Source organism: Natator depressus, chromosome 2 (assembly GCF_965152275.1).
Source record: "Natator depressus isolate rNatDep1 chromosome 2, rNatDep2.hap1, whole genome shotgun sequence".
Lineage (NCBI taxonomy): Eukaryota > Metazoa > Chordata > Testudines > Cheloniidae > Natator > Natator depressus.
Window position 1 is genome coordinate 130,098,949 of NC_134235.1, and position 72,089 is coordinate 130,171,037.

Genomic DNA, 72,089 nt, shown 5'->3' on the forward strand with positions numbered 1-72,089 from the left:
TCTCTGCTCTCCTCTAGGTCTGACCTCTTGCCAAATTACATTCATCTGATTTCAGGTCTGCTGTCCATTCACCCAGTGCTTTAATGATCTCTTTCTCGAGACTATAAATTAGGACCAATGCAAAGTGACACCCCCTAGTTCACAAATATTCATCTTCTCTCATATGATGGGTGGTCAAATTAACCATCCCATCGTGCACTGAGTAAAAAACTAAGAGGAATAACCGATGTAAGGAGCTGATCAAATACCTTAAAGTTGTATGCATGTACACAACATATAGTTTACACATCTAAAGAAGAATTCAGCTGTGATGTTCAGTAAATGCTGTGGACTAACCTTTATTTTATTTTGTTTTTAAATATACTCCTTTTCAAATCTCTAGGTGCCTTAACTTAAGCATACAGTAAACACAATTAAATTAAACTACAGCAGCATTGCAATCAGTTCTGCAGGAACCTGGCTAGCCAGCTAACCAACTCACCCCTTCATCTAAGATACAGTCTTTCCATGCAACTTTAGCTCTCCCCTTCATTGTCGCTGGTGAGCTGACAAGCCCTCTGCCCCTCAGCATTCTGGGATGGCCTTTTTGGTGAAGCAGTGAAGACTGAAAGTGGCTCTAACCTCCTACTGCATGAGGAAGTAGCACTTTAGCTATTACTAACATTATTTTGTTTCATGAGCCTTTCCAAAACCAGGGAATTTTCAAGAACAAAAATCCTCTTTACTACAAATATTTTGCTCTGCTCAAGTTGTGCATTTACCCTCTCCCTCATTTTACTGCAGCAGGGCCAGAAAACTCTCCTCCTGCTCCTACATATTATTATTTATTTGTATTAGCATAGAAACTGCTAATGCTGTGGGAGTGGAGTAGGTTGTTGGGCTGATGTTCCCAAGAGCCTATCTATTGCCATGGGAGGATTCTCGGCCGCAGCATGTTAAAATGCCAGTTCACATAGAGAAGTGTTTGCTAGTTCTACTGTCCAGTAGGGGAGGGGGTGTTGCAGGTTCCTCATTCCTATGAATATACCCTGCATTATGAGGAACCAGACCTAGTGGGTGCCCTAATCAGGATACAGGTAACTATCTACCTGGCTTCTACAGGATGCAGAGAGTGGAAAGCCTTCAAGCTTCTCAGCAGGTGAGGAAAGGTCGGAGGCCACTGGACTGTCCCTTAGTAAATAACTCTAGGAAAGAGGGGAAACCCAGGCATGTTGGGGTAGGACTCTCAAGTAAATATTGTCTTACCCTGGGCTCCAGCCAGGGTTGGGGAATTTAATCTGCCCTCCCTGCAAATACTGGGTGAGGGGGACAGTACTTGGTTATAGTGGAAGAGGGAAAGGAGAATTCCAGAAGGACCAGCCAGGTGATTTGAGAGAGTTTTCCTGTTTCACTTTGAAATGCAGGAGAATGAAACAATTGGGATTCTTTCCCTCCCCGGCAGCCTGAGGCTGAAGGAGTGTTTCCCCCACTTCTCGGATGCGAGTGCTTGTTAGAGCTAGGACCACTGATGTGCATTCTGCCAGGGGTCAGTGCTGCTGCCATCAGCACAGTCATATCTTGCAAACTGGAAACAGAACTTGGATCCCAAAACACTGAGTCTTATTCTAAACTTAAAGCCCATGATTGTTCAGTGGATTCTATTTCAGCAGAAGTCCTCTATCCCTGCTAATCACGGTTCAAAGGTAGATTCAGTTCATATAAATGAAAAAAATTCAAGAGCTTTGGGGATTTGCCTGCCTTTTTTCTTTGGCAGTTTTCACTGAAAAAATTAAATTGGACAGGCAAGCTGAAAATGCAGCAGTATTCATGGAATACTATCAGAGTGGTAGCCATCTTGGTCTGGATCTGTAAAAGCGGCAAAGAGTCCTTTGTCACCTTACAGACTAACAGACGTATTGGAGCATAAGCTTTCGTGGGTGAACACCCAATACTAGCACACTTTCTGTACCACTAACCACTAACAATATAATTGTGACACTGTTCTCCCTATGAATTGCAAGTCTTTTTACTGAAAAAACAAAGCTTCAAGAACAAAGGACTTCAAAGCTTTGAATTCCACCTCTCCTTTTGAGGATTTCCTTGAATACCATGGAATAACACTGAGCTTTTGAACAAGAACTGCCTTCCTGCAAGATTGGTGGAACTTTAAGGCTCTAGACTTGCATGCATTTGACATGTCTGGCAAGGGAGACAATGAATTAATTATGCCGCTAAGTGTTCAATTTCTTCAATGCAAGCTTGTGTGTGTCAGTTACAATTACTGTGCTTAGCTTCACTTTGAATCTTTAGATATTTCGCTTAAATCAAGAATAAACTGCTTTCAGAGAAAACACACAAGAAATTAAGTCTTCCTTTATTTTTTGGAACAGCATCTCCAACTTGTAGGTCTGCAATGAGACTTGACCATTGCCTTACTTCTGTCAGGGAAAGAGGAAAAATGTGCAACTTGAGAAAGAAGGTCTGTGTCAATGTTAATTGCTTCCTTCCTCTTTGGAAAACAAGTCTCACACACGCACACACACGACCTCAGAGGAATGACTGACTGACCATGTTGCTTTCCTGTTTATTAAATCTTGGGATAAATTAGATACAGTAAATATCAAGTGACCTAGAACACCACAAAGTAAAACACAAGTGGTTTTCTGCATCACAGGAACAGCAGGATAAAACTTGAGTGCTTAACTGAGAATCAGACTGTAACTCTGCAATCTGCCCTGGGTAATAGACAGTGTAAAGCTGCACCATTGCAAGAGCAAAGTAGAGAATGAGTTGTAACTTAGTTGATATTGTTTCCTTTGCTCTGGGGAAAGAGTAATTTACTTCACTGCTTTTTGTGGAGTGGCTTACTCCCCTCTGTGTGTCAAGCCAGATATTATAGCTGTTGAGTAAGAGCCAGGGCTCCAACAACTAACTGCCCACTTGCCTGGGAGAACTCCTACTCTTGTCCCCATTGCCAGAGACAAAATCTGAGCAGGAGAGTAATGGGTGGGGTGGGGTAGGGGTGGGGTGTCCTGTGTGGTCACAAAAAGTCAAAGGTGTTATGTAATCCAGTCACTGTCCAACATTAAACAGTTAAAAACTAGGTTTGAGTTCGGTATACAGAGACTTCAGCCTGTGTAGTAGTATGGCAAACACACCATTATACATCCGTTTAACCTTTTTGTAAAGATACAGAAAAGGGAAAAAACAGTTATAGCATTTGAAATGTATTAGATAAAGCTTTTATTTTACCAACTTCCCTTGCCCTTTACCTGGAGGGAGTTCTTAGAAGGAAAAAAACATTTGACAGTATTTTATATGGTATCAAAAATGGTAATAACTGGGGGAAAAGACAGAAAAAGAAAATAATTGAGATCAGCTGGAGCTATTGTTAAAGTCTGATACTGTTTCCAAAGAAGGCAAAAGGGGAGAGAAAAGAAGAGTAACGACAGAACATGCAGCTTCTATTTCTGGTGATAACTTTTACTTGCAAGTTCACTGCTGGAAAAAACACTAGCCCACCACACGGTCTTATCAGACACTAAGACTGGGCAAACCTGTACAAGCATCAGGCTGTTTCGGACATTGTTTTAGTTGCCTCTTTCTGGACACAGGTTTACAGCAGTGTTGCAAAATGCAGTATTTTCCAGCTAAGCCAGACTTAGACAGAAGCAAAACAGAGAGGGATAGGAAAGAGAAGAAATAAGGTAGGGAAGGAAAAGAACACACAAGAGAGATGACGACAAAGTCTCACATCCTAGGTGAAGTTTTGGATTTAGATGGAGCTGGTGAAGGTGGCAGTGTTGGTGTCATCTGGCTTCCTCTCTCTAGTCCAGTCTCATTAGGACATCTCTCAGGGTTAGGAAGAAGATGATCTAGGATCCCAAGAAACAGTAGGGATGGCAGCCATGACAGTGAAGCTGACCTTCCTTCCCCTTCTCTCACCGTTCAGTCAGCCAACATATCAGTAGCCAGCGTTCCCTCACAAAAGTTTCTTTCAGAGGACCCCAAAAGGGGAGTGATGGGTGGAATAGTCCATCCTCACAGTTTGTCCACCAATGGGGCGTGGTTTCAGACAGACCAATTTTAGTTCACTGATTTACATAAGACCATAAGAACAGCCATACTGGGTCAGACCAAAGATCCATCTAGCCGAGTATCCTGTCTTCTGATAGGATGCCAATGCCAGGTGCCCCAGAGGGAATGAACAGAACAGGTAATCATCAAGTGATCCACCCCCTATTGCCCATTCCCAGCTTCTGGCAAACAGAAGCTAGAGACACCATCCCTACCCATCCTGGCTAATAGCCATTGATGGGCCTCTCCTCCATGAATGTATGTAGTTCTTTTCTGAACTCTGTTATAGTGTTGGCCTTCACAACATCCTCTGGCAACACATTGGTGGAAAACACACACATTGGTGGAAAAGAAATTGTATTTAATTGTATTTAATTTTTATATCTCTCCCCACAACATAACTATATAGGCTGATACATTATTTTAATATATTTTGACAGGTGTTCAAACATAAAAATTCAAGAGCTGGCGTGCTCTTACATTTAATACATTGGATATGAGCTCTGATTATCACAGTGGACCCAATGCTGTGTGGTGCCAAGCACTCAAATTATGCTGATTTCAAGGTGAATTAAGGGCACTCAGCTGGTCTTAGATGCTTCTAGGATCAGATGCAATATTACCATTTGTTTGTTTTATACTTAAAAATCCTCTTCCATTAATTCTTCTGGCATCTAAAATATGAGAGTTTGCAAGTTCAGGAATTAGACCAAAAAAGGGCAGGACAAAATGCAGTCTCCAATGGACTTTTATTAAGGTTAACATCACAATCACTGCGTGATTGGAGAAGGTGGAACGTAAGCATAGATGGGTAGAATTACTCTGGGGGATTATTCCACTGGTTAGCATGCCAGCATGCTTGAAAGAGACTAAGACTAATTTTTAATCTTTCAAGTGTTCATAACTTCCTTATGGTTTAGCATATGGAAAGCCCACGCTATGCAGGGTTTCTCATATTAAATGACTCAACTTGCAGACAGTGATTTCTCTCTAACAACTTCATCTTTAGTTGCTAAACACTGGCCTTAACTTCATTAGGAAAAAGTGTGTGTTCTGAACTCAAATTAGCTTACTTGAGGTAAAATCCAAGTAAAGACCAGGCAGTCTAATTTTAACAAAAGTTATCAGGTTTAGGTAAAAACTTGGCTTCCTTATAGTTCCTTATAGTCCTTAATTAAGTTGACCTGCTAATTTGTGTGCAAATGAAACTGCCTTGTCTTTACTAGGATTTTACCTTGAGTTAGCTGACTTAAGAACACATCTTTTATTCCTAGTGAAGACACAGCCAAGCAATATTAATAATAGAGAATCATAGAACTGTAGAGCTGTAAGGGACCTCAAGAAGTCATCAAGTCCAGCCCCCTGCACTCTGACAGTACCAAGTAAACCTAGACAATCTCTGATAGGAGTTTATCCAACCTGTTTTTAAAAACCTCCAATGATGGGGATCCAACAGCCTCCCTTGGAAGCCTATGTTATGCTTATAAGAAGCACAATAAATCTTTTTCAATGGGATAAAGCAATACGCTGCGTTTATTGAGAGTACAATTTAAACATCAAATCAGCATGTGCTTCCATTAACCCTCCCTCCCACCCACATACCAAAAGGTTCTGCAGCTGGATCTTATACTTACCAGTCCTTAGTGTTGCTCAGTTAGTTCCAGTGGCCAGCTGAAACTGCACACGAGGGAGGGGAGGAGCTGGAGCTGGGTCTCTGTTGGATGTGTCTGAAGTGCCGATGTTGATGCAGAACAAACCCAAAGTTCCATGGCAATACACCCTTCTTTTATAGTAATAAAGTCCCCATACAAGTCTATGGACCTTGCTCTGTCACACCAGAGCTGTTAACCACAAGGAAGTCAAGGTTGCTCCCAGTCAGCATTTTGGGTTGTTACTGGGAGTATCCATAGCTGTTTCTTATCTTCTCCTTGGGGTGTACGCCTTTGCTTTAGGGTCATCAATCTGCCATTGGGGTGATTCTGATAATAAGGTTGGTGCCTCTCAACTTCTCCACTCCCCTCTGAACCATCCGACCCATCAGTACTGGTGCCTCCTGTCTCTTCTCATGCCACACATTCACTCACACACAAAATTGTAAATAAATAATTTCAAAAGCAAGAATTACAGCCATAACACTTCTATCCTTCTAAACACAATTAAAACAAAACAAAGAATAAAACTAAAATTTCTTTTTACTAATTCAGAGCTACCAAAATAATCAAAATGGAGTACAATTTACTAGAGACAATCTCTCCCATTAGGCTTTTTGGCCTATACCTATTCCAGAGCTTAATGACCCTTACACTTAGAAAGATTTTCCAATATCTAATCTGAAGCTCCCTTGCTGCTGATTAAGCCTGCTACCTCTTGTCCTACCATCAGTGGACATGGAGGACAACTGATCACCATCCTCTTTCTAACAGTACTAAGCATATTTGAAGATTAGGTCTCCCTTCAGTCTTCTTTTGTCAAGGCTAAACATGCCCATTTTTTTAAATCTTTCCCTATGGGTAAGGTTTTCTAAACATTTTACCATTTTTGTTGCTCTCTCCAGTTTGTCTACACTTTAGGAAAAATGTAATGTCCCAATTTGGACATACTACCCTAGCTGAGGCCTCACCAGTGCTGAATAAGTGTGAAATGATTACGTCCTATGTCATATTTGGCAATCCTATTTATACATCCCACAATGGTATTAGTATTTTTCACAGTTGCATCACATTGTTGACTCATATTCAATTTGTAATCCACTCTAACCCCCCGATCCTTTTCGGCAGTATTATCATCACCTAGCCAGTTATTCATCATTCTGTAGCTGCATTTGATTTATCCATCCTCAATGAAGTACTTTGCATTTGTTTTTATTGAATTTCATCTAGTTGATTTCAGACCAATTCATCAAGGTCCAATTTGAATTCTAATCGTATCCTCTAAAGTGCTTACAACCCTTCCCCTCATGGTGTCATCTGAAAATTTTATGAACATACGCTCCACTCCATTATCACACTAAAAGAATATTTTCCAGATTCAGAGAGAAATGGAGACATGGCTCCATGAGCCTGAGAAAGGAAGTCTCCCTCTAGCGAGCTTCATAGTTTCTAAGCAGGCACACTGTACTAGGGAAATCAAAAGCTTTGCTCTTAGGGTCCTGTGTCCAGGTATGCAATGCAGTAACTTCTGCTGTAAATCACAAACTCTACCACACTTGCAGTTCTTCTACTGCTTCATAGGGATTTTTTTTTGCAGGGGTGTGGGGGTGGGTAACGACTTTCTGAAGTGTCAGAAAAGTGCCACCCCAGCCTCTTGGTTTGACATTCATGCTGTTCATCATTCAGTTCTGTGGCTTCTGAGCTGCCTTCCCACATTTGGCACTAGTATAGACAACTGGCTAGCTTGAAAGGGTAGCTCAGAGGTAGCAAAATCTTAAATTCCTTATTAATTATAAAATGGAGATATTTCACTTTTTGTCACATTCACAGGCTGTAGATGGAACAATGAGCTTCTCCAAGTGAAGCCACAACTTGCTTATAAGATATATCTCCCTCTCACTGTTGTGGACTCTTTTGAGGATGGGGTGACGATATAATTGGAAAACATTTTGAGTTGATATTTTAAATATCATGTGCCTACAGATATGCCATGTATTTTATTCATATAGCTCTATAATTCTATGAGTTCATAAATTTGGTTTGGAAGGATTAGATTTTTAATTGGTAAATTCCATACACACAAACTGATGAAAAATATTTCCATCAATAATGAACCAAATTTGCAGATAGGCAAAGTAAGAAAAATGCTGCTTGAACTTATCAGACTTTGATTTAAGGATATTTACTTTGCATATTTTGTTGACAATTTGTTTCTTTTTATGGTTATAAAACCTTTGATACCACTGATAATTTCCAACTGTAGCAAGGCACAACTCACCGGTGTGGCGCCTCTCACTGGTCATCCTGGGAATTAGCTCTCCAGCCTCCAGAGCACCCTCTACAGGCTGGTGTCCTACTTGCTTCAGGCCCCCCATGTCCCTCCCAGACTGTGGTGCTCCTTCCCTCAGGGTTTCTGCTCTCTCAGTCCCCAGGTCTCCCCACCATCTATCCCCACCTTGCCTCAGCAGCTACTGCCAGTCTTCATTTAGCCCCTGCACACTGGGGCAGACTGCAGTCTGTACCACTCATCATTGGCAAGGAGGGTTTGGACCTGGTGCCTTTACCTAACCTTGGGCTGCCCCTCTACAACCCCAGAACCTGCTTTAGGCCTTCAGCAAGGCCTGCAGGTTGGGAGTTTTCCAGCCTGGAACTCCCCAGCTCTTCTAGCCTTTCCTCAGCCCTGCTTCACTCTAGGTACCCTGGTGAGCTCCCAAGCAGCCAGGCCTGTCTCTCTACACAGCTAGGGAGAGACTGCCTAAGCTCCTGGCTCACAGCCTTTTATAAGGCCAGTTGTGGCCTGATTGGGGTGTGGCCCCAGCTGTGGCTGCCATCCCCATCAACCTAGGTGTAACCCTTTCAGGGCTGGAGCAGGTGACCACCCTGCTACACCAACGTGAACATTTTGATAAAAATAGGAAATATGCTTAAAACTAAACACTGATATTATCCAAACAAAATTATATTTTAAAAAAATGGAATACTGCCAGGTCTACTTATAAATTATATAGGGTTGTAGAGTGTGGTTGTGTTGTAAGTGGACAGTTTGCCTCACCCTATGGTCCTATTAGAGTCAATAGGCTTTGTTTAGGGTGTAAAGACAGCAAGATTGTACTCAGTGCAACATCTGTTTTGTCTTTTTTCTGTCTCTCAACTTTTTCCAAAAAAAATCATGCTGTATGTGCACGCACTCATAGGATATATACAAGGTGCAATTAAAGATGAGTTAACCTTGTTTTGTGGATAACAAGTGAAATGGAAAACTAGGGGGAGAAAATGCACATACTAGGCCCATCACTTGCTAAACTCTACATTATTCAGACAATTTTCGAGAAATTAGATGTTCATTTTAGCAACAAGGGACTGAAGATGTCTCCTTTGAACAGAAATTATGGCTCCACCTGAAGACTATACTGACAAAATTGAAGTGGCCAATGCATTATACCATTTTTCAAGCTGCTTTTAATTTTGGACACCTTCCTTCTTTGGAAGAAACATCACAATCTTGGCGTCAGTTCAAGAGTGCAAGGTTTTTGGAACAAACTTTTCTGTCATTTTGAGCTTTAGTTGTAGAATCTGAATATGTGTTTGTACTGAAGTGGTGTGGTGCCACACCACCCCGCTGAGGGAAGAACCTCCCCAGACACCAAAGTGGGCGGAGCAAATGAATCTTGCGCCCGCCCCCCAGAGGTCAAGGCACAGGATAGGAAGTAGAAAAGCCCAACCCTGGAGCTCAGTTGTACAACAGCAGCTGGAGAGGTCAGATGCCTGTGGCCTGGCTTGGGAGACATTAGCAAGCCGTGGCCAATCTGAGGAGTGGCTGAGCCTACCCCTTGCCAGCTACCCAGAGGAGCTGCCAAGTCTACCCCTCGCTGGTGACCCAGAGGAGCTCATGGTGCTGGAACCCTCCGAGGACACCACCCTTACCCAGGTACTCTACGAGGAGAAGTCTGGAAGTAGCCCTGGGGTAGCCGACCCCAGTCTGGCTGCAGCACTGCCAGAGCCAATGTCAGTGTGTTGCGGCGAGGATCCCCACTGACACAGCAGTGGGTCTTTGACTCCTGCTACAGCCCCGGGCTAGGATGCAGTGGAGTGGGTGAGCCTGTGTCCCCCCCTGCCACCCACCTTTTGGGTGGCAGTCTCCCCCTCCCCCTGGTTGCTAAAGCCAGGGCCTGGGCCTATATTGAACTATTTGCTCAGTCCCTGCCTGAGGGCCTGAGCCCCTGACTGTTTCTTTGCTGCCCTGCCCTGACCCACGGCCTGGGCTTATATCTAACTGCTTGCGGAACCCAGCCTGAAGGTCTGGGCCATAAACTGGGTATTCCCCAACCCAGCCGAGAGTGTAGTGAGGCGGTGTGGTGCCCCACCACCCTGCCGAGGGATGAGCCCTGGCTGAGTTCCATTACAGTGTTGTATCAAGAACTTTGTGTCTTCCTTAACTAGAGTTAGAAATGAAAGGCTGCTCTTATTTACAACTATGTAAATTGAGAGTAACTCCTCTGAAGTCAATGGACTTATTCTGGATTTAAGCCAGTATAAATGAGATCAGAATCCGGTCATAAGTATTTTGTTTTTTTCTCACCACTTTATGATGAAAGGAACTCTACCATTCATCATATTATAATTATGGCCTTCTTGTTTCCTAAATTAATTGCCTTGCGAAATCTTTCAAACAAAAATAAATGTCCATTTCTGATTTTTTACACTCCATCAATCAAAAGGAAAATACACAAAGTACTGGATATTTTTCTCTGCTCCAATCTTCTGATCAATTTCTGGTGAGGAACAGGAGTGAATACTAAAACTCCAATATAAGACTGCAAGAGAACATTGACCCAAATAAAAATAAGCTCTTAAAAAACAAAACCCACAACTCAGAACAGGAAGAGGAAGAAAGGAACTTGCCACTTTAGTTCCCAAATGTTCCACTGGGTTAGGGTTTGATATTCTACCAAAAAAGTCAGTATTGTCTCATTATTCTCCAGGAAAAAGAGCATGATATTTGCTTCATGCTCCATTTTCACAAATATTTTTGTGTGCAGTTAACTCTTACAGCTACACAGAATAAAAATTACTTTAACTATATGATTTCCTATTTTTTTTTAAAAAAAATAACATGAAGGTTGCATAATCAAGCACTGAGTACTGGTGCAACCTTGATATGGCTCCTTGTTTTTGTACCTTGAGATGCAGCCTTGAATGACATCATCACATTACTTTTTACACAGGATCCCTGCCCCAGGCAGTTGCCAGGATGAAAATGCTTTGGGGATGAATCAGGGCTGAACAGTCAGTGAGACTTTTTGAAGGACACCTCTGAGGTGTTGCATAAATTGAAGGTGTGAAGTGAATGAATCTGCTGAGTGCAGCAGGAGAAGATGGTCTTGTTTCCAAGGCAGATGAATGCCACCAAAAGGCGGTGCTGTAAAAGTCCTAAGTGAAACTGCACGAGTTACTTCAATCAAAATGTTTGCAGGTGGCCACTAACTGTGTCTTGTTTTCTGGATGCCCAGCGTGAGACCCCAGGGACTAATATGATTAAGTACTGAGCACTCACCACTGCAGCTGAAATCCATGGGAGCAGCTGTTGGTTAATACCTCTGGAAGTAAGGAAATCTGAATGAGAGGAATTAACATAGATTTGGGAGTCAGGCAATCCTGAGTTCTAATTCTGCTACTGACTCTGTGTGTTGTCTTGGGCAAGTCATTTTGCCTTCTGTTTCAGTTGCCACATCTGTAAAATGGCAAGTAAGTGTTATTTCCATTACCTCACAGGGTAGTTGTCAGGATCAATCAATGTCCAAACCCATCATTTTTATAGAACTACATATATTGAAATCAAAGCACTATTTAAAAAAAAAAAAACCCAGGCCCTAGCTGTTTCAAGTTGAATGACCAGTCATTGAACATGCCTGAAATTAATGGGACTTTGCAAATTTTGGCCTTACTCTCCCTAAGAATGTAAGAATGGTCACACTGACTTAGACCAATGATCCATCCAGCCCAGATCGTGTCTTCTGTCAGCGGCCAGTGCCAGATGCTTCAGAGGGAATGAACAGCACACGGCAATCATCAAGTGATCCAGTTGCAGCTTTTAGTAGTCAGAAGTGTAGGGACACCCAGAGCATGGGGTGCCTCTGTGCCTATCTGTGAAACACTCTGTACCTCACGGAAATGCTGTGAAAACTAATTAATGAATGTTTGGATACTATGGTGATCAGTGCCATAGGGAAAGCGCATGAGAAAACTATTTACTGTACCATCCATACTCTGTCTCAGGTACTGAATTAAAGTACAAGGGCACATCCTGAATGAGCATAAGAAGAAATATTGAAAAGCTGCCTCATTCCCTGAGCACTATCCATCCTGTTCATTGAGTGAGGCAAGAATCCTGTAGGGAAAAACTGAATGTGCTCACGTAATTAAAAACCGGTATCATATGCTGACTTAGTTGCATAGGAGACCTTGATTCTGACTGGTCTAGCTTTTGAGAGGTTGACTTTGCAACCTCAATGACAATCTTAGCATTGTTTATTTAATAAACATAGTACATACTCCTATATGTATGGGAGAAAGTTCTAAATGATTAAGTGACTCAACTAAACTCTTAAAAGTTGATTTAAAACAGCTTCTCTAAATATACTCTGCTAGTTGTTAACTGATTGTGCATATACAGGAGCATACGGGTTAAGTGGATGTAGCCAGTGTTTATTTACACATGTACACGTGCACACACACTAAAGCTGAAATTGCTGGAGGCAATCCCACAGTATATGGCACATTAACTTCAGTAAATTTGCAACAAAAAAATCATATTCTAGTTCAAGAGAGGCCAGCTGTCCTCTAGGTTGAGTGGGTGTTAAACAGACACCCAGTGCTTAATTTGAAATGAGAGAGGTGCCCTAGCTCAAGCAATTAGGTGCCAGGGCTTAAGCGATTTTTTTTTTTTTTTTTTTTTTTTTTTTTAAGAACTTTCATAACTGATGCAGCAAGCCCAGGGGTACCAGGGCTATGAACTGACAAGCCTAGAGGTGCTGGGGCTCAGACCTGGCCAAACCTGGAACAAATTAAGCACTGCACACATCCACCCACCCACCTGCACAGAACAGTCAGTGATTTTACTTCTTAAAATAATCAAAACATCTGCATCTCCAAGCACAGTGATGGGCCCCAAAGAAGCCCAGATCCAAGTATTTCCAATTCTAGGGGCTAGGAAGATGGAGAAGTGAAATCTCAATCTAGATGCAGCTGTGAGTTTCTTGGGTTGGATCAATTTCTGTCATTACTGGTCTGTCTCATTTTTATATATTTATTGCCAGTCCTAGCAGATAGATGACTTTGCAAGATTCTATGTGTATTTTTTACTAGTACATCCCTTCTAGTAAATTTTTGGGCTTCTTCTGAGAGGGAACTGATAATCACACTGAGATCTATGTCTTTATGAACACAACTATAGCACAACTAAAGGCAGAAGCTGAGGGTATATACAAGTAGCAGTATATATTTTAAAATGTAATGCCAGGACTATGCAGGAAAGGAGTTTCACTTCCACCACAACATCTGTGGACTCCTAGTCAGCAGAACTGTTGTGAACAGTCTAATACATTTCGGCTGTCTTTTATTGACTTCAGTAGGAATTTCAGTCTATTTTGTGGTTAGGATGGCTCAGATTTAGACTGAACTATACTCTGTCATGGGAACAGAGATTTCTAGAGGGGATAAATGTTGAGTTTTCTTTGCTTCACTTGACTTGCTAAGTGATTTAGAGGTTCTTAAAGAGCTGAGGTTATCACCTACAAATTGGTCCCATTTACCACTTGGCTGCAAATCTACCAGTAAAAACAGGACACCTTTGATCTCATTCACATTGATATAGTTCTGGTGTAACTATTGATTTCAGTAAAGTTACTTTGGAATTAATCATGCCAGGTGTCAAAATCTACTCTTAGTGGTACCAAAGGCAGCTGACTGACCTAAAGGAATTGGCATGAGCACTTGATTTTAATGAATCTCCAGAAGAGAATAATTAACTAGTGAGACCAATGTAGTGTCTCTAACATCCTCACTTCCAAAGCTATCTGGAGGAAAGTTAAGGAAACCTGAAAGCTCCAAGTAATATCAGAATAGCTTCTTCATTTTCTCTATAAATTTCCCAAAATAAGAAATATGGAAACTAGGCAAGAATTGGAAACTAAAGTATAATGAGGTATTATATTTCAGATTTGGATTTCACTTGTACCAGTGTGAATCCACGGTAACTTCATTGACTTGAAGAAAATTTCCAGCTTCTCTTAAATAATAAATATTAGACCCTTTTTCTCTTGACACGTGGAATCTCATCAACCGTTACTCAATATCTAATCTTCCCATTTTGGGAAACTATAAATAGAATTGGTTGAAAAGTTAGATGGGATTTTTGTGAAAGCTTTGTGGATTTGGCTTTTGCTGAAATCTGTTTTGTTTTTTTTCCCCCCCACCAGTAATGAAAAAGGTGGTGGTAACGAGAAATAAGCCATTTGTGTGAAGAAGTAATAGAATTATATTCCCAAAGCACAGCAAATGGGAAGCTCCTCCACACATCAAAAAGTACTGTAAATCTACTGTGTGATCAAAGTATGTTACCCTGCCATGTTGCCCTTTAGTTAAAACAAGAGTGAGAGCAATAAGGGTTTGGAGCTTTAAACCAGACTGAGATCCTTTGCATTGTAATATGACTATACAAAGTACTATTTGTACTTTGATCTACTTTGTAGAGAAATTAAGTAAAATTTAAAATCTTCCTAAAAATAAGAGTCTGAATAATTTATATATATATAATTGAAGAAAAATCTGAAAATCAAGTTGTTTAAATGTAAAAACTGAATTCTAAGATACATGCTTTTCCCATGCCACCTGGATCTGAGCGAGAAAGATTCCCACCCCGCACCCCCACAGCACCAGTACTATTATTACACACTCCTATTTCCCTATGCTATAAAAACCCAGAGTAAGACACAGGCTTGCTCTCCCAGCACAGCATTCAGCAAATGAAATTATCGGATGTCTTAAAGTAATGGAATAATAGAAAGAAACAAAAAAATCACAACTGAAGTAATTTTGTCAGATAATGGTACATCAGCAGACTGGCAAAATGTCTTGTTTTAATGTGTAAAATGCATTAAAATATTTTCAGTAGTGCTAAATGGCGGCAGAGCAATGCATGGATAAATGGATCGTGATTAACTATATTTATGGTTCAGTTTTCATTACTAAACTCTTAATTTAAAGGTTTTTTGCTCTTCAGTGTAATGTACTAGTTCTAAGGGATTAAATTAGTCTAAGAAAACTAATTTTTCCCCTATCAGAGTGTAAAGAGGAGATTTTACAGCAGATTTAATAACTTACAATGAAAATAAATATTTAGAAATACCTGTGGCACTTCAACAGTTCTGTAGCTGTGAATGGCTGACTGAATTTCAGGAAGGCTTCCATTTTATTGAGTTTTCAGAAAGTGAAGTCACCATGTAGGGAGGAACTCACCTGAAAGTGGAGGGAATTGAGCTATCAGGGAAATAATCTTTATTGCTGGAGTAGGGATTAATCTCTGGGTATTTTTGAAGGGAAATGAGGATATGTCATCAGAGTGAAGGGGAGATGTTTTAGTGGCCAGGTGATAAACATTTAATTTATTCAGGGTCAGCTTCCAGAAATACATCCAATATTTTCAGCTGTTGTTGCATCTCTAGGAGACAGTCAACATTTTAAGATCAAATGCTTTTGACCACTGTCCTGATATACTATGGCCATATTAAAAAAACTAGATAAATAACCTAGAAACATGTACAGTATACATGGTTGTGGTGTTCAAGTTAACCAGTCAGAAGTTCTGCCTTCTCTAGGATAGTAAACTTCTTTCAAAAACAGAAAAGAGGGTCAAACAGGAACATGCCTTCCAAGTGATAGTGCACCACTGAGCCAGCAATCAAGGGCTGAGGTAGACACCAGAGTATGAGAAGCACAGATGAATGAAATATTTATCTCAGTCCTTTTGGTACAGAAATAACATGGTCTAGAACAATTAACATTTTCTGTTTTTTTTGTTTTTTGTTGTTTTTTTTAAAAACAAATCACTTTGCAGTAACGTGGCACTTATACAGCACCCTCCACCAGAGGAAATGGAAGCACTTGGCAAAAGTTAAGTTAGCTTCAAAACACCTGTGTAGGGAAGGGGAGGAAGTATTATATACATTTGAAAGAGGTAGAAACTAAGGCAGAGGACAGTGATTATCCCCTTCCCCATCACTCAGGATGTTCCAGGAACCTATATAACAGGTCTCCGAATTCCTTGTCCTATGCCAAAACCACAAGCCCAACTTTCCTCTTCCTCCCAGTGTAACAAGATATCCTCATGAAACACTGAGAAACTGAATGTTAATTATGCACTGCATTATATACATACATCTGAAAACAATATAATCTTTGGCATTTGTGACTGTTCTACCTGTGTTTGAAAACAAATGGGTTATTTCCTTGCATTTGCTTAGCTATTCAGTTCATGCTGGCTCACATTAGTTTCCTTCAAGCTACATCATTCTGTCTACCTCATCAAACAGACAACAGAATGTAACGTTAGAAAAATTTGACCTAACTAGCTGTAGTAGACTTGGCCTGCACCTGCCGTGTTCCCTCCCAGTGCAGAAACAACTTGGTCCTGCTATTTCTCTGCCTCCTGCACTGCTGTGTTTTATCGCTGTGCTGGGGCTCCCACTACTTCTGAATTAATCGCCTACTGACTGGCTGTTTACATCTCTTTACATTGTCAGAGCTATCTCTGCAACAAAAAGGGCCAGAAACATTATTTAAATGCAAGCTGAGTTTCTCCATCATGGGACCCAAAGGCAAACTCTGGTTAGCAGTTGCACAAGCCTATTCCAGATCATCAGTGGATTTTCTGATGCCCCAACAAAATCATCCAGTGTTAACAAGGGTGGGCCTGGATTCCCCTACCAGCCACTGCAGGGAGTGGCATGGGCAGGGTAGTGGACTTTGAAAATTGACTGTGGCAGTTTGTTTAGGGATACTTTGATAAGCTAAAAGGGAGGAAACTATAGTGACCTGGCTGGAGGGCCAAGCCATGAAGAGAAAACGCTGCAGCTCGTAGGGATGAGAGAGGATGCTGAGTGACAGATTGGGACAAGGGGCTGAGAAATCGCAAGAGGAGGCATCAAACCAGTGGTAAACTAATACTCAGATGAGCCACAAGGAGATGCTACAGCAGCGAGTGGCGCGAACCCTATGACAACCACATAGGGAAACCTAGCAAGTATTGTTATGACAGAGGTCACCAGATGGCATAGATATTTCTTAGATGTGTGCAAGTATTTAATCTTGGATGAAAAAGGCTGTGGTCTTTGCAAGGGTTTTGTTGTGATCCAGTTACTTTGGGAAGATCTGTGGCAAGCAGCAAGGGAGTTTGCTCTCAACCTTAATCTAACTAGAATCTGTTCTTGAGGCAGAGTTGTGTTTTGCAAACTGGACACTAGTTCTGGGCTGAAATTCCTGAAAGAAGGAATTTCCTGCATGCTGTCTGAGCACCTCTCTTCAGGGACGTGTGTGTGTATAAAAAAAGTTACACTAAGAATATACCCAGTCACTCTACAAGAAGCCAACCCAAAAGGCCCTGACCTCTGCTGTTGCTCAGCAGAGGAATGAGTATATTCTATTGATAAACATATCATATCATGCAATTTCAGGATTTGGAATTTGTATTGCATAATTTTTATTGGTTCTGTAATTAGCACAAACAAACTCCTGGTGGGAGAATGGGACTGAAGCAGGAAGTTGGTGTTTGAGGAGTTCAGAAATGAAGGGAAGATCTCCGGTAAACCCTCACTGTGAGCTGGATCCCACTGGGTTTAATGGGGCTGCTCAGTGCCTTGCAGAATTGGGCCTTATAAGATGAATGAGGCTGGATTTGTGAGTGTGAATACTGAGCCTGGTGCTCTGCTGTATCCTGTGAGGACTTACAAGACCACTAAGAAACAAAAAAGCTTTAGCCACACGGAGGCTGCCTAGCTGCACTGCTTTTTCATCACATAGTTGCCAAAGCTTTAAACTGACTTGCTGAGAGGTAAGACATAGGTGGTAGCTGCAATAGCATTTTCGGTAGCCTGTTTGGGAGTTACAGGAGGAAATCAATTTGGTCATATTTTTAAAAAACATTAAGCTATTCACATATTAGGCTACCAGGTCTTCTGGTTCCTAACCTATCAAGGAAGTTCCCTTTAAAAACAATTGCCTACCACCATTTGCTTTACTTGAAAGAGATTGATGTACTAATAAGGTAATCGGATGAAATAAACTGAAGAGAAATATGCCTTCATATTGAGGATTGCTCAAATTCTTATACTTCAGATTTAATATGAATGTTGCAGGCATTTGTAAAGATGCATTTACCTTGGTTAATATGATGGTTTGGGGGTGAATCCTTCATGTTTATGTAACACACAGCACCTTGTGTTCCAGAGCTAATTGTTTGGTTATTCAAATGGTTTCCTATTCAGATTTCTGGTCTGATTCTGCATTCCCTGCCTGTAAAGGTAAAGTGCCTTTTAAATTAGTGGGATTGTTGCTTGAATTATAGTTCTGCAGGTGTGGACCATGATTTTAGTTATAGATAACTTATGCCATTACTCCAAATCAAGTAAACTGTAACTGACTCTGAAAACTGCATTAAAAAGTGATTTGTGCTTGCTTTCCTGCACAGAGTGTCAGCCAGTAATGCTTTAATTGAAAGCATCATCCTTGAGGTGCACGATAAAAACTCAGATACTGCATGTACAATACCAAGTTATCTTTAAAGATTCAAGTTCCAGAAACATGCTTTAAGTTTAACAAATTCTGTGTGATGTTTCTGTATGCCAAGCCACTGTCTTCCAAACAGTCTAATACAAAAGAATTTTAGATGTGCCATGTGTACTAGTGCACTGTCCCCATTCTTTATCTTGCTACAGGTTATTGTTAATTAGTTCATCCTTATAGGTGTCTAAAGTCCTGGAAAAAAGAAAAGGAGGACTTGTGGCACCTTAGAGACGAACACATTTATTTGAGCATAAGCTTTCGTGAGCTACAGCTCATGCTCAAATAAATTTGTTCGTCTCTAAGGTGCCACAAGTCGTCCTCTTCTTTTTGTGGATACAGACTAACACGACTGCTACTCTGAAATAAAGTCCTAGAGATTCTTTGGGCCCTAGAAATAAAAAAGTTTCACGGAATGGATGTGTTTGTTATCAGGCTTCCTTCCTTGATTTGGGTAAAAAATTAATCAATTGTTCGACTCTATGGCTTTATGCAAATGGAAACACTTTTGATGAGACGCATTCACCAAAGAAACGCTATGAGACGCATTCACCAAAGAAATGCTACAGCCAATGTCGGCATAACTTATGTACTCATGGTATGAAAAAACTACCCCCGTGAGCAACATTAGTTACACCAACCTAACCAGTGCTTGTGTGCATGGTGTTATATTAGCAGGAGCATTTCTCCTGCCAATATAGCTTCTGCTGCTTCTGGAGGTGGTTTTATTATGCTGACAGGAGAGAGCTCTATGGCCATCAGCATAGAGCATTTTCATCAGAGGCACTGCAGTGGCACAGCTGTATTGATAGACATAGCCTAAGTGTCTCACAATTGGGTTCTCGGCACGAGAAGATTTACTCTTCAATTCCGGTGCACGTATACCATTTCTAAGGCTTAGTGGACTATTCACACTACAACTCTCCCATTTGGCTTAAGATTCAGTAAGTTTGAAGTTCAGTCTGGGTTTGCAAAACCTTTGGGAACAGAGGCGGAGGCTAGTTAGAGAGTTAGGAATCCGGAAAACATCCAGCCAGGCACCCAGTAGAATGGGCAGGAAGTGGAAGGGGAAGGAGTCTCACATGCTCATTTTTTCCAAGTAATCACACTCTACAATGGCAAGGTCATTAGTGTCTCTCTTTACTGACAAGCTGTACGTACAATATCTGTGTATGTAATATTACAAGGCTCCCATTCCAATTTACTGCAGCTTGGTAACACTGGTAACTGGGTGTGACTGCAGCTCAAGCCAACATATCCAAGCTAGCAGGAGATTCACCAGAGGCTAGTCCTAGCAGTAATTACCCATAGTTCTAGGTGGGTTTGTACAATCCACACCAAAGCTCATGCTTACATGACTTCTCAGCTCCAGGACCAGAACTAGAAAGATTAAAGTTAAACCACACCCGGGTATTTCAGGCTACTCATACCCTAACAAAACCCATCATGTACAGTGCTGTCACTCTAAGTATTCTGTGTATAGATCTACCAAACAAGTAGTAACCAGGAAAATTATTCATTACAAATATTTTTTGCAGCATTCAAGTGTGCTAGACTACTGTGGAGAACAAGTAACTAACAGTATAAGGCTACATTCAGCTAAATATTTGTCCTGGGTCAGGGGCATTTTGAGGAAACCTAGGGCCCAGTTTTTAACTAACATGTTCTAATTTAAATGTCTGCATTGAATTTGTGCTAGCTTTCTGCTTTCTAATGGATTTAATGCAAAATGGGGAGACATACAAGTTCAAAATGACTTTGGTCTGAGATGGAGTTTGAATGCCTGTGAAGTGAATTACTGCTTTTTGTGTAAAGCCCTAAGTAGGATGATGGTCAGATGGAAAAACCACTGAAAAAAATAAGTCTTTAATAGGTGTGAAAGCATCATCAAAACACTTCTCATAAATAATGCATAATGATATATTTCAATACTGCTGGTATTTTAATCCCTGAATTTGTTCTGCATGTCCTTGTCTAGCAGAACTGAGTTTTCTCTGCTATATATAGGGCCACTTCAAAAAATGATGAACCAAAGGAGCATCTTTGGGAATGGAAAAAAGTTTCCCAAACACCAACGATTCACCAAATCAACTTGACATAAATAGCAAATTATTTCCTTTTAATAAGTGATAGATATTGCTATGCGCCTGGCTGTTTAATTCAAACATATAAAATAATGGTGCCAAAACTAGCATCCTAAGCTTAAGAGATGGTGATTAACAGTTTATGTAACGTGACCTCTAAAGATACAATTATGAATTGATAATGGATTGGTTAGTGAAAATAGGTGCATCTGAACCCATTGGCTTAGTAGGGGAATTTGGGCTCACTTACCACACAAATAGACAAAAGCTCCTAGAACAGGGATTGGCAACCTTTGACATGCAGCCCACCAGGGTAAGTCCCCTGCTGGGTTGGGCCAGTTTGTTTACCTGCTGCGTCCACAGATTCAGCCGATCGCAGCTCCCACTGGCTGCGGTTTGCTGCTCTGGGCCAATGGGGGCTGCAGGAAGCAGTGGCCAGCACATCCCTCAGCCCCACACCACTTCCCACAGCCCCCGTTGGCCTGGAGTAGCGAACCGCGATTGGCCGAACCTGTGGACGCAGCAGGTAAGCAAACCGGCCCAGCCCGCCAGGGGGCTTATTCTGGTGGGCTGCATGCCAAAGGTTTCCAATCCCTGTCCTAAAATTTTGTTATAATTGTCAGGAGGCCAGCGTATACTATTTGCACCATCGAAGAGGCTCAGGCAGCCATGCACAAACCACTGTGTATCAAGCAATCTGTTATATTTGAGAAGCATTTTCTGTTCTACTAAGAATTTTCCCATACTGAGCCATCTGAGCACCACACAAAGGGTCCTCTTCCCCTGTTCTTCTGGATTCCTGACCCCATCTCCATCCCCTTGCTTCCCATGGACAGCACGACTCCAGTAGGAGCTGTGCTGCCAAGGTCTCCTCCAAACTTAGCCTGTCTCTAATCCTCCTCAGTGGGTAAGGGGCTCCACATGAGGTGAGGAACTTGGTAAATTGCACTGATTTTCCCTTCAGGTTTTGGGGGGAGGGCACGAATCCAGAGCATGGGGCAGAGAAGAGAACTATTCCCACACAGCCCTGTTTCCTCTAAATCCACAAATGTGGGGTTCAACTGAGCCTTCACACTGGGGGTTCTTTAAGGTGGTGTTCTTTGCTTATGAGCTTCTTAATCCAAGACTGATGGAAACTGGGTCCTCTTAGCATGCCTGTGCATTTCCCTCACTCACCTATCCATTCCAAAAGAGTTGCAAAAGCCATACAGGAAACCCACAGAAATTGGCATGCTCTGTGGATGCCTGGGCCTTGGATATGGATTTCGGGTGAACAGATGTTTTCACAGACTTTAAGGCCAGAAGGTGCCATTGTGATCATCTAGTCTGACCTCCTGTAGAACACAGGCCCTAGAATGTCCTTGAATAAATTCCTGCTTCAGGTTCAATAGCTATAGTTGAACTAGAGCATATCTATGCTACAAATGACTAATGGGGCACAGGATTTTCACTTTCTAGGTTCTCCATGCACTCATCTAGAAGTGAGCAGTCAGCAGATCTCAAGGAGACAAAGATGTATCAAACAAGTGGTGGTTGTCCATACAATGTTTCTGCTCTATGAAGTCGATGTGAGTTGGGCCCCACAATGTGGAAGGGTACAACTCACGCATCAGAACCATAGACTATCAGGATTGGAAGGGACGTCAGGAGGTCATCTAGTCCAACCCCCTGCTCAAAGCAGGACCAATCCCCAACTAAATCATCCCAGTTAGGGCTTTGTCAAGCCTGACCTTAAAAACCTTTAAGGAAGGAGATATCACCACCTCCCTAGGTAACGTATTCCAGTGCTTCACCACCCTCCTAGTGAAAAAGTTTTGCCTAATATCTAACCTAAACCTCCCCCACTGCCACTTGAGACCATTATTCCTTGTTCTATCATCTGCTACCCCTGAGAACAGTCTAGATCCATCCTCTTTGGAACCCCCTTTCAGGTAGTTGAAGGCTGCTGTCAAATCCCCCTCATTCTTCTCTTCTACAGACTTTTGGTTCAACAAGGACAAGTGCAGAGTCCTGCACTTAGGACGGAAGAATCCAATGCACCGCTACAGACTAGGGACCAAATAGCTAGGCAGCAGTTCTGCAGAAAAGAACCTAGGGGTTACAGTGGACGAGAAGCTGGATATGAGTCAACAGTGTGCCCTTGTTGCCAAGAAGGCCAATGGCATTTTGGGATGTATAAGTAGGGGCATTGCCAGCAGCTCGAGGGACATGATCGTTCCCCTCTATTAGACACTTGTGAGGCCTCATCTGGAGTACTGTGTCCAGTTTTGGGCCCCACACTACAAGAAGGATGTGGAAAAATTGGAAAGAGTCCAGCGGAGGGCAACAAAAATGATTAGGGGACTGGAACACATGAGTTATGAGGAGAGGCTGAGGGAACTGGGGATGTTTAGTCTGCGGAAGAGAAGAATGAGGGGGGATTTGATAGCTGCTTTCAACTACCTGAAAGGGGGTTCGAAAGAGGATGGCTCTAGACTGTTCTCAGTGGTAGCAGATGACAGAACAAAGAGTAATGGTCTCAAGTTGCAGTGGGGGAGATTTAGGTTGGATAGTAGGAAAAACTTTTTCACTAGGAGGGTGGTGAAACACTGGAGTGCGTTACCTAGGGAGGTGGTGGAATCTCCTTCCTTAGAAGTTTTTAAGATCAGGCTTGACAAAGACCTGGCTGGGATGATTTAATTGGGGATTGGTCCTGCTTTGAGCAGGGGGTTGGACTAGATGACCTCCTGAGGTCCCTTCCAACCCTGATATTATATGATTCTAAATAATCCCAATTCCCTCAGCCTCTCCTCATAAGTCATGTGCTCCAGCCCCCTAATCATTTTTGTTGCCCTCCCCTGGACTCTTTCCAGTTTTTCCACATCTTTCTTGTAGTGTGGGTCCCAAAACTGGACACACTACTCCAGATGAGGCCTCACCAATGCCAAATAGAGGGGAATGATCACATCCCTCGATCTGCTGGCAATACTCCTACTTATACAACCCAAAATTAGCCTTCTTGGCAACAAGGGGACACTGTTGACTCATATCCAGCCTTGTCTGCAGAATTGCTGCCTAAGCACTCGGTCCCTAGTCTGTAGCAGTGCATGGGATTCTTCCATCCTAAGTGCAGGGCTCTGCACTTGTCCTTGTTGAACCTCATCAGATTTCTTTTGGCCCAATATTTTAATTTGTCTAGAATGAAGTCATTCTTTCCCCCAACAACACTGGCCACAAGTGACAAACATTACCCTGAAGAAAACCCTTTTTATACTGGAAAGGAAAGAGATTTCCTCTGGTGTGAGGACTTTACAGCTCTCTCCAATTACCTTACAAAATTAATGTTTTGTAACCTTTAAAAACAGATTAACTAATGATGAAAATACAATTGTGCAGCTGGATGAAGAAGAAGGCACATGAGATTGGCTGGGTGAGAAAGGGGGAACCTGGCGATGGGGGAAGGAAGAAAAAAAGTGATTGAAGGCACTGTGGAGGGAGTGGAAAAGAAATGGAAGGAAAGAGACTTGAGAGCACCAGCAAAAAAGCAGATGAGATAGGAAGGTCCAGGGAAGAGGATGTGGAATAACAAGGCAAGCACAGAGGCTAAAAGAGTATGGTGGGATGGATGGACAGAATTGAACAGGGGAGAAAAAAAGAGGGGACAGACCACAGAAGAGTGTCAAGGGTAAGTGGGCTAGGCAGAAAATATGAAGGAGAAAATAAAGTATGGAGCTGGGTGAGGAGAAGAAATGAAATGCTATCTCTCCCCACCCCACCCAAAAGAAAAAAAAATGTATTCAGAAACAATTGGCACTGAGATAGGACAGAATTCATAACACTGAAAAGGGTTGGAGAATAAAAAAACAAACAAAAGTGATTCCTACTTCAGTGCCCGAATTTTTTTTTATTTTTCCCACTTCTCCATAAAAATTTTGTGCACACATTACAAATGGCAGAATATGGTTGCTGTGAAGATTTATTGGAGGCCATACATCTTGTTGTTATTGGACATGTATTTATAAAAATCACCTGTCAAAGGGCTTTGAATCTCATCAGGAAAGTGTCTCCTCTCTTCCCTGACAGTTGGAGGTTGTGAGGATACAGTCCCCAAGACTTATTTTTAAAAAAATGCTCTGGACCCCCTTTTCTTTGTGGCAGCAGGTTCCCACCCATTGGAATCGCTCTGCACTACATGCCTAAGGAGCAGATACAGCTCATAACTGCTCCTATTCTGCTTTGATCCCATTATCCTCATGATTGGTGGTTTTAATGCAGTCATTTAGCATAGTGATAAAGGGCTGCCAGGACTCTTACTACCGCATAGAAGAAGACCAAGATTTGGAGGACAGTAAAGCAAAACAAGTCTGAAGTTTATAGCTTTATCTGTGGTGTTATATAGACACACATTTTGGGAAATTTTAACATCTGGGGAAATCCCGTCCCCCCATCCTTGCGTAATTCAGAAACTGCTGGACTGATTTTGCTTAACTTGCTTGTGTGTGAAGGATTTTAAAGTATGACTGTGGTATGGAGAGTGATTATGGAATCCACAACAGACCATGGAAACAGTTCTAATAGTTACCTACCCTCACGGTTGAAAGTTGTGCCTTGATTCAAAGCTAGACTAAATCAGATTAAACATCCAGCCATATGATCTTGTTATACTTTTGTCTCATACTCTGAAGAGCCTATTATTATTGAACTTCTGTTCCCCATGTGATCAAGTCACACTCATCCTTCTCTTTGATAAATAGAGTAAGCTCCTTGAGTCTATCATTATAAGGTGTTTAACCCTTTAATTCTTGTGGCTCTTCTCTGGACCCTCTCCAATTTTTCAACCTCCTTCTAGAAGTGGGGAAACCAGAACTGGACAAAACATTCTAGTAGCAGTTGCATCAGTGACAGATACAGAGGTAATGTAACCTCTTTATTCCTACTCAACATTTCTCTGTTTATATATCCAAGGATCATATTACACTTTTAGCCACACTGTCACACTGGGAACTTGTGTTAAGCTGATTATCCAGCCGGACCTCCAGGTCTTTTTCAGAGACACTACTTCCCATCCTGTAAGAATGGCCTCTATTCTTTGTTCCTACCTGTATACATTTACATTTGGCCATACTTGTTTCCTTGCCCCCAGATTACCAAGTGATTCAGATCACTCTGTATCAGTGACCTGTCATCTTAATTATTTACCATTCCCCCACTCTGTCTGTCATCTGCAAAATTTATCAGTGGTAATTTTATATTTTTTTCCAGGTCATTGATAAAGAATGTTAAATAGTATAGGGCCAAGAACCAGGCCTGGTGAGAGGTCACTAGAAACATACCCTCTTCATGATGATTCCTTGTTTACAATTACATTTTGTGTAATATATCAGTTAGTCAGTTTTAAGTCCACTTAATGTAAGGATATGTCTACACTACAGCTTATTTCAAAATAACTTATGTTGCTCATGGGGGTGAGCGACATAAGTTACACTGACATAAGCGTCAGAGTGGACAGCACTATGTTGGTGGGAGAGCTTCTGGAGTAGTTAATAAATATTCTCACATGCTTCTAAAATCAGAATAATCTATTAAACTGGGGGACTGCTTGAGATGTTTAGAACCTCATGCCAGAATAGATGGATGACATACAATGCCTATTCTAGAATTTATGTCTAGAGCAGGGGTTCCCAAACTTGGTTCGTGGCTTGTCCAGGGTAAGCCCCTGGCGGGCTGCAAGAGGCTTTGTTTACCTGAGTGTCCGCAGGTATGGCCACTCGCAGCTCCCAGTGGCCGTGGTTTGCTGTTCCCGGCTAATGGCAGCTGCAGGAAGCTGTGGCCTGGCTTGCACCACTTCCCAAAGCTCCCATTGGCCGGGAACGGCGAACTGTGGCCATTGCAAGCTATGAGCGGCCATACCTGCGGACTCTCAGGTAAACAAAGCATCTCGCGGCCTTCCAGGGGCTTACCCTGAACAAGCTGCGAACCAAATTTTGGAACCCCTGGTCTAGAGAATATAAAGAAAATATCAATGTAGGCTTTTTTCCCCACTTTCTTCTGAGCTGTACATTCAAACATAGTTAGAAACATGAGCTTTACCAGACTGAGAATTACAGCTGACTCTGATAACTTCAGTTCCAATTTATTTTTCTTATGTTATTTCTCTTCTACCAATAAGCAGTATGCATTCAGAGATATCCTTTAAGTATGTTCTTCTGATCTTTATTAGATGAGATTTAAATCCTTAAAATTCTTGACCAATGCACAGGCAAAAACTGGCCTAATCGAAAATTGTAGCAGTGAATTAGGAGGAAAAAAGCTTCAGTGACAAGCAATACTTTGCAATGAGCCATTGAGTGAAAGCTCTGAGCCATGCAGAGTACAAAATCTGTGGTTAAGGTTGATTAGGCTTCAGATTGTAAAATGCCCTTATAGTGTCAATAAATCAAGACAAAATTTCACACAAGAGAGTGACTAATAATATTTTGTTGTCGCATTAAAGTGCAAAGATGTCTGAAAGCATAGCCACAAGGTTGAGATTTTAATTAGTTATTAAGGTGCTCAAATTAATGTAAATTATGTTTGCCCTTTCCAGCTAGACAATTAGGATTGGGAACAACATTAGCATTTTCATTAAATTTTGAACAAACAATAATCTGGCAAGCTTTCTTTAGGAACCTGAACAGAAAACAGACCAGAGTTATCAATGAAGGGGAGGAAAAAGGTGAACCTGAAGTTTAGGATTCCCATTTGTATTCTACTACTCCAGCACTAAATGGAAATTCACAGTATAACAGTAATAGCATGGAACACTTCTTAGAGTTTACCTCAAGGGATTTGGGTGATTACAATAATTCAGAAATGAGGAAGGGGAAAAGAAGCAACAGGTAAGTAGTTCTCACCAGTCTTCATAAACTGGTGTATAAATTAGTGTATAAGTGTGCTATAATTGTCATTAAATATGACTCGGCCTGTGGCCGAATATAGAAAAGGTTGCTCAGTGTAAAACAGTGGGTTCATTCTCATGTACATTTCAAGAAGTCAGAATCATGGAACACTTATGCAATATGTTTTCTGTTTAATGTACATAAAAACAAAATTGGATTTTCATATGAAAAGTTGAAAGCACCTTGCAAAAAATAGTTCACAGTACCCTAACAAGTTAAAGAGGTTATGTTTGGCACTGACTTACAACCTGTACAACCCCACCAAAGTCAATGAATAAATGCAGGCAAAAAAGGTTAAGTAACTTGTCCAAAGTCACCCACAGAGTGAATTTTGTTAAATCTTGTGTATATATATAAACGTGTGTGTGTGTGTGTATATATGTACACAGTAAGTGGGTGGAAGTGATAAACTGGATAGGTACATGCTTTGGCATTTCCACTTACCTATGACTACTCACTAACTCATTTCCTGATGACTTCTTATAATAGTCCAATCTCCTGAGCAGTTTCTAACATGTTGTGGGGAAGAGGGCAGGAGAAGGGGGAAATGAATAAACTTGGCAAGGAATTTCTTCTACCACGTCCTCCACCAAAATCCCATCCCGATGCAAAGTCTAGAATATGCAAGGTTCAATCCTTTGCCACTGACAGGTTTTTCTACACGTAAAAATACAATTTTAAAGTCTGTTTATCTCTCTGCCTTTGCAGTGCTCTAAAATGTAGTTTTATACTAGCGGGAAAGGAGAGTCCCCATTTCCCAAAGAGACACATGGTATTTACTTCTAATCCTTGAAAGGTTTCTCTTATCTCAGACCATAATATTGCATGTACAGAAAAGTTAGTCACTCAGAGGTTTTGATGACTCCATCTGAGACCTGCACAGCCCACATTCATGGCAAGTGGAAGGATACAAGAAATAATCCCTCTAAAACTCTTAATTCCAAAGCATTCCTACTAATCCTTTCTGTAACGTGGCATAAAAGTACATGAAATGGCACAAAGACTTTATTTCCAGTCAGTTGGAATGATCTGCATTACTTACTAGTAAAACCAAGAGTGAGTTAGGTGAGCAATACAAACTGATTAGAAAGGCCTAGAAAACATTCTTGAGTGATAGACTCAAGAAGCTCAATCTATTTAGTTTAACAAAGAGAAGGTTAAGGGGTGACTTGATTACAGTCTACAAGTACCTACTTGTGGAAACAAATATTTGATAATGGGATCTTCAATCTAGCCAAGAAAGGTATAATATGACCCAATGGCTGAACACTGAAGCTGAACAAATTCAGAATAGAAAAAAGGCATATATTTTTAACCATGATGGACAATTTACCAAAGATCATGGTGGATTCTCCCCCACTGGAAATTTTTAAGTCAAGATGGATTTTTTTCTAAAAGGTATGTTTTAGGAATTATTTGGGGGAAGTTCTATGGCTTCTGTTATACAAGTACGTCATACTAGATGATCAGAATGGTCTCTTTTGCCTTTGGAATCTATGAATCTATTATACTGAAAGCAATTATACATCCCATATATAAATACTTATACACACACACAGTGTATTTCATTTTTTTAAATGCTAATTCTGAGCCACATCAAGAAAATTACAAAACAAAACCCTACATTTCCTGTATAGATTCATGTTTGAGGCTAAGCAAGTTTTTATAGGTGCAAGTAATTTTTAACAGTAATTTTAAACAAGTGTTAAAATCTGCTTTTCACCCCCCCCCCCAAATTTGGAATCCTCACACTGAAAATGGGAGGAACCATTTGTATCCAAGTCAGAATCAATAGTTACTCCTTCAAAGTAATACAGAAGACTAAAGAAATCTATGCAGAATGAAGGGAAATGCCCACTTCATAGATTAGCATACTCAAAGTAATGTTGTGCATATTTAGCAAGGTTGAAAATGGCACAGAATATGTAAAAATAAATGTGACTGTACAACAAAATTAACTTACTATAATTCTTCTGTATGAGTTTGTCTTTGACTCATCGTCCTCTGACATTTAATGAAAGCTCTGGCAATGTGCATGAAGGCAATATAAATAAATACATACTTCATCTGTACTGGCCTTCCAGATCTAAAAATGATTGTTGGGAGAAATGCACACAAATGTTTTGCTAAATGGTAAACATTACCGGTTCAAAAGCTTAACCCAATACTCCTGGGGTTAAATAGTTTCCACAATAAGGACCTGGTATCAACTGGAAACTTCTAGCTCTGTGGAATTCCTCCTGGTCCACTTCACTCTGGTATCCGCAGCCTGCCCATCCTCATCTATCCCCAGCTGTGTAGAATGTTACCATGACCTCTTGCTCCTGGTGGTTACAAACCATACAACCTCCTCTGACTTCCTCTCTCTCTCTGACTCCTGGGTGGCCAGCTCTTTTCTCCCTTGAATCTGGGGTACTGATGTTTGCTGAACCTGTCTGTCTAGGAACTCCTTAACATCTCTGAATCTCAATTGCCCCTCCAATACAAGGACCTCCTCCCGCAGTCATCAACTTGCACTTCATACACAGGAAGTCCCTTCTGGCTTCAGGCAGGAAAGAAAACACAGCACTTCTATTGCACATCACCACCATCTCATGGCCTTTACCAAGGCACTGATCAATTCTCCAAGGGTCACCACCAACGGTTTACCAAGGCACTAACAAACAGAACTCTCTCAGATGCATACTCAGGAGTGCATGGGCCAACTATGCAGCCAGGACACAGAGAGCAAAACAACAAACAACCCACAGATAGACCAAGAAAACCAGTCACCAAGTCCCATACCAACAAGTGCAGAGTCCAGAGCAATACATTCCGAAACTCTCCTGTTAGCTGCCTCTGTTCATGGCTCTCATGTCAGACTAGATTATCACAATAAATCCATCTGGCCTTGGAATCAATGAATCCATAGTAGTTTGTGGGCAATTTAAGAAAATCTTGGGGTGGGAAAGACTGGAAGAAGAAGGAAATTCAGCTTAAAAAGTGTATATATACTTATTCTTTATGGAGCACTGTGGCAGGACCTCAGAAACTGCATAGGAACCTTTTGACTGACCCAGTTAGTAGGCATTTCAAACCTAATTTCTAAGGATGAGGCTTGTCAAGGTTCCTTCCCCACTCTGAACTCTAGGGTACAGATGTGGGGACCTGCATGAAAGACCCCCTAAGCTTATTCTTACCAGTTTAGGTTAAAAACTTCCCCAAGGCACAAAGTCTTTGCCCTTGGATTAGGTAAAACGCTGCCACCACCAAGTGTTTTAGGCAAAGAACAGGGAAAGGACCACTTGGAGTTCCTATTTCCCCAAAATATCCCCCCAAGCCCTTACGCCCCCTTTCCTGGGGAGGCTTGAGAATAATATCCTCACCCATTGGTTCAGGTGAACACAGACCCAAACCCTTGGATCTTAAAAACAATGAAAAATCAATCAGGTTCTTAAAAGAAGAATTTTATTTAAAGAAAAGGTAAAAGAATCACCTCTGTAAAATCAGGATGGTAAATACTTAACAGGGTAATCAGATTCAAAACATAGAGAATCCCTGTAGGCAAAACCTTAAATTACAAAAAGACAGACAAACAGGAATGCACATTCCCTCCAGCACAGCGAATTTACAAGCCAAAACAAAGAAAAACCTAACTCATTTTCTAGCTAGATTACTTACTAACTTTACAGGAGTTGAAGGGCTTGCATCCTTGATCTATTCCCGGCAAAGGTATCACACAGACAGACAAAAGCCTTTTTCCCCCCCTCCAGATTTGAAAGTATCTTGTCCCCTCATTGGTCATTTTAAGTTAGGTGCCAGCGAGGTTACCTTAGCTTGTTAACCCTTTACAGGTGAAAGGATTTTGCCTCTGGCCAGGAGGGATTTTATAGCACTGTATACAGAAAGGTAGTTATCCTTCCCTTTATATTTATGACAAGGCAATTGAGTAAATTCAGCTGACTCATGGGGAGAGGGGGCGGGAGATGCACCTTGTCAGGTCCACTACCTATCCAAGCTATTTTATTGGCAGTAGTATGTATTTTATTGCTGTAGTAGCTTACCACCACACAGGGGGTGTAATCCTTTTTTTAAAAGGTACTCTCCTTCTTTTCAAAGGGCAGTATAAAATGCTTGATTAGAATTGTTTTCACTTTAGAAACAGATACCTATTTTGGGAAAGCTAAATCAAAGAAAGAAATCTGGCAGTTAGCTGTAAACATAGCCAAGGCAGTGATTACCCTCCTCTTCTCATAGTAAGTGACTTCCATAGCCTAAGTTTATCTCCTGCAAAAGTTGTCATTATGCTTATAAGCCTCCCCATTTTGGACATGTGAGTGTCCATTGTTCATTTCATATCATTGGCATGGTGGGAGAAGCAGTTGCTTGGGTAGAAAGTAATGCGTAATGCTGTAATGAAGGAGGTGCCAAGGCTTGAGCTGGGTGGCCAGAGAGTGGCAGCTGCTGGCCTAGAACCCAGCTCTGAATGCAATTCCACCGCCAGCAACAGCACAGAAGTAAGGGTGGCTTGGTATTGTGTACTTCCAACCTTACTTCTGCACTTCTGCTGGCTGTGGCACTGCCTTCAGAGCTAGGCAGCCAGAGAGCAGCAGCTGCTGGCCGGGACCACAGAGATACTGGGGCTATGAACTTCCATGCCTACAGGTGCCGGGACTCAGCCCCACACAAATTAAGCACTGATAGAAAGGGTTTTGAACAGCAGGACGGAGATCTTGACCTGTACTCTACTGCATGGGGAGCCAGTGCAGATGGAAGAGACATATGGTGTTGTCCTCAGTGACCTGTGCTGCTTAGATGAGCTGACGCATTTCATATTAGATGGTACTTTTTTAGGACACATGACTTCCTTCTTTGATAGGAGTTGAACTAACTAAGTCTTTGGGTCCTTGTGGCTGGGCTTGTGTCTAATAGGATGGGGCACAGTCTTCTGGCCAGTTGCAGATAGTTATGGGCATTTTTGGGGTACTGTGGGCATTTGGGGACACAGCAGCAGTAAGAACTCTAGAATGTCCCAAGGCTGTGGACCCGCACCTATATTGTTAATGATGCCCCCTATAGAAGATGAATACAGAGGTGGCACATTTTCTTCCCACTAGCAACCCCTCTGGATGCCTGGGTTCAGAATTAGACTTCTGCTCTATCTCCATGTGCTACATTTGGCTAGGCATTGAGACAGCTGGGAGGTGGTGCTGATGCATTTGATGTATAAGGGATGTAGAGCTGGGAATGATCAGAATGATGCCCATGCTTCTTATTCTAGATCGAATGAGACACACAGGCTGAAGGAGAAGGCTGAGCGTTCTGGGAGTCTACCAGCAAGTTCTGGAGATGGAAGCAACTTCTCAGTTTGGTCTGCAAGAAAAGACATGAACTGTTTCAGGGCATTTCCCATTCTCCTCTAACCTCTTGGAGTGGCGGGGCGGGGGAGGACGGGACAAGGAGGTGGTTTTCAGTAGTAAAAAATGCTTCTGAGGAATCAAGCAGAATGAGTATGGGTGTACTTCTTTTTGTGGGTGGGAAACCATCTAACAGAGGATGAACTGCTGTCTGAAGCACTACTGGTCAGGATTCAAGATATTGTCAACCTTTATGTGTCATTGGAGATAGTTTTGCTATCTTATTAATTAGATCATTAGAAAAAGAGAAGCTAGATTTTGGTCACAGAAATGTATTGAGTGCCGAATAATGGTCTCTTTAGTATTGGTTAGACTATTGCATGTTACATTCTATTCTGGTTTGGCTTATTACTACAATTATTAGCCCGGCATCTGTGTTCATTTTCAGAGGTGTATTAAATACAGTGACCCATCATACCACACATGGTTCATTTTTCATTTTGCCCCCTAGGTGGTAAGGTAAGGAAGTGGGGAGGGGATAAAATGCACTTTGTTAGTGAAGACTAGTTCATAGAAGCATGCTTTGAACCTGGGACACAAAATGGTGAGGTCTGAAGTAATTCTTAGTTCCTGGTAAAAATGAATTCAAAATTCTTTGACCAGTCTCCAAGAATTCTCTGCCCTTTTAGCTTTGTCCTTGTGATGGAAAACTCATTTGTGCTGGTTTTTCTTAAGAGCAGACTTGACAACTGTGGTAATCATCCATAACATGAAGTGATCTTGAATATCCTTGACCTTGACTGTTAAAAGCATTTTACGTGGCATAATATTCTATGGAGAGCCAGAGTAGAGAGCAGAAGATAGGTTTGACATTCTTCAGGTAACACACGAGTGAGGAAGTGCGCTTCTATGTTCTGTCCTGGTTGTAGTTTGTTTAGGGCATGAAGGACAGATAGTGCTGTGTGTCATCTGCATATTGTCTTGACACTTGAGCCTTTGAAGTCTCATCATTTTTATTGATTGGGTATTGACTATCTGTTTAATAAAGACCCCAGATGATCTTGGCTCTTTCACCGGCCAGAAAGGGCAAGAATCAGTCATGGATTGTAGCCCTGATTGTCATCAGCACTTCCATGCCTACTGCTTGTGCAACAGAGACACAATCTTTTAAGAAGAGCAATTTATATTTTAACCCCAAGAAACTTTTCCAGATGCAAATGACCCTCTCCATTAAGACAATTTTCTACTATAAAAGGTGGTAAGTTATGAGGTTGAGCAGAGAAAGCTGGAATTCATAAAACAATTTACATAGTCCAGAAAAGGTCTTCAGAGTGTGACTTTGCTCCTGTACAACACAGAAGGATCTCATCTAAGCAACGAAGGAATGCTTACCTGCTCCCAAGCACCTGTTTGTATTAACCTACTCTCTTGTGGGGTTCTTCTCTCCACAATGCACAAAACAGGCTTTACCTTAGCTAGAACCCTTTAAAAAGTCACTTCTCCCTTTGAGATTGTGGGCATACAATACAGGCAGATCTAGTTTGCAAACTTGAACTAATCTCTGCATCGTAGTCTGTATTCTTTCACATTCCTGTTTGCCCAATTCTAACCTGTAATTCAGGTGTCAAGAAGAAATTGATCATTAAGTGATGTTAGCTTTCAGAATTTTTCCTTGTCCCTTAACATCATTTATGAAACAGATGTTCTTGTGGAATGCACAATATGAGAATGCAGGTCTTAAAGTGTCTTGCTGGTTTTTAGAAAATGTATAGGCAAGTTAGAAAAATCCTGATGAATGCTATACAAATTATATTTGGGCTGCAGGCAGAATGCCAGAAATCATGTATGAAAACATCATATCAAACAGGAATTCCACAGGCATCATCAAAATATATTTTTCATAAAACACATTGCTTTTTATATATGTCTTGTGGTTATGTGAAGACAAAGCAATCTGCTTGCTCATTTAAAGCAGAGCAGATATTGATTGCTGAAGCTGTCTAACATGGATAGAAGGAACTTGAAATTAAAAATTGTGTTTGTGCTATGCTTATGGTAAATACAAATTAAACTAATGACAAATGTCAGTGAAGCAATGAAAAATAAGGCTAATAATTCTGTGTTGCTGTAGCATCTTCTGTACAAGGATCATATAGCTATATACCAGTTATTGAGCCTCTAAGAACCTTAACTGGTTTAGGGCTTGTCTAAACTGCAAAGTTGTTGGCAAAATATTTGTCTTTTGCAGGTACTTAAAAAAGTCCCTCCCCCCCCCGCAAAAGACAAAAGTTTTGCCGATGCAACTGGCAGTGTAAATGTGGCTTTGTTGGCAGGAGCACTCTCCTGCTGACAAAACTAATGCAGCTCGCGCGGCTGGAAGTATTTTGTCGACAAAAGTGCCGACAAAGTGCCGAAAAAGAACGTTTACACACGCTAACTTTTAGCGACAAGCTTTTCCTCCTCGTTGTTTGGTACCAGCAAGTCAAGCCCAGCCCCTTCCCCTAATTTTTCTGTTTGTTCCCTGCATTGCCATCTTGTTCCCTGACCCACCAAGCCCTGTGCACCTGTGCTTTCACACTGCTTCTCATTGTACCTGAACCATTTTGTTTCATGCCCTAATCACTGCACCCCCTCATGCTTACAGCTGCTCCTCACCCAGTACACCCAGTGCCACCCCCCTAACACTGGCTATCGTGTCCTGCGCCTACCTTGATTTATTTCTTTAAACCCCCCCAGGTTATGTTTGTTTGCACCCTCCTCCCCCATGGATAGCCTAGTGGGAAGGAGGGGTCAGCCTCCATTTTCAGGATCAACCATGGGTTGCTGTGTGGCTCCATGGGGGTGGATGGTGTTCCTGGCCATGAGGATCCTCAACCCCCTAAATGAGACATACCACCTTTGCATTGCTGAACATCAAGAATTGTAGGGTGAGTCTCCACACATGTCAGGCAACTCCTTCCTTCAAACGAGGGAGTTGTCTGTGATATTCCTGCAGTAGGCACACTGATCCAGCCACTGAAGCCAGCAGATAGCTTGAATGGGAGGACAGGGTATACTTCAGCCACCTCAACACTATCTCAGGTAGGATGGTCACCCTGTTGTCCCTGGACATTCAGCCTGAGGTCCCGGGGGTTGTCGAGATAGTGCTGGGATGCGGGGGAGGATGCTCTGTGACTGTGGGGTCTCCTTCTGATCCCTTTTTAAGTCACACGTCTGAGTGGGGTCCTCTGACTCCTCAGATATCTCTAAGGAGCAGTGGGGGCTGTTGGGGGTTCTCTGCTTGGTATCCTCTTCTGGTTACCTGATTTTCACCCTAGGACTTTCACTCCCAACCCCATTTTTTCATTTGCTGTCCCCATTATTTACCTGTAGCCTGGGTTCAATGGCCCCTTACCCTCAGTTGAGCGGGAGAGCTGCTAGCTATTGGCAGGTTTAGGCCCAATCTCTCCTGGCAACCATAATAGATGTACATGTTTCAACTTGTACAAAAATGAGTCAGAGGTCCTACAGATAACAGCCTCATTCACTATGCCATCCTAATTCATTCCCAGAGTACCATCCATCCTATGCATTGAATAAGGTGAGGCCCTCTGGGGGGAAAATGTGTACTGTAATTAGGCTGTATCAGTGCATATGCACAAGGGAGCCCAAGTAAGGTTACCCCTACAACCTTAATGCTGGCGTTTCCAAGCTTGATTTTGTAACCTTAAAGCTCTTTCTTTCTTTAAACAAATTGGGGTGGGGGAACTTATGTAGAATCATATTGACCTTCCACTTGAGTCATAAGGAGGTTTGGGCCTTTAGATCCACAGGACAGATCTCTACCATTTGAGCTAATAGAGTAATTGATGTCAGCAGTAGACAACAGTCACTAGAGGGGAATCTCTCTCTCTGTCACACACAATTTGCTCGTGGGTTTCACAGCTATTTGCTGACAGCAGAGGAATGTAGAGACTCAGATCTTTTGAGTTCAAGTCCAGGTTTTGGAAGGGAGTATGACTTAGTGGTTAAATCTTCCTGCCCCTGCACTTCCAGCCTGTCTTCCCTACCCTAGCTCGTGCCCCACATTCCCTCTTCTCCTATACACTCACTGCACCCCACCCCTCTGCATATGAGTCAAACGGCTACCTCCTTTGTGCTGTGTGGGTGTCAGGAGGGGGCATATTGAAAGAGTCTCCTTGCTCTCATTCCCTGCACCAAGCATCAATGCTACTCTCAACTGCCACCAGAAGCAATTGCATGGAAAGCCCTGCTCAGCCTTTGCTTCTAGGCAGGAGCATGCTTGATGCAGCCAGAATCTTCACAGAACTGAATTGCAAAACTCTATCAAGTCGCTCTTGAGTATATGCAAACAGATTTTTTCAGCGACTTTAAACCTGGCCAAATTTGGGTAGACTTTCACAGGGACTGTTATAGCACTTCTCTGACACCAGGATGATGCTCCTACCCAATTTCAAACCCTTGTTCCAAAGCATGGAGGTACTACAAATTTTTAATGAAACTGCATAATTTTTTCCATGGCAAAATTCTGTATTTTTCCCTGATCTCATTCCAGGAAATGGCCAAGATCTTTTACGTGAAACGTCCAAAATTTATATTTGGCCTGAGGCAGCATGGAAAAATCTCAGCTTGCACAGTTAAAGCTTGGCAAAATTTATCAGCAAATGAAAACAAAATCTTAAAATGGAAAATGTTCGGTTTCCTTCACTTAAGCAGTCCAACTTATAATTAAGCAAATGGAGTTACACCAATTTTAGGCCCCTATCTCAATATTACATGTAAAGAAGCTGAGGCACAGAAGTAACAGCAGTGGAAAAAGCTCAGAAGGTATGGATATTCATTTTGCTTTGGATAAGTGCCAGATATCAACCTCCAAAAACTACCACTGGAATACACGAAAAAAAACCTGTTTTTCATGGGTAATCAATATTCACTCATGTTTCCATTTAGTTTTGGGAACTATACCTGTTCAGAAAGTGGAGTTAAAAATTCAAGTGTGCAATATTTATCTGCTTTTCTATGAAATTACAATATTTTCTAAAAGTCCTGGAAATTCATGAGATGAGCCCCTTTCACTTATTTGGGTAGTTGCCTTTTGGCACTAGCTGAACCCAAGATGTGCAGAAGAAGCTAAAATATTCAAAAGAATTAACCAGACATTTTTGGATTTGCTCCAGAACTGTGGGTGAAAGTTCTGGGTGGAGTCATCTTATTTTATCCCTAACCCGCTGCTCCAATAAAACAAAGTTTTTAAATAAACAAATACCTTCATTCTATCATGCTAAGGCACTTCTATAATAATTAGGATCATGTCCTATAAGATAAGACTTTTCTAAGATTGTGTATCTTCTAGAACAGTCAGTTTTACTTCATTGTTTTCATCTCTATTTCCCTCATGAGTTCACACATTTCAGATAAATTATAACTGTATGTGTTAATTTATAGAACATCCATACTGCTATTTGTTACAAGTAAATGCTCTTTCAAATTATGATTTACTTAGTGGCATATGGCTAACTAACACAAAGTTATTTAAAGCCATCATTTTTCTGGCTTCTCATGATTTCTTATTAAAATATTATTTTAGTATAAGCCTTTAAGTAATATGAATAAATATTAAAACTTCTGTCAAGAACTCTTAAGATATGCCTTTAAAAAGTATGGCATTCAAATGCATAAGAAAAAAAAGGGGGCAGAAGAGTGAAACATTTCAGACACAACAAGTTCATACTGAATATAGGGCATGATTCTGCTCCCTTTGTCAACAACAAAAATCCCACTGACTTCAATTGCAGTAGGGTCCTGGAGATAGAACAGAAGATAAAAAATGTATCAAGTATCTCAGTGTGGATGGAAAAAAAAAACCTCAGTGAGGTACAGTGCAGAACTCACAGCCCAGGGTTAGGCTAAGGCAGGGGTTCTCACAACAATTTTTGGGTGGCCTCAGAGTGCAGCCACTATCTTGCTGGTGGCTGCTCTGATAATTTTTCCTGAAATTTAAATATTTCAGTTTAAATTTGGAAAAAAAAAACAAATAAATATGCATATATCCATGTCCAAATCATTGTAATTTATTTACGTAGGATTTTTTTTCCAGATTCAATAATAAAAATAATGTACAGTTGTCTCTATTCTTTACTGGATCTAAACAGAATAGAAACACAAATAAGGTACTTTGTAGGTTCTTGTATTTTGCTTTTTTTTCAAGTCATGATAGTTACTAAGTCTGCTGTGAAAACTGATATTAACAAACATACAAATATCACTTTTCACAGCAGACTTACTCAGTCCCAGCAAGCCCTGGATGGGGAGGTGGATATGGAAGCAGTGGGGGCCAGGGGCACTGGAGGGCAGGTGACCGAGGGGCCAGAGCCCACCACCGTATGCCCGGGGAATGGAGCCTGAAGCCCTGTGGCTGGAGCCTGCCACCCTAGGGCTGAAGCCTGACCAACCAGCCCTGGGAAGGTGGGGAACTCACTGGCTGCCTGCTCCTCCAGTTTTTGTGTCTCCAGAGGTGGTCAGGACCCAACCACTGCTGGTGGCCCTGGGGGAGGGGGCCACTGGTTCTCCCCCCCCGTCCCCATCACCATGCAGGAGGCTATGGCACAAGAAAAGTCCCTGGTGGCTCCATGCTGCCATGGTGGCTGCATTTGAAAAACACTGGGCTAAGGGGACTTTAAGTTCCCTTTGCACATTCCCAACTCTGAGGTGTTCCAAGAGCTAGAGAGGCCCCTTATGTAATGTAAACAGTCCCCTCCCCCTCTTCCAGACTGTCTAAGTTACAGAACTGCAACAGCCTCACCTTGCTGTCCTATTGACTGCAGTGCTGCCCAAAATTTCTGCAATGTTGAGGCCCCACCATTACACTAGGGCTTGCAAAGGGGTCCTTGGGAGACAACCTTACAGCTGACTTCTACCATGACTGAGCTGCGGGAACTACCTTTATACCAGTGATTTTCAACCTGTTGGCCTCGGACCCCTGAGGATCCTCAGACTATGTCTAAGTGGTCAGCAAAACATTGTCATTGCCATCTAACAGTGGTTTGCACCTGTAGTCTGTGGAGCACTGGGGGGAAAACAAGCTATGTCTAATATTCCCAAAGGGTTCCACACCTCCATTTGAAATTTTTAGTGGTCTGCAAATGAAAAAAGGTTGAAAACCACTGCATTACAGCACTCCAGCCCACTTGCATAGTGTAAAGGAGCCAGAGTGGTTGGGAATACCACCCAAGGAGTTGAACATGGTTAGGAGGCATAAGCCAGTAATGAGCAGAAAACCTATTAACTATGTCAACATATAAAACCAGAAATCTATAGTGTCTTTATTAAAATGCAAAAGCTGAAAGTTCATATTTTAGTTAACGGTGACACAAGCAATGAAAAATCCAAGTAGCTTCTAAAGTAAAGAATGGAATGATGACCCATGAATAGAGAACTGAGGGCTTATCCACATGGAAACTTAGTGAGTGGCAAGGCAGGGTCTGAATCTATAGAGCTCTCATATATACTGCACTAACTGGCTGTGTCAACCCTGCTATTATGCACTAAAAATTCCATAGTCAAAGTGCACCACAGAACCTTTAATTCACAGTAGCAGGGTCCACATGGCTAGTCAGCGCATGGCAAGGATGTGTGCTGCAGAGTCACACCCTGACCTGCCACGACTAAATATCCATATAGACAAGCCTGGAGGATTTAAAATGTTAATTTCAGAAGTTGGAGGAAAAAAATAAATCACAGAACAGCTGAAGGAATATAAACATTCAGAACAGAATTGTTGGGGCTAGAAGGGACCAAACTAGTATTGGAGTGGTCATCTAAATTGTCCCCTTGCTATCCCCTTGCCTGAAGCAAGACTGCAGTCTCCTGTGAAGAGGACTAATGAGGTCCTGACATTCTGTTTTCAAGACCTGTAATGCATCAGTGTTGACATTTGAGATTAACCTCGGCATTTTTTAGATATATTTTACATCACGCTTTTTTCTGTGTGAAAATATGAGAGGAATGAACAGGTAAGAATGACAATTAGAGTTGTGAGTGTGGCATGATCTTAAGCAATAAACCTGCTTCCTGGGTATGTTCAGAATCTTATTTTGTGCCTCCTTTGGTGTCTAACAAACAAAACAAAACAAAACCTATTTATTCCTTTTATTGCTGCAGAGCCAGTTCAGCTGCAGGTGAGTGAGCAGGATTCTATCCTGTCCCAAGCATCATTATCTGAACTATGAGCTAAATGAACAGAATTTCTTATTGCTGGTGATGTGTGAACCAGAAAGAACTCCACTTGACTTTAAAATCCCAGGGTGAGTTTGTAGGTCTGGCAGTTTAATGTACATGTAAAGAGATTTTTTTAAACAGATTTGACTTGGAAGTCACTGACAGACAATACATACGGAATCCTTTCATACATTAATTTTTCAGTGCCGTGGAAAACTGCCAGTTACACTTTATAGTACAGAGACTGGTTCTATTGCAGTGGCAGTACATCACATTAAGGTTTTTATTGTTTTGTGTGGGGAGGAGGTTCTGTTTTCTGATAACTATATAACACTCTCATAACTGGGAAACTATTTACATGGATAAACTACTTATTACCTCTTTAATCACAGGCTTAGTACAGGTATCTTTAGAATCCAGATGCATTAACTACATCAGATTTACACTGTAATTAGTCACATAATTAGAATTTTTGATAAATAATAAATGATTACTGATAACAAAGCATAAGCACAGGGTAATCAATCACTGTATGATAATATGTAAACGTTGTAACTGTACCAATAAGCTCTGGAAAAAAGAAACACAAGTTAAATCTTGCCTCCACAAAACTAGATTTGAGTTGCTTGACTTAGGACTGGTCTACACTAAAGTTGTAAGTCTACCTAAGTTATGATACTTCAGTTATGTAAGTTACGTAACTGACATTGGCATAATTTAGGTCAACTTACAGCAGTGTCTACACCGTGCTGTGTTGATGGGAGACACTGTCTTGCTGACTTACCCTTCTGCCTCTTGGGGAGTACAGACATTGACGGGAGAGCGCTCTGCATCAATTTAGCTTGTGTTCACCAGACCCGCTAAATTGACACAGTTGCATCGATCGCAGCACTGCCGGTTTAGCTGTAAGTATAGACAAGCTCTTAGCTAGAGTTCCTGCATATACTACATCATGCAAGGAAATCACATTGGAGTTCATTTTGCCTGGACAGAGCTGCTAGCAGACTGAGGGAAGGGAGAGCCTTCTTGGACAGCTCTGAGCACCCTACTCCACTTTGCTTCTACCTTCCAAAGATCAGAGATGTCTGGGAGGCAGGCAGATGATTCCCAGGAGCTGACAGGAAATTTTGGATAGGGGAGGGAACAGGAAAGTTGGGCCACCAACATTTTCACAGGTGTGTGGGGGAAAGGGGAACAGAGCTGTATCTGAGCCGGTAGGCTCTTTTTGATCCCTTCTCTGCTCTTGTGAACATAGTGTGATTTAGCCTTCTGGCTCCCTCCTTCCCTATCCAAACAGTACTGGCACACCTCCTGGCCACCCCTACCACTTCCTTCACAGGCCTCTAACTCCTGAAAGAAGAGCAGGATGCATACTGCTGCCAGTGGAGAAGAACAACTATTAATCTTCTGGATCATTTTAAAAAAGAGATTTTATCATTAAAAGGATATCCTGTTGGTTATGATGCAACAAAACACAGGGGCTCCACATTTTGTTTGTTTTTCACGTACCCTAATAGCTTGTGCCATGTTTTGGTAAGTTTCAAGGCTGAGAGTTAGTTATTTGGCTATACATTCATACCAGATGGGAGAGAACCAAAATGCATGCATCTTGAGATGACCTATCACCTTCATTCAGACTGGCAACAAATCCTGAGGCAATGCCAGCAGAAAGCTAAGACACCAAGAGCTTAGTAGAAGCAAGGAAGATGGGGAAGGGGGCGATATCTATCATTACATGCAGGGTAACACTGTTGCTACAACATAAAGTTCCAGTGGCTAATGCACAGACATGGCACAAGGAACACAATGGTTGGATGGAGTTAAATCTAGAGTGGGGTATGCAACCTTTGTATAAAAGAGACAACTTGTCAAGAGTCAAAATAATGCACCTAATTTGCAAAAGAGCATACTGCAGTCATCCTTGAATACAATGACACAGATACAACAGTCCCCATCAAAAAGCCATTGGGATGAAGATACGGTGGTAAGTGCCACCACCTATAGTCTCCAGAGGCTGCACCAACATGTTCTAAAGGCAAGCAGTCATAGGCTGTTTTGTGCAGCTTGGAGAGCTTCATTTGGCATGAGGGCTGCACTTTGGTCAGTCATGGACTAGGAAATTGAGATTCAGTAAACTGGTTCAAGTTATATATGGGCTGAGTTATATCATAAACACATGCAACCTCTAGATTCTGTAGGGTTTGACTATGAACACCCTTGGAGAGATGGGGCCAGTGCAGTGCAGGCACCAATCTACTCCATCCTTATGGACGGAGTAAGGTGTACACTGAGCAGCTCAGGGTGAGACTGTCTCCTGAGTCTAACAGGTGCTCCTGCTGGGATGCCATAGTTCTACCATCCATGCAGAGCTGTGTGGAAGTGATACAATTTAGCCCACTGTAGTTCATCATTCCATGAAGCATGACTTTCAGGATTTATGGTATATGCAGCATTTCTGATGGCCTGATATTGTGGCACTGACTTAAATTACACTAAGGACAATGGACTAAATCATGCTTTCAGTTATGCTGGTGTAAATCTCGAAGATGTCCACTGAAGTCGCTAGAGTGCCTTCAGATTTACAACAGTGCAAATGACAGCAAAGTTTGTACCCTGATGTGTATCATGCAATGCTTTATATCCTACAATGTGCACTAGAACTCAGTGCCCAGAATTGAACTAAGAACTGAGTTATCCATACATGTACGTTAATTCACTACATTGCCAATTGAAAGCAACATCATAGATACAATGAAAGATCTAAAAAAATACCCCCAAAACCTTATGGTGTTTGCTGAGAGAGATGAGGTTTTAGCAGTCTTGAAGAGAAAACAATTGAAGATGACAAACTTTGACAGAAATTCAAAGCCTGCCTCGAATCAGTAAAATAAAAGGTGATTCCTGAGGACATCATGAATATGGGACCTTGGGACTATGTCTTATGGGAAATGAACATTTATATGGACTATCTGTTTTTAGATCCAACCTGCATTGGCGACAAAATAACCTGGTTAATAGACCTAGGTTTGCTAATTGCCTTACCTGAGATTGAATTTCAAATGAATTTAAAATGCAGAAAAAATTATTTTAAGCTGTTTTGTTTAAGGTTAAATGAAAACTACAAATTATTGTGATTTTAACACTATTTTGCTGTTATGTGTTGTGGGTGCTTGAAGCAAGTCTCCTGAATAAGTGACTTAGTCACACAGTTTAAGGTAAGCAAAGCAGGAAAAGCTTTATCTCAGTGAGGAGCTTGCACAGAAACTCAGCACTTCTCCCAGCGATAGGAGTAAAAACTCTTAGTGAATATCTACACTTTGAGCTGGAGGTGTAAATCCCAGCTCAAAGAGACCTACCTATGCTGGCGTGATCAGAGCTAAAAGCAACGTGTAACCATGGGAGTGTATGAGGCTAGCTGCCCTGCATACTTAACCATCCAAGATCTGAGGTACATAGTTGGGGAGGCTAGCCCACCCTGCCTCTTGGGCCATTGAAACAACACTATATTATTAGTATGCTAACTCAATCAGAACTAGTGAGGATATGTCTTCTTGAGCTGGGAATTCACTTCCAGATCCAAATATGGACATAACCTTAGTCTCCCAGGGCTGCCTATGCATCCTACCTCCCCTTGATTAATTATGTACTCTTACCATAAGGTGCCCGGGAAATAACTCTCTGGCTTCTCCAAATGTATCATTACAGAATATATTATGTAAATAATTAATTATATTATGTAAATAATTAATTACTCCACTTGTCCACTTGCACAGAATAGACAACTATAGTTTTAATGGATGACACAGACTAAACAATCCAAATGATTTGTACTGTTCCAGTTAATAATGGGTTACTTTGTAATGGCAGAAAAACCGTACTGTCCTTACAATACTTTATGGAGCTTCCAGTGAAAGAATATACTGGTGTCTTTGGAAAAAATACAAAATCCAGATTTGTACTGTAAGTGCTTAGTTTAGGATTCAGATAGATTTAAAGCAAGCAGGCTCTTGGGATGAGCAGGGAAGAGAACAGATGACCATTTCAAAATTAATGACAAGTCATCATCTAAAGGTTCAAGAGTTCTTTTCATTTAATGAACTCTTAAATGTTGGTGCCTTATGAGAAGGTCATCCAACCCTTTTGAAAGCTCTTTTTCGGTCATCCTTTTTCTTATCCCAGCTGAACTGGATATTTTCCCCTTCCTGTGCTATACACAAGAAATCCCTGGTCCCCAGCACTCCCAATTCCTGGCTCCTGACCCCTAATTTTTGTGATATTGTATCTGAAGAGTCACATGTGTGCACAACTTTCTCTGCTAGAAGAAAGTGTTGTACACGGTATGCCTGGCCTAATCTTTGGTACACCAGAATATATTAACCTCCAAGAGTTCAGAATGTTTCATCTGGGAAGGTAGATATTGACTAAAATGGGATCAAGACACATTATTGGAGAAAGGTGGAGAAAGCTTCCCCCAAGTTGCCTATATTTGGTTTGTGTTCTAAGGCCTTGAATCTAAGGCTGTTGAGATGGCACTTTTCATTAGCATTAAACATTAAAAGTATAAAATTATTTTAAAAATGGAAAATATGAAAACAAACAGAATGACACTGTAAGACTTTAAGAATGAATTGGATAGGATGCCGATTGCACATGAAGAGTCCATTGGTAGGGCACTGGACTAAGTCAGACTTGGATTCTAGTCCTAGCTCCACCACAGACCTACAGTGTGGCCTTGGTCAGGTCATTTAAACTCTATAACAGTTTCCTTGTCCTTTGAATGGCAAGAGCCACCTGGTCCAAAAAACAGATTTTTTTTCTCCACTAAAGACTTCAAAAGCAATTCACGTTTGTCAATGTTTTTTCCATGAAAAAATGTAATGTTGTCAAAAACTGAAACCCATAAGAGTCTGTTTGAAAAGTTCTTGGATTTTTGACCATTCCCTCCTGCCCCCCATACACACACACACTTCTGCTCCCCACCATTGAGTTCTCTGAACTTTTGTACAAATGCCACAAAGCCACCCTGCGTTCTAGCCACAACCCTCTAACCCACCCATCCAGATTCCCCCAGCCAAGCTCCTTTCTCTATTAAATTCCCCTAGGCAGATCACTCTCACCCAGGCCACCTTTATGTGGGCCTGCACACATACGTTCCAGGAATGAGGCACATGCCCTGGTTCAACAAAAATTGTGTGTGTACTCAGAAATCCTTGTCCACCTTCTACCTGCTCATCTGAATGCTTTGGAATCACTTTTCCCCCGCTTTCCTCTTCACAGAGTTATTTTGTATTTGTGAATATAAGTGTGAACCTCAACTATGAATCAGTGGCTAATTAACAGTAGCTTCAAAAGGGAACATACAGAAATACAACAAAGGTCTGCTGATGAACTAGGCAGTAGCATGATCTGAATCAAAAAGTTACAGGCATGGCTGGTGGGCTTCCTGCTACAAATAACAAACAATGCAAGATTGTTAGAGGGCATGATACCAACTACTTATCATTTGAATATATACTTTAAGTTTTGAAGAAAGTGAACCAGTTCCTTGCTCAGTCATTTCCTATAAACTGTTTTACAATCATTCTATGAAACCTTCCCTTCTTCAGTGTCACCTCAATACAAAGCACAATTCTTTGAAAGACAAACCTCATGTATTTTTTATAAAGAGAAAAGCTAAGTGTTTTGAAAGGAAGTCACAAAACAACATCTCTCAGTGACATTAATGAGAAGGCCCTAGAATGTCATAGCATGTATATTTGAGAACTGCTCAAAGTGGGAAACCTCATTCAGTTAGTGAGACTCTCATGTTGCCTCTGGCAATAGACACGGTGTAGCTGATTATTGAGGATAAAGCTGCAAAACAGGTTGACGCCATTTTTTGTTTTTTTTTAAACAACAGAGAGTCATGAACAATTCAAGACGTGGCTTTTTAAGTAAAGCAAATGCTCATAAAATGTGTAAATCGGTGTGGGTTTTTTATTACAGTTAGACAAAAGTGCCAATATTACTAATTTTGCTCAACTTCTTATGTATGTAAGGTTTGAATCAAATGACAAAGGAGAGTTCTCATTTCGTGACGCTCTATCAAGATGTACAATGATAGAAGAAATTTTCAACAATGAGAATGAGCTCCTCAGGAAACGTTATGGAGTGTCAAAACTGCATGGGTGAGTACACTGACAGAACACGACTAATGACTGGGAAATTTGTTTTGTTTGACTGGGAAATTTGTTGGGTGTTTTGGCAAAAAATAAGGAATTGGTGCCGAATGCTAAATTCACTCACTGTGGTATTTATCATGAGGCAGTAGAGGTTTTAAAAAAAGGTTGTTAATCTGAAAGTGACTCTGAATCAAGTTGTAAAGAGGGTTAATTTTATTAAAGTACAAGTATTAAATTCAAACTTCTTTTCAGTTTTGGCAATGAAATTGGAAGCTATCATCAAAATCTTCTTCATACAGAGGTAAGATGGCTATCATGGGGTAGGTGTAGACTCATCTCTTTGAACTCCATTCTAAGGTAAAAGTTTTCTTTACTGATTTTAGTTTTGAATGTTTTGAATGCTTTGTAGTTGAGTTATGGACGTTAAGACTAGCTTATTTAGCTACTTTGTTCATTATCTCAATGAACTGACCACCTCTTTATAGGGAATGAAAACCATGCGCTTTTAATGTTCATGACAATATCAAGGCAACATTAAAGAAACTACAGTTTATAGCACAAGGAGAAAGGCAAAACTGACAACCACTCACAACCTTGGGAAATTTGCTAATTGAAAATGCATTGAAGATTCATACTGATCTCATGGCTAACCTGCTCTTAAAAATCTCCAATGATAGAGATTCCACAACCACCCTAAGCAATTTATTCCAGTCCTTCACTACCCTGACAGGAAGTTTTTCCTAATGTCCAACCTAAACCACCTTGCTCCAATTTAAGCCCATTGCTTCTTGCCCTATCCTCAGAGGTTAAGAAGAACAAATTGTCTCCCTCTTCCTTGTAATAACCTTTTATGTACTTGAAAATGGTTATAATGTCCCTCCCGCCCCACCCGCAGCCTTCCCTTCTCCAGCCTAACAAACCCATTTTTTTCAATTTTCCCTCATAGGTCATGTTTTCTAGACCCTTAATCATTTTTTTTTTGCTCTTCTCTGGACTCTCTCTAATTTGTCACATCTTTCCTGAAATGTGGCGCCCAGCACTAGGAACAATACCCCAGTTGAGGCCTAATTAGCGTGGGGTAGAGCGGAAGCATAACTTTTTGTGTCTTGCTTACAATACTACTTCTAATACATCCCAAAATGATGTTGCTTTTTTTGCAACAGTGTTACACTATTTGGCTCATATTTAACTTGTGATCTATTTTGATCCTCAGATTCCTTTCTGCAGTACTCCTTCCTAGGCAGTCATTCCGCATTTTGTATGTGTGCAACTGATTGTTACTTCCTAAGTGGAGTACTTTGCATTTGTCCTTATTGAATTTCATACTATTTACTTCAGACCATTTCTCCAGTTCATCCATATCATTCTGAATTTTAATTCTATCCTCCAAAACACTTGCAACCCCTCCCAATGTGGTATTGTCCACAAACTTTATAAGTGTATTCTCTATGCTATTATCTAAATCATTGATGAAGATATTGAACAGAACAGCATCCAGAACTGATCCCTATGAAGCCTCACTTGATATGCCCTTTCAGCTTGACTGTGAACCACTAATAACTACTCTATGGGAACAGTTTTCCAACCAGTTATGCATCCACTTTATGATAGCATAATCTGGGTTGTATTTCCCTAGTTTGTTTATAACAAGGACATGTGAGTATCAAAAGCCTTACAAAAAAATCAAGATATACTACATCTATCACTTCCCCCCTATCCACAAGGCTTGTTACCATATCAAAGAAAGCTATTAGGTTTGACACAATTTGTTCTTGACAAATCCATGCTGACTGTTACTTATCACCTATCTTCTAAGTGTTTGCAAATTGATTGCTTAATTATTTGTTCCATTATCTTTCCAGGTTTTGAATTTAAGATGACTGGTTTGTAATTCACTGGGTTGTACTTATTTCCCTTTTTATAGATTGACACTATATTTTCACTTGTCCCGTCCTCTGGAATCTATCCTGTCTTCCATGACTTTTCGAAGATAATTGCTAAGGGCTCAGATATTTTCTCTGTCAGCTCCCTGAGTATTCTAGGATGTATTTTATCAGGCCCTGGTGATCTGAAGACATCTAACTTGTCTAAGTAATTTTTAACTTGTTCTTTCCCTATTTTATCCTCTGATCCTACCTCATTTTCAGGGGCAGTCACTATGTTAGATGTCTAAACACTTCTAACCTTTTTGGTGAAAACTGAAACAAAAAAGTCATTTAGCACTTCTGCCATTTCCACATTTTCTGTTATTGTCCCCCTGCTCCCCCTTGACTAATGGGCCTACCCTGTCGTTGGTGTTTCTCTTGCTTCAAATATATTTGTAGAATGTTGTCTTGCTATCCTTTATGTTTCTAGCTAGTTTAATCTTATTTTGTGCCTTGGCTTTTCTAATTTTGTCCCTACATACTTGTGTTATTTATTTATATTCACCCTTTATAATTTGAACTAGCTTCCACTTTTTGTAGGACTCTTTTTTTGAGTTTCAGATCATTGAAGATCTCCTGGTTAAGCCAGGGTGGTCTTTTGCCATACTTCCTTTAGTTCCTATGAAATGGGATAGTTTGTTCTTGTGCCCTTAATGATGACTCTGTTTTTCCCTTAGACTTGCTTCCCAGGGTATCTTATCTACTAATTCCCTGAGTTTGCTAAAGTCTGCCTTCTTGAAATCCATTATCTTTATTGTGCTGTTTTCCCTGCTACTATCCCCTAGAATCATGAACTCTTACCATTTCATATTCACTTTCACCTAAGCTACCTTCCCTGTTCAAATTCTCAGCCAGTTCCTCTCTATTTGTCAAAATAAAATATAGAACAGCCTCTCCCCCAGTAGCTTTCTCCTCTATTTAAAAAAAATGCTTCCAATACATTCCAAGACTTTGTTGGATAATCTGTGTCCTTCTGTGTTATTTTCCCAACAGATGTCTGGGTAGCTGAAGTCCCCCATCACTACTAAGTCCTGTGTTCTAGATGATTTTGTTAGTTGTTTAAAAATGACTAGTTGTGTAAAAGATTACTACAACCAGGGGATTAACTTAGCCATGGAAATAATCATTTAAAACTGTTCTATAGCATCAATATTCTGTACACTATGTTTGGGTACTTACAGAGTCCTAACAGACAATAATAGATGAGATGCACATCTTTAGAGGAGATAGGCATTGATCCCACTGTAGTGTCAGTGATGTATGCCTGATATCCATAACATATTATATTTAGTTACACTAGGATATGCCATAGAAATATCAGGTCTACGAGAACAATTTTTATCTGGAAGAATCAATGTACAGATAAAAGTGTGCTGCATTTTGTGAGATTGCTCCAATCTTCATTTCCAAATATACAATGGCAAGTGTGATTTATTTAATGAATGTTTGTAAATTGAATGATGTATTGTGAAATCAATCACATGAATTTGGGTATCTTACCTGTAAAATTATTGAGAGTCACCAGATGGTGTTGTTACAGTTAAGGTTATAAGTTCTGTTTATTTGAACATACAGGAATTAGATCATGAAAAAATGCCCAATGTCAGCATTGGTGCAGTTCTTTAAACATAATCCTTTAGCTACAAAATGGTCTTTGTGTGTACCAGACACTGCTGTATCAGTACACAAGAAAGTGATGTGAAACTGAGGCAGGCATGACTCTAACAATTATAAACTATAATAGCATCTGATGTTTCTCACCTGTTGAGTTCTTGAGACAACACATTCATTATGAATTCAGAGGTTCCACAAGAGAGTAGCTAGAAAGGCAGAGAGGCACAAGGTGTTTAGGACAGAAACAAAATAATCCAGTCATTAGGAATTTAGAATATAAAAATTATTCCATCTGCAATTGATATACCTGGGGTTTTGCTCAGCTTCAATACCAGTGTAATACATCACAGACGGTGGAATTGTTCAGTCAAGTATTTTATCATCAAGCTACTATTGTGTGTCTTTACTCAGTTTTAAATTACCTACTAATGGAGCCAGGCTACCATTCACTAATCACAGTCACAAATCTACATATTGACACACAATTACCAGCAAGTTTATAAGTGTGAATATATTTGTGACTGATTGTCTGACTGTTGCAGCATGATGTATCCATGTAGGTTAGTAGAGGGATTTTTAAAACTATGTATCAATTTTAACATTTTCCCCCCTTCAGTCCCATTTTTTTTCCCCTTTAAAATTTTTAAGCACTGATGCTTTTGCTTTTCTGGCACCATTTTGTTTTTTGTTTGCATGCACAGCTACCCATGAGCAACTTTAACCTCAACGGGATCACTTGTGAAACTAAAGGTATTCACGTGCTTGGTGTCTGCAGGAACAGGCCCCTAAACCCTGGTTCTGCAATTGGTAGTGTGTGGGCAGACTGCTGCACCCACACAGATTCAATTTAAGCCAATGAGGCTCTGCGTGGGAGCAATCATTTGTAGAATCAGGGCTGTATTCAATAATTCATGTAATGCATCTTCATTAAACAAAAAAGTGAAGCTTGCACTTTAGTAAAGCTGCTGTTGCAAACTGTTAAATTTGTTCCACTGCATTACACCAATATGTGATCTGAAAAAAGATTTCCTAATATTTTAACTGATTAAATAGGTGATGCTGTATAACAAACTATATACTAATTATAAGAAACCAATAATATTCAGCTTCCAACACTTCCTAAATAATAATGGATTGTTAAAATGACATCTCATTTTTAAACATGTCAGTTTTCTATATTTCGCCAATAACCCCGTTACCATGCTTTTACAGCAGTTTTAAAACACAGAATGAAGATGGTAAATTGGTAAAATACAAGAGCTAGTACGATGGTCGCCATCTTGGCTGACATACCAGGAACCTCCAGAGGTAAAAGTATAAGCTGGTATGGCTTGAACTCAAGAGCCAAGGCCCCCTAGCTAGGACTGTACTACACTCCCATCCTTTGTGGATCAGACACAAAAGGGGGATCTGTAACATGATCATCAGTGGGTTACACCAGCAGAAATAGTTTCCATACTAGAAGGAGTAGCGAGAAGTTGAGATTCTGAACATGTGTGACCAGCGTGGAGAATAATGTTGACCAGGATTGAGAATCATTTCTTGTTGTGATCAAAACAGTCTGAATTTTTTTCTCCACAATTTTTTTCTTTAAACTTTAAGCTGGCCATGTCCCCTCCCCACTGCAACCCCTCTCCTTGCTCCAAACATGCCTTTCTTCCTAGGGGCCATATGGAAGGGTGACACCCATGTGTGCTAGGCTGATTGTATGTCATCTCCCATGATGGGGAGTTTCCTTTCCATGTCCACCATCTGGACATTGTAAAGAGAACACACATAAACTGGAAATATCATCTGCTGCATTGAAGATCTCCTGGTTAAGCCAGGGTGGTCTTTTGCCATACTTCCTTTAGTTCCTATGAAATGGGATAGTTTGTTCTTGTGCCCTTAATAATCACTCTGTTTTTCCCTTGGACTTGCTTCCCAGGGTATCTTATCTACTAATTCCCTGAGTTTGCTAAAGTCTTCCTTCTTGAAATCCATTATCTTTATTGTGCTGTTTTCCCTGCTACCATCCCTTAGAATCATGAACTCTTACCATTTCATATTCACTTTCACCTAAGCTACCTTCCCTGTTCAAATAGACAACAGTGAAGAGTCTATAGTCAGCATAGACAAATGGGGCAAGGGGCAATTTGCTGGTAGAATACAGGGATTACATTGGCCACATAACAGCATGTGAAGGGGCACTCCCTCATTTTGGTGGTGGGGAGACTAACGAACTCTTCTAGGCCTATTCAGTACTAATGAGGAGCACCTGTAAGGATTGCACTGCCTGGAGCAGGGGGAGCATAAAAGATGTAAACCTGCTGCAGGAAGTGGCGGTGAACAAGAGGGGGGGCTGCTCCACCTCAGGGATGCTGACAGAGAAAGGTTAGCGAGGAGGGGGAGACCTGCAGGCCTCATCACCCCTGAAGCTACAAAGACCAACTGTAAAGCAGGATGCCCCAAGAGAAGAGGCTGGAGATAGAACCTAATAAAAGACAACAGACCCTCTGATACCCTAAATGCAAAGAGCTGAACCCAGAAAGATTGCCTGAGAGCCGGGCCACCTTTGCCTTTCTTTGCTTTCAGTCAGATTCCCCTCTCTTGTAAGGGAAGGAGAGAGGAAAGGACCTTTCTTTTGTCTGTCTGTTTTACTTAGAAAACCCCTCATATGCAGCAAACTTGGGGGAAATAACTTTATAAATGGCCTGAAGTGGCCTCTGCCCCCAGACAGAGAAAACACTGAACCAGGAAGACAAATCCATATTGCCTTCCGTTCCTGCTCCATTAGAGACACCAAAGGAAGTAAGAAAGTTCCTTGGGGAAAAGGTAGCGTACAACCACCATAAAACTAGAAAGACTTTTCGTAGTAAAATGGCACCAAATCATAGCAGACCTGCTGAAACTTCTGAAAAGTAGAATCCTTGAAACCTTTGCCAATACAAGTGGAAAAGCAATCTCTTGAGTGTGACCACTGCAAGCAAGGAAAAGCAATGATGAGATATAATAGTCACAGTAAACTAGGAATAGAAAATTAGAAGGATTTGTAAAGCAAAGTGGGACAGAAGTAATGACATGTCCCGTTAAGGCCAGTGCTTTATAATTTGCGAGGACCAGCATGGCTGGAAGGCACATATGTTGCACTGGAATAGAATGTGAAGAAGAAAGCTGGAGTTTTTCTAATAAAAGACCATTTAACTCTATATTTCTACAATATGTATAGCCAAAAGCCCACAAAATTATACTGTTTAAAGAACATTTTCAGATGAAGAGCTTTAAATTAATGGGCTTTGCACTATATGTTCAATATGCTTTAACACTAAGTTTAGCAGTTGTCTGTGTCATAGAGTTTGTTCTTCTTTGCATCTGAGGAAATAAAAAATAAATATATATATTTTTAAAAATGGATCCCAACTTCCATTGAAAAAGCCCTTACCTTGTCATACAGAAATGTCACTTGATAAAGAAACCTATTTGCTGAATAATATGTGCCAAATAGTCAGGATGGCTTCTTTTATATTGATTCAAACCTGTAAATGCAGCATGTGATGGGTTAGAGTATGTCTGTATATGTCTATCTCAAACTACAAACTGCATTTTGTTCTGTGAACACTATTTCGAGTGTAAACTGCAATGTATTTTCACTGTTGAATTCACTAATAAACAGAAAGATATTTCCAGTATCACATAGTGTCTCAGTGGTAAAAGCTCTCTTGTTTTCAGTACACTAGTATTCAATGCTTTTCCTATAATATAATGCCCTAAATTATACAGAATAGCCCAGAACTCAACAGCCTTCATGCTGTGGTACACTAATCACTGATGTATGCTGTATTGGTGAGTTCTGTTTGCCTTCTTATCTGCTATCAGACATTAATTTTAAGCCTCATTGACTAATTAATTCTTCTCTTCTCCCACCAAACAAAAAGCTTACCCAAATCAAAGTCTTCAAAAGTTCCTCTTTAGGGCAGTCCCCCACCACATAAGTGGACTTTTGTCCACTTGACCTGTGCTTTGCCCTCTAAGTAAATTCTCTTGGGATTATAAATCTAATAGTTTAAACAGCTTTTTTTAAAAAAAGTCATCCATTCCAGAAGCATTTCCCCATTTTCTCCCTAAATTCTCCCTTGGAATTTCTCTTAAAAAATTGCTATGCAAGAGCACCCCTGCACCTAAATCAGCTTTTTTATACATTAAAATAATGCCACCACCTTAAACCCCAGCATCTTGGGTTCTTGCAGCACTAGAAATGGGAGTTTTATACTCAATTCACATCTTTCCAATGGGTCATACAGTGCATGCTTCCAGGCATGGAAGAGTTAGAGATTGAAGTTGTGAGATGATATATATAGATGTAGATATCAAAGCTAGTTTTGATCGTATTTAGAGTTTTTTTCTTAAAAAATTAAAAAATAAAATAAAATAAAAATCTCCCTCTAAATTCCATAGTTGAGCTTTTGGTAACTGAGGCGCTTGATTTTTATAGTCAGAGAATTTTTTAAAAAAATCAAAACCTCTTCTTTAAAAATAATCTAAAACAAACAGTTTTTTCTGCACACATGTAATACATGGTGTGGTATAAGGTCTTTAACCACATTCATTTGGGATGGTTTAAATAAATCACTCCTGACTTTTTCATTCGTAGGTAATACGCTCTTTCCAAATGTATGATAAAACACCACATCATGGCATATTATCTGTTGAATTGTATATGCCTAAGATGCCCATGATAACGCCCTTTCTGAAGGTCCTTGTTGTGGTCCACTACTCAACTTTGAGCCCCCCCAGGAACTGTTCTTTGGTCCAAGTGAAACCTGGAATTGGTAGTCTCTCAGCAATAGTTCCACAGCCATCACAACCCACTTTGGTAGGACCAATGAAAGTTTGTACAGTATGCCTGTTTGCCAGATGATGTCACATGCAGCAGAAAGATCACATGTGCCTGTCTTCTGCCTGGTCTGGAAGCCATTCTCAGTGGAGCTGGTAAGTACCAGCACTTCATCCTGGTAATACTACCACATTCTGGAGGTCCCCAAGCAACTGTCTGCCCGACGCTCAGTTCTAACACAGACACTTTTCAACCTATTCACAAATGACCTTCCTAATTCCACTGCCAGGCATTTGATTTATGCAGACAATATATGTGAGGTAGTACAGAACTAGGATTTTAGTCAGCTAGAAGAAGTCCCAAATGCTGACATGAAAATGATGGCCCTTTATTGTAAAAGATGGAGGCTTAACCCAAATACCAAAAGTCAGTTTCCCTCTGCTTCCATCTATACTACACAAAGGCCCACAAACATTTTCCCATCTTCCTAAATAGTCATAGGCTTGACCACAACCTAAAGCCTGTGTACCTAGGTGTTACACTGGACCATATTTTGATTATCAAGGCATACCTTACTAAGACCTCACCTCACTAGAAATAAAGAGAAGAAACAACCTGATCTCCAAACTAATTGGTTCTACCTACTTCTGTATATACAACAGGTACCATGAGATATACCAGCTTGACATGGCTGCCAGTTCTTCCCAACATTGCTCCTTTAGACATCAGGCAACAAGTCACCTTCGCTGATCAGTCCTTGAGCCCCCACGGAGAGAGCACTGATCAGAAGTCATTCATGTTGGTTTAGCCATTCAGTCCGCTACTGGCTGGCCAGACTGTCAGTGGCACCAGATACCTGATTGACATAGTGCATCGCGGCCTAGAACCCCTGAGCTCAAGTGATCTGCCAGCCTCAGCCTCCCAAGTAGCTGGGATTACAGGTGTGCACCACCACACCCAAGCAACAAGTTACCTTGCAGAATTTGTTCCATAAGGTGCAAGACATGCCTCATCTACCCCTGTTTAAATATGTATTTAATCCAGCAAGCCACAGTCTTAGCTCAAGATATCCTGTTTGGACATTTCCCCTAAGGAATCTCAATATCACGTCTAGGTGGCATATTAGATGGCAAGAATAAGCTTCAAAATAGTATTATCTTGTGCAGCTCCAACAGTCCAGCCCCATGGTTTTGAGTTTCCATACTATCTCTGGGTAAAGGTCAAATCACTTCTGATGTGGAACGATCAGATGTGCTGCTAATGACTATAAGTGGGGGCTCTGTGACTCATCCTGTTGCCACTGTGGCCAGTTAGAAGATGTAGGTCGCATATTTGCAGGCTTCATCCACTGGCAAGAGCTGGTTCCCTCATGGATGTGTACAATGCTTTTCACTCAGCTATTGAATGGTTAAGTGAGTTAGACTAACACCCTTGATTTGACTACATAGATGCAATTGTTATACATTTCTTAAATGTTGAGTGAACTAGGCCTCCACACTATATATCATCTGCGTATGAACAGTTCCCTGCTGAAACCTTTACTTCAGATCACTGATCCAATTTTGTTTGCAATGTTTGTATCATATTGTTCCACTTGTTATTTCCCTGCTGAATAATCCTGAATTCGTTTACCACTACTCTCTCTCTTCAGTTACTAAACTGCCATGCTAATTCTTAATTCTTTTTTTCAGTACTACTGTATATTGACATCCAGAAGGCTTTCAAAACAGCTTGTCTCCTGTTTCGTTCCTGTCAGCTTTCTTTGTCACCTCCTCAAAGAAGCTCATCAAATTTGTTAAGCATGACCTCCTCTTTTTGATCTATGCTGGTGTCTTTGAACAATCTGTACCTTTTCAAGTGTTGCTCTTTCCTTTACTCTAATTGAACACTCTACAATATATCATGGTGCAGAGATCAGACTTGTAGACCTATAGTATCTCTTCCTCATTTGATCCCTTTTTGAAGTTATGTTTGCTTCTTGTTTCTCACTATGTAACTTTCCAGTGTTCAGTGAGGAGTTGAAAATCTCCACTGTTATTTCAATATCTTCTGCTGTTTCCTTTACAATTCTGCAGTGTAGGGTGACTGATTCTGGAACACTTTTTATATTTATTATTTGGATTTTAAGAGGCCCCATCTTTTTGCCCTAAGCATATGTACTTTACAGATATAAATCATACACAATAAATCAACAATACAGTATGAACTTGTCACCCCTACTACCTGTAAGCCCTGGTCTACACTAGGAGTTGAGGTCGAATTTAGCAGCGTTAAATAGATTTAACCCTGCATCCGTCCACACGACGAAGCCCTTTTTTTCGACTTAAAGGGTTCTTAAAATCGATTTCCTTACTCTAACCTCAACAAGGGGATTAGCGCTGAAATTGGCCTTGCTGGGTCGAATTTGGGGTACTGTGGATGCAATTAGATGGTATTGGCCTCCGGGAGCTATCCCAGAGTGCTCCATTGTGACCGCTCTGGACAGCACTCTCAACTCAGATGCACTGGCCAGGGAGACAGGAAAAGGCCTGCAAACTTTTGAATTTCAATTTCCTGTTTGGCCAGCGTGGCAAGCTGCAGGTGACCATGCAGAGCTCATCAGCAGAGGTGACGATGCAGAGCTCATCAGCAGAGGTGACCATGATGGAGTCCCAGAATCGCAAAAGAGCTCCAGCATGGACCAAACGGGAGGTACGGGATCTGATCGCTGTATGGGGAGAGAAATCCATGCTATCAGAACTACGTTCCAGTTTTCGAAATGCCAAAACCTTTGTCAAAATCTCCCAGGGCATGAAGGACAGAGGCCATAAGAGGGACCCGAAGCAGTGCCGCGTGAAACTTAAGGAGCTGAGGCAAGCCTACCAGAAAACCAGAGAGGCGAATGGCTGCTCCGGGTCAGAGCCCAAAACATACAGCTTCTGTGATGAGCTGCATGCCATTTTAGGGGGTTCAGCCACCACTACCCCAGCTGCATTGTTTGACTCCTTCAATGGAGATGGAGGCAACACAGAAGCAGGTTTTGGGGACGAGGAAGATGATGATGATGAGGTTGTAGACAGCTCACAGCAAATAAGCGGAGAAACTGGTTTTCCCGACACCCAGGAACTGTTTCTCACCCTGGACCTGGAGCCAGTACCCCCCGAACCCACCCAAGGCTGCCTCCCGGACCCGCCAGGCAGAGAAGGAACCTCTGGTGAGTGTACCTTTTAAAATACTATACATGGTTTAAAAGCAAGCATGTTTAATGATTAATTTGCGCTGGCATTCGTGGCTCTCCTGGATATTCCCCCAAAGCCTTTGCAAAAGGTTTCTGGGGAGGGCAGCCTTATTCCATCCACCATGGTAGGACACTTTACCACTCCAGGCCAGTAGCACATACTCCGGAATCATTGTAGAACAAAGCATTGCAGTGTATGTTTGCTGGCGTTCAAACAACATCCGTTCTTTATCTCTCTGTGTTATCCTCTGGAGAGTGATATCATTCATGGTCACCTGGTTGAAATAGGGTACTTTTCTTAAGGGGACATTCAGAGGTGCTCATTCCTACTGGGCTGTTTGCCTGTGGCTGAACAGAAATGTTCCCCGCTGTTAGCCACGGGGAGGGGCTAGCCACGTGGTGGGGGGAGGCAAAATGCGACCTTGGAACGAAAGCACATGTGCTATGTATGTAATGTTAACAGCAAAGTTTACCATGAGAGAGTGTACCCATTGTTCTATAAAATGTGTCTTTTTAAATACCACTGTCCCTTTTTTTTTCTCCACCAGCTGCATGTGTTTCAAGGATCACAGGATCTTCTCCTTCCCAGTGGCTACCGAAGATTAGAAGGCGAAAAAAACGCACTCATGATGAAATGTTCTCTGAGCTCATGCTGTCCTCCCACACTGACAGAGCACAGATGAATGTGTGGAGGCAGACAATGTCAGAGTGCAGGAAAGCACAAAATGACCGGGAGGAGAGGTGGTGGGCTGAAGAGAGTAAGTGGCGGGCTGAAGAGAGGGCTGAAGTTGAAAGGTGGCGGCACTGTGATGAGAAGAGGCAGGATTCAATGCTGAGGCTGCTGGAGGGTCAAACTAATATGCTCCAGCATATGGTTGAGCTGCAGGAAAGGCAGCAGGAGCACAGACAGCCACTACAGCCCCTGTGTAACCAACCACCCTCCTCCCGAAGTTCCATAGCCTCCTTACCCAGAAGCCCAAGAATGCGGTGGGGGGGCCTCCGGCCACCCAGCCACTCCACCCCAGAGGATTGCCCAAGCAACAGAAGGCTGGCATTCAATAAGTTTTAAACTTTTAAACTTTTAAAGTGCTGTGTGGCCTTGTCCTTCCCTCCTCCACCACCACTCCTGGTGCTTCTCTCCTTCACCACCCCTCCTGGGCTACCTTGGTAGTTATCCCCCTATTTGTGTGATGAATGAATAAAGAATGCATGAATGTGAAGCAACAATGACTTTATTGCCTCTGCAAGCAGTGATCAAAGGGAGGAGGGGAGGGTGGTTAGCTTACAGTGAAGCAGAGTGAACCAAGGGGCGGGGGGTTTCATCAAGGAGAAACAAACAGAAGTTTCACACCGTAGGCTGGCCAGTCATGAAACTGACTTTCAAAGCTTCTCTGATGCGCACCATGCCCTCCTGTGCTCTTCTAACCGCCCTAGTGTCTGGCTGTGTGTAACCAGCAGCCAGACGATTTGCCTCAACCTCCCACCCCACCATAAACGTCTCCCCCTTACTCTCACAGATATTGTGGAGCACACAGCAAACAGTAATAACAGTGGGAATATTGGTTTTGCTGAGGTCTAACCGAGTCAGTAAACTGCGCCAGCGCGCCTTTAAACGTCCAAATGCACATTCTACCACCATTCTGCACTTGCTCAGCCTGTAGCTGAACAGCTCCTGACTACTGTCCAGGCTGCCTGTGTACGGCTTCATGAGCCATGGCATTAAGGGGTAGGCTGGGTCCCCAAGGATAACTATAGGCATTTCAACATCCCCAACAGCTATTTTCTGGTCTGGGAAGAAAGTCCCTTCCTGCAGCTTTTGAAACAGACCAGAGTTCCTGAAGATGCAAGTGTTATGTACCTTTCCCGACCATCCCACGTTGATGTTGGTGAAACATCCCTTGTAATCCACCAGTGCTTGCAGCACTATTGAAAAGTACCCCTTGCGGTTTATGTACTCGCTGGCTTGGTGCTCCAGTGCCAAGATAGGGATATGGGTTCCGTCTATGGCCCCACCACAGTTAGGGGATCCCATTGCAGCAAAGCCATCCACTATGACTTGCACATTCCCCAGGGTCACTACCCTTGATATCAGCAGAACTTTGATTGCGTTGGCCACTTGCCTCACAGCAGCCCCCACAGTAGATTTGCCCACTCCAAATTGATTCCCGACTGACCGGTAGCTGTCTGGCGTTGCAAGCTTCCACAGGGCTACTGCCACTTGCTTCTTAACTGTGAGGGCTGCTCTCATCTTGGTATTCTTGCGCCTCAGGGCAGGGAAAAGCAAGTCACAAAGTTCCATGAAAGTGCCCTTATGCATGCAAAAGTTTCGCAGTCACTAGGAATAGTCCTAGACCTGCAACACTATGTGGTCCCACCAGTCTGTGCTTGTTTCCCAGGCCCAGAATCGGCATTCCAATGAGCCTGCCCCATTAGCACCATGATGCCCACATTGCCAGGGCCCGTGTTTTGAGAGAAGTATGTGTCCATGTCCTCATCACTCTCATCACTGCACTGACGTCACCTACTCGCCCGGTATCGCTTTGCCAGGTTCTGGTGCTGCATATACTGCTGGATAATGCGTGTGGTGTTTAATGTGCTCCTAATTGCCAAAGTGATCTGAGCGGGCTCCATGCTTGCCGTGGTATGGCGTCTGCACAGAAAAAAGGCGCGGAACGATTGTCTGCCTTTGCCCTGACGGAGGGAGGGGCGACTGATGACATGGCTTACAGGGTTGGCTTACAGGGAATTAAAGTCAACAAAGGGGGTGGCTTTGTGAGAAACTGAATGGCCCCCTCAAGGATAGGACTCAAAACTGGGTTTAGCAGGCTGTTGATTTCACAGAGGGAGGGAGGAGAAAATGAGTACAAAACAAATCTGGTCTATTTCTTGTTTTGAGCCACTTCTTCTATCTTTATACATCTTGCTGGCAGCAGACTGTGCAGTATGACCACTAGCCATCGTCATCTCCGGGGTGCTTGGCAGAAGACGGTGCAGTATGACTACTGGCCATCTTCTCCAAGCTGCAGATTAAAAGACAGTGCACTGCCAGTAGGACTCAATCGCCATTAGACAAAACAAAGGAAATGACCTGGCTGAGTCACTCCCATGTTTGCCCAGGTGCCCGGTTAAAAGAGCACCCAGGACTACGTCGATGACGGCTACCAGTCATACTGCACTGTCTGCTGCCAAAAGACAATAAACTGCTGCTGTGTAGCAATGCAGTACCATGTCTGCCAGCACCCAGGAGACATACGGTGACGGTTAGCTGAGCGGGCTCCATGCTTGCCGTGGTATGGCGTCTGCACAGGTAACTCAAGAAAAGAGGTGCAAAACGATTGTCTGCCCTTGCTTTCATAGAGGGAGGGAGGGAACAGGGGCCTGACGATATGTACCCACAACCACCCGCGACAATGTTTTAGCCCCATCAGGCACTGGGATTTCTACCCAGAATTCAAATGGGCTGCGGAGACTGCAGGAACGTGGGATAGCCACACACAGTGCAATGCTCCGGAAGTCGATGGTTGCCTCGGTACTGTGGACACACTCTGCCGACTACGTGCACTTAGAGCATTTGTGTGGGGACACACACAATCAACTGTATAAAAACGCTTTCTACAAAACCGACTTCTATAAATTCAACCTAATTTCGTAGTGTAGACATACCCTAAGGATTCATATATATTGCTCATTTTAATCCGGACTTATATCTTCCTTAACCCATCTTGTTCTTGAAAGCAAAGTGTGAAGGTCGATCATTCACTGCAGAAACCATGCAGTGGTCAGGCAGGGCAGAACAGGTCCTCTTCTTTTCTGGCACCCTTGTTGATAGCCTCACTGATCATGCTGTGATCTAGTCCTTCCATGGCTCAGCCTTCCAGCCAGGTCACATGTTCTAGTCCACCCATTTCAGGGTACACAAAAGAAAGTCCAATAATGGCAAAGTCTTCAGATGCCTGCCAGGATTTTAGAGCTTTTTCTTTAGGTCGGGGTCTTGTAGTCTGGATCTTTGTCCATTCAGAACCTTTCCCAACTTGGTTCCCCACCTATGCTTGCCTCCTCTTTAGAGGTTGCTAGGAGAGCCTGGACCCACCGGGCTCCAAACCAGAGCCCAATGGAGGGGAGATAAGTCATGAATCTTGGGTGCTAAGCAGCTGCCTCTCTGAATCACTTTCTCCCACAGTCTGCTTTTCCCCACAGAGTATATTAAAGAATGCAACACAAAACCAAGTTTTTGACATTCAGGAACAATCAGCACTTCATCCTTTGTGGGCTTGGTCAGCTCAGTATTGACCAGCCTCAGGGAACAAAAGCTCCTGTAGTACTCCTTGCTAAAAGCACAGTTCTGTTTTCTTCTATTGTTTGCCTCCACCGAACTGGCCTGCTCTCTTTTTCAGCTCCTCCTCCAAGCCAGATGTGTCCCAGGTGTGGCAGGGTGGGGCTGCCTGGGCCCAGACCAGCTGCTTAATCTGGTGCAGGGTTAATAAACCCCATCACACCTTGAGAAAACAGACAGGTCTTGCAATGTGTTCTGAAGTTCAGACTAAGGGCATGTCTATACTGCCTCCTGTCCGAGGACAACTATTTTAATGCAAACTAGGAACCTTTTAGTTTCCACCCACTGCATCCACACAGGGGAGTAACAGCACAGCCTTTTGGTGCATACTGCTTTTCATACCCTCCGTAGTACAAACTGTGTAGACATGCCCTAAAAGACAAAATAACTTCCAGAGTTGAGGATGCTTCACTGACAATGTTCTGTCAGCACCCCCCCCACCTATTAACACATCAGTATGCAAACTTCAGCACCTCAGCTGATCTCAACTGCAGCAGTAGCACCTGTTGAAGGGACAGTTTCTGAGGTAGCCAGTATCCAAAACATTTTGGGTGAGATTTTCAATAGAACTCAGTATTGGCCTAACTGTTCTTGCACTGAAATCAATGGGAAAACTCCATTGACTTTTCAATGGAACCAGCAGCAGGCCAATATTAAGTGCTGTTGAAAATCCCACATCTGGGGTTTTGTAAATTAACACTAGCACCTTGAAATGCCCTGGGTAATGAGTTGGCAGGTAGTGCAGATCATAGAGTGCAGGTGTAATAGTCTATGGAAAATACCACTGTGAAAGTGAGTAACCTCATTCAGCAATACGTGATGTTTCAAGAGAGACTTCTGGTATTGGCCACACAGGCTGTATTGCAGTGATACATCTTAACAATGAGAAGGATAACTGTACTACATTCCACATCCAAAATAAAAAGGTAGTAACCTCTTGTCATAAATATAAAGGGAAGGGTAAACCCCTTTAAAATCCCCCCTGGCCAGAGGAAAAATCCTCTCACCTGCAAAGGGTTAAGAAGCTAAAGGTAACCTTGCTGGCACCTGACCAAAATGTCCAACGAGGAGACAAGATACTTTCAAAAGCTGGGAGGAGGGAGAGAAACAAAGGGTCTGTGTCTGTATATATGCTGCTTTTGCTGGGGATAGACCAGGAATGGAGTCTTAGAACTTTTAGTAAGTAATCTAGCTAGGTATGTGTTAGATTATGATTTCTTTAAATGGCTGAGAAAAGAATTGTGCTGAATAGAATGACTATTTCTGTCTGTGTGTCTTTTTTGTAACTTAAGGTTTTGCCTAGAGGGATTCTCTATGTTTTGAATCTAATTACCCTGTAAGGTATCTACCATCCTGATTTTACAGAGGTGATTCCTTTACTTCTATTTACTTCTATTTCTATTAAAAGTCTTCTTGTAAGAAAACTGAATGCTTTTTCATTGTTCTCAGATCCAAGGGTTTGGGTCTGTGGTGACCTATGCAAATTGGTGAGGATTTTTACCAAACCTTTCCCAGGAAGTGGGGTGCAAGGGTTGGGAGGATTTGGGGGGGAAAGACGTGTCCAAACTACATTTCCCAGTAAACCCAGTTAGAGTTTGGTGGTGGCAGTGGATATTCCAAGGACAAAGGATAAAATTAATTTGTACCTTGGGGAAGTTTTAACCTAAGCTGCTAAAAGTAAGCTTAGGAGGTTTTCATGCAGGTCCCCACATCTGTACCCTAGAGTTCAGAGTGGGGGAGGAACCTTGACACCTCTTATCTAAGTGCAGATGAACACATGCTCTTGGCAAAGGCTGCTTCTAGGATATCCATGAGGCAAGTCACCCCAGGTTGTGAGCCTGTGTCATAAATGGTGTGAAAGTTTCCCCAATCGGTGTTGAACTAACCTCTCTTAATTCGTCTGATAACTTCCCTCAACTGGTAAGCATTTATATTACTTCACTTTTGTCTAAGTTAAGCCTCACCCACCAAGCTATCACCTATTCATTAATCTCTACAGGAACTGGATATATCTTTCCAGTGTACCAACCAATTTAGATGAGACGGAGATACAAAGCCGGATGTCTTCTGCATACTGAATATACTGCAGCCCATATTTCATCCCTAAGCACCTGATCAGCCAGTGGCAGTCTTCCCATAGACTTCTGCATGTGCTGGCTCAGGCTGTAACCCTTAATAACTGCTATATAGACACAAATGAACAGCAACAGATGCAACCAGAACCCTGTGGACATTCATCCAGACAGATGATAAATTGCTTAATACCAGTACTCACTAAAAAACTGAGGGGCTTGGAGGCCTGAGAACCCCTCTCAAAAGTCAAGGGACAAGTGTAGAAAGTGTGAGAGGTTCTGCTGCACACTGCTCAGGATGTGGCATTCATGGTAAAGAAGACAATGATTTCTGCACATCCTGGGGCTGTGCTCTCTGGGGCAGGGAGTCCCTCCACGTGTGATGGGTTTGGGGAAAGCAATATTCCAAGGTCAGCTATAATATTTCTTTCCCCTACTGCTGTCGTAGAGACCAGAGTTTACTCTTTTCAGAACTTTGTGAGTCTATTTTTTGTATACAGAGAGTTAAAGCTCTGATAGAAGAACAGCGACAATCTCTGAAGGAAAACCTTTACTATACAAAAGTTTACTTATAATCCTTGGAACAATCATTAATATTGTCAATAACTCTTTTAAAGACACTGCCAGGGTTTTTTCCACCAAGATTAGTGCTTGTTACTATCACAAGTTCAAATGCAAAATATAATTACACGCATATGCTTTCCTAGGGCTCTTCTCTGGGAGGATTTATCCTTTTAGGTCTCTGTGGAATGGTGGCCAAGCCCTCAGTAGGGCACACTAGCTCCTTAAAGTCTGGTAAACAAATGATAAACTCAGTCTTCAAATTCCTTTTGAGTCTCTGCAATACAGTCTGCAATTTGCAAAGATGTTCCACTGCTGAGTTTTTTAGCCTGGCTCCCACTCCTCCTATTTATAAGCTCCTCCCCCTCCCCTTGCGTTCCCATTGGTTCCAATCTCAGGCCAGGACTACAGTATAAACTTACATCATTATAACTACATCACTCAGGGGTGTGGAAAATCCACACCCCCGAGCAACACAGTGATACCGACCTAACCCCAAGTGTAGACGGAAGTGGATTAACTATGCGGACAGAAGAAGCTCTCCCATTGACATGGTAGCATCTTCACTGAAGCACTGCAGAAGCTGCACTGCTCCAGCATTTTAAGTGTCGACCTGCCCTAAGAGTGACCCTGGGTGCATCCTGCCAGGCTGCTTGCAAACAATAGAAATCACCTAAGTCGCTTCAAAGGAGCGTGCCTCATGACCATCCCTAATGAGCATGCCTAATAAGCACCACACCCAATTTGTGGATGATTCTAGCCCATACAGTAGTCATCCAACCTGTCTCTAGAACCGCTGTAGGCACACAGAGGCCCCCAAACCAATAACAAGAACTATGCGACCTTCTACTGTTTCTTCTCATGTTTATACCACTTAATGCTGTAATGCACACATGTGAGTTACAAACATGCCAGCATGGAAGAAAGCTTTAAAAAGGAAAAGAAGGAGGTGCATAGCCAGGGTACTTGAGACAACATTGATTTTGCAGGCAAGGGAAGAGGATTTATCTATTTTAAACCATTGTTCTAAAAGGAAGGTATGGTAAATCTTTGTTTCATTGTCAGATCTGTGTGGTGCAGTTGAACACTAATATACAGGACCCTAAAATGCTATGCTTGATAATGTTAAAACAACTTGAGGAAATGTTATTTTAAAATTGGCTCCAGTGTTACCTTCCTGCTTCTGAGGTTTAATGTATTTGCAGGCAGGTAATTAGTTTCTGGATGTAGAAGCCTGTCTGTATCCCTAGGATCAGTTCACCAGCTGGCCAGGACTGTATTGCTTTCAACTTTGTGTGGTTTGGCAGCAAAAAAAAACCTAAAACCTTGGGAAAAAATGTTGGCAGCAAAGCTTTTCCATTCCAGGTCATTTATAAAAACTAGCAGTAGCAAAAAACGTCCTAACAGAGCTAAAGTGGATGATTGTTTCAGTTCCTATTATGATTTTTCTGGTCGGTTGCTCTATTTAACTGTCTTTTGCTGCTGGGCTCAATTTGCTTAAAACATCATCTCAAAATGCCTAATTATCCCTAAACTTAAAGAACTCACAAAATGTTTTATTTGTATTACAGTAGTATCTAAAAATTACAGATGAAATCAGAGCCCCATTTTAGGCCCGGTGTATACACACATGAGAAGATCCTTGCCCCAAAGACATTAGAAGCTCAAGTATTGTTATCCTCATGGGGACTGAGGCACTGAGATATTAAGTGACTTGACTAAGATCACAGAGGAAGTCTCTGACAGAGCCTAGAAATGAATCCATATCTCCTGATTCCTAGTCCAGTGCAATTCACCCAAGAGCATCTCCCCTGAAAATCTGAATAATAGAACTGTAGGACTGGAAGGGACCTTGAGACGTCATTTAGTCCAGTCCCCTGTACTCATGGCAGGAAAGCAAGGATCTGAGCTATAATAGATGGCCAGATCTTGTGACACACTGTGATGGATTTCAGAAAGGGGGAAGGGAGTTGGGAGAGAAAAGGGGTGTGTCTTTATTTGTTTAAATAATGAACTTTTTCTAACCTGAGAGGTTAGAACTGAAGTTAAGAACAATTCCACCCTCCCCCCACCAAGAAGATTTGTCTTCTATACAGAAATATTTCATATTATCTTTTTGCCATGGCAAATTCAGCATTAAATATATAGCTATTAGACTATGAGAGAAGTTAGCTGGAAGGAAGAAGTTTATTAGAAAGAGAAGTGTACACAAGTACATCATATTGCAGAGAAAGAAAAGTCAAACAGGAAGAAAAATGGAAGCACTGTGTTTTTTTTTTTTAATCTTAGGCATACAGCCTTTTTTGTGCTGACCTCTTTTATCATATTTCCCAAGTGCAGCTGATAAAGCATTTCCTGTAGCCAGTGAAGAAAATTTTTCTGAAGTAGAGTTGAACACCACAGGCATCTTTGTATAAACAATGAATGCTGTATTTTTTGTGAGAGCAATAGATTCAAAGGATGGTTTCTTTTCTTTTCCAGAAGGCAAACATTATACAGTTGGTTGCCTGGGAGATTGCTTTCGCCTTTAATTCAAATTTAAAGCACAGATTGATCTCCAACGGTGGAGAAGGATGAAATTAAAAAAAAAAAACTATGCAAACACAGTGCAATAAAAATAGTTAGAGACATTTCACCTCTTGCTTTAAGCTGAGCAAGGAATTTTCAGGGGAAAGGAATGCAGGAGCTTATAAAACGCTTACAGCTTCAGTAAGGAACACTAAATAGGTACCTTTTGCAGAAATGAATACATTTTCAATCCTGTTGTAAGAGCTGTGTGTGTCATTCATACCACTTTGAATGTATGGTTTTATCAGGTTTATTTTTAATTGAAGTTAGTACTCATGGAAGGGGCAAGATTGATGGAAGCAGAAGCAGGTATATAATTGCACAGAAACTCACAATGTAGACTTCCACAAACATGGAGAGTCAAGGGTAGGAAAAGTCATAATGTGGGCTCTTCCACTCTCCTCTTAGGAACAAGTAGTCTCCAAATAAAGTTCTTCTCTTCTGGGAAGGCTACAAATAAAGTCCTAAAATAAACATATTATCTCACACTGACCTTATGAGCAGCAGTCTGCTTAGCCTTTCGGCTTTATAAACCAATCAGTTGGGACTGGTTGCCTGAAAAACTCCAGCTCCTGGACCTCCTACACTCATAACCCTTTCCTGCCTAAAAATACAACAGTGGGGAGAGTTTTCTGAGTATCACTCTTCTTGAGTAGTTTCCGTGTCTCGAGACCTCTGAATACAGTATGCCTTATCAGAGCTGGGAGCATCCATAATGAGGCAAACACTTATACATCAGCCAAAAGCTGTGCTTTAGTAGCAACAAAATCATTACTGTAGTTTTAGACTATCTCACAGTCAGTTTAAAGCAACCAGATGAAAAATATCATGATGCTCATGCAACTGACTTCATTAAAATATTACCCCTTTAACATGATCTTCCAAGGATACCCAGACAACTCAAATATGTTCAAAATTATGGTTATGTGGGACAAACATACACCATACAGTGAAACTTGCCAGATTCAGGCTTTGATGAACTGCTGAGGGGAAAGTTGATTGTATTGGCTCATGTGCTTAGCTGTTAACCTGCTTCTAGTCTTTTGGAGTAAGATTTCCAAAAGTGCTCACTGTTGACCTCATTCTTATTCTTAATGATCCAACCCCATTGAATTAATGGGAGCCAAGTTAGGCCAAATACAAAGTGCATTTCCAAACGTCATCTGTCACAGGCATAGCAGCCCCATAGTGCCCCTTCCTGGCTGAGCACAACACTCTGGGTGAAATCCACAAAGGTAGTTAGACGCCTAAGTCCCAGTTATGGCTCCACGGTGAGCCACAAAATTCCTGCTGAACCCTGTAGGCACCATCCTAAACTCACTCAGCACCAAAGTTTTCAGGGTAAACATTCCCTAGATACCTATGTTTCAGCCTCTGCCTCCCTCCAGGCATCTGGATGCCCATCTCCCACCCGGGCCCCAAAGTGATTCATGAACTGGGGAACATAGGCAGCCGAAAACCTAAGTCAAGTGCATGGCCCAACCCAGTAGATGTACTCAGAGGCTGCCTACCAGAATGGGCCCCAGCAAGACTAGAGGGAGGAGTTGGTGGTGCCCACCTTATATCTTTCAGCTCAGTGGTTACAGCACACACCTGGGATATGAAGTTCTATTTCTTCCCAGGGGAAGAAAACTTTGAATAGGGGTCTCCCACCTCACTAGAAAGTGCTCTAATCACTCAGCTATAGGATATTCTGATGTGGGGGCTCCCTCAAGCTCGCTCTCCTGCTGAAGCTGTTCCACTGTGGATAAATAATGAAAGGAAAAGGCGGCCAGAGCCAGGGTTCCCCTCCTCTCAGATGGGTGCCCCAAACACTGGACAACCATCATTCTCTCTCTCTCCAGCCCAATGACTATTTAAGTATTTATAGTAGACCACTCATTGGGCCAAAGAGAAGGAAAACACAAACAACCCTCCCTGCCTCAGTTTTCCCTCACCAGGGTTTTCCATGTCTCCTGGCCCTTTGTTGGGTCTCTCTGAGAGGTCAATCCCCTTCCAGAATAAGAGAAGTTCAAACAAACAAAAGGTTCTTCTACCCTGCTTGGGCTCCTCTTCAGCCCACCCTGTGGGCTCCCTTCCAGTGTCTCTGCACTGACTTCTAATCTCCTTCCCAGGAGTCCCCCTGCAGGTTCCAGGCTTGCCTTCTAGGCCTCAGAAGCCTAAATTGCTCCCTGTTGCTCCTCCTCTAAACTATGTTCTCTGCCTTTTTATGAGGCCCAGTTAGTCCTGCCCCCATAAGCTGTGAGGAAGCTAATTGAACATGGATGGTTAGGTCCAGGCCTCCTGGTCTTCTTAGGAGCAGGCCATTCTGTTCAACCATCCTTAAAGCTTTAGTCTGAGAATTGATAGTGCATATCTCAAATGCCATCTCCATGGGGAACAGAGGGGGAAATGATCCCTTGGATAATTGTATCCCAGATCACCATGCCTTTTGTTTCCTGTTCTTTGTGCTGGGTAACAACATGAGAGGATTCTATGTTTCTAAAACCAGACTGGCTCTTAAGGAGAACTGTTTACAGATACATGCAACTGCAGCTAGCATTCCAGCCACATGCGCAAAGACCAGCGTCCCAGTAACTCCTCCAAACACTTCCCTCTAGATTACATGCAGGTTACTACAGCTTTGAACTGCTCCATAAGTGAACAGATCCAGTCCTGAACACAAAACGATGGTGTATTTTGTGCTTGGAGTAGTTCACCCCAATCAGAAGATGAACTGCTTCACTCTGAATCAATTGAATCTCTGGGTTGGTTAGCTAGGATAGCCCCCAAAAGAGTGCAAATACATAAAAAGGTTAAATGATCCTAAATGCCAGATAATTAACTGAGATAATAATCTCACTTCTGTCACATTAAGTGTAACTCACAGCAGCCAGTTTCATTCCCCTTTTCAGGGTCTTATGCAGGGTTATTCAGGAGACAGGAAGTTCTCTCTAATGAGTTTCATGTGTGCAGATGCAATTCCTCCACAAGACCTCTCTAGTGCTAATAATTACTTATTTTATGTTGTGTTCAGAAAACTGCAAGGTGCTTAACTGTGCTAGAAGTTTAGACAAATAAAACTTCCCTAGCTATATCTTGTCTTCCGTTATCCTACTACTGTTCTTGGCCCTCATCAATCCACTAGTAGCTTCTCCTGGCCCAATTGTGCTGTTTGCAGCTGGCACTCTCCTCAGTCTTCAGGACTTCATCAGTGCCATGGAACTCATGACAACACACCTTCCCAGTGAACATGCAGGCACTGCTAAAAGTTATGCTGCCATGTTTTTGGATTGAAAAACCTGTGACACTGGCAGTCCAAGTGTCAGCTCATGACAAAGCTCCAGGTCAATTCACTTGTATATTAGTATAGATCAAAGTAATAGTTAAATGTATAAGCATGTTTAAACTTTATGATGGGATGTTAAATGCATTGTTATCACTTATCTATATCCAGTCATAATGTACTGCAAACATTTATACTGTGTGTACCCCTGTAATTAAATAACCCATCAAATGCAGAAGGAGCCTTGTGGAATGCGAATGAAGAACTTCAACAGAAAAGTGCTGGTTTCAAAGCAAGTGGCCATTGTGTGTCATGATTGGAGGTCAAAGACTCTAAATGCAATCCTCACTCTCTGTCATCAAAGGGAAAGCCCACATGGGAAATGACCTTGTCAGCTTGTTTTCTGCAAGAAGAAGCTATAAGTATAGATTCAAGGAAAGATCCTTCATCTCTGAACTGTTTGGACT

At 41.8% G+C, this 72,089-nt stretch overlaps 1 protein-coding gene across 1 annotated transcript; it reads left to right on the plus strand.

Annotated features, from left to right (window-relative positions):
- Nucleotides 1-47,139: 47,139 nt before the first annotated feature.
- LOC141982701 (uncharacterized) lies at nt 47,140-59,965 on the plus strand. Its single transcript, XM_074945004.1, has 3 exons — nt 47,140-47,260; nt 58,172-58,799; nt 59,372-59,965. Exons 2-3 carry the CDS (start codon nt 58,193-58,195, stop codon nt 59,890-59,892), a joined length of 1,128 nt encoding a protein of 375 aa, XP_074801105.1. The 5' UTR covers nt 47,140-47,260; nt 58,172-58,192; the 3' UTR covers nt 59,893-59,965.
- Nucleotides 59,966-72,089: the final 12,124 nt, after the last annotated feature.

Bases quoted from the DNA above. Each gene is read 5' to 3' on its own strand.
- LOC141982701 (XM_074945004.1), top strand. From the start codon at position 58,193: ATGCAGAGCTCATCAGCAGAGGTGACGATGCAGAGCTCATCAGCAGAG. The intron at 58,800-59,371 runs GTGAGTGTACCT...TTTCTCCACCAG, and splicing joins AGGCAGAGAAGGAACCTCTG to CTGCATGTGTTTCAAGGATC.